This window comes from Macrotis lagotis, chromosome 5 (genome assembly GCF_037893015.1).
Source record: "Macrotis lagotis isolate mMagLag1 chromosome 5, bilby.v1.9.chrom.fasta, whole genome shotgun sequence".
Taxonomy (NCBI): Eukaryota; Metazoa; Chordata; class Mammalia; order Peramelemorphia; family Peramelidae; genus Macrotis; species Macrotis lagotis.
The window spans coordinates 12,336,428-12,408,516 of record NC_133662.1 but is presented as its reverse complement, the minus strand read 5'-3'; the positions used below and the strand labels follow the sequence as shown (position 1 = coordinate 12,408,516).

Genomic DNA, 72,089 nt, shown 5'->3' with positions numbered 1-72,089 from the left:
AGGAACTGTACCTCATCCCCTCAGATGGGTACTACGAAGAATGAGATGGTGCTATTTACTTGGCATGCTCTGTTAACCTCAGAACCCTGAGATATCGCAAATCCTGGCTCAAATTTCTTTTGTTTATAAAACAAGTTGATATTTTATTTAACAAACATGTATAAATAAAACTACTGTCATTCCTAATAATTAGTCAGAATATAACCTGACTAAAAATGGCCCCAACTCCAGGGATGGACTCTGTCCACCAGATTCAAACTCCAACTGTCATTCTTCCCATAGAGCCTGTCACATAGCCCTAAGTACCCCCCGACCCAATGGAGCCCAGACTAAACAGTCTATGTCCTTCAAAAGACCAAGTCCACAATCCAAATCCTAACTCAAACCTAAAACCCTCACAATATGTGGGCAGGCAAGCAAATACTATTCTATCGAGCTTGAAAGTTTGACATTGGGATATGCAGTTTTAGTCAATTGAATGGATTACATGGTTGTATTAGATATGTTGAGGCCCTTTCAGCTCTAAGATTTTGAAATTCTGTTTAATGCTGTATCATTGAGGGGTATGAGGTTAATTCAAATTTAGCCTGACCCCTAAGATTTCTACAATCAAGAATGAATTATCAGTTACTTGAAAATTTAAGCCTGAAGTCTGGCAACCTTAGCAATGGATAGGCTGAGATAACACAAATCTTGACTGCAATATTTTGAATTTATATCCAAAAGAAAAACTACTGATTTGCGAACAAAATTAAATAAAGGAACTGAATCCCTGAAGATTTTCATCCTTAACAAACTGAGACAAACTACAACTAATGGGGACATATAGCTATTAAATGTTGTATTCATTTCCTTGCTCAATCTTGTAGGTCCTAGTTTCTGACAATTACAGACTTCTATGGAGGCAGCCTTGCTTATTTAGATATCTTTTCTACCTTATAAACAGTCCTTGTTTAATTATTATTATTTAGTTTGTTATTCACACCAATTCAGTTATTTACTTCAGTTAAACACTCTGCTAATGCTAAGGATTCAAGAAGCATTCTTACTGTTGGAAACTGACCCATTTCCTGGGGGGTTGTTATTCCCACTTGATTCTAACTCCAACTGTCATTTACAGAATCACAGAGTCACAGAATTTTAGAGGTGAAGGGACCTCAGCAGTTCATCAAGTGTAACCCATACCAGGAAGGGACTCCTATTAAATAATACAAGGAGATAATACAATAGAAAATAAAAAAAAGCACTGGCTCTGGGGTCAGAGAATCCTACATCTGACATTTATCTGTGTGAACCTTAAGCAAGACACGTAACCTCATTTTTAAAATTTGAATGGGTAGACTGCCTTGGCCCATGAGACTTGTACACTTCTAATTCTGTGATCCTATACCCAACAAATTTCTCTTTTGATGGGGAGCCCTTCACCTCTCATGTAAGCTCCTTCCATTTTTGATAGCTCTAATTATTAGGAAGTTGGGTATTTTCTGATATTAAGCCTAAATTTGAATCTTTGTAATTTCTACCCATTGCTTCTGGTTATCTCCTCTGGGGCCAAAGAGAACTCCTTCAAACACACTAAGATATATATCATGCCCTCCCAACCCTTCTATTCTCTGGGCTAAACATCCCCAGTTTCTTTAATTCTTCTATGATATGAGCTTCAAACTATCCACATTCTGTTTGTCATTCTTTATATCCTTTCCAACTTATTAATGCTCTCCCTAAAGTGGGGCTCCCAGAACACTCCCTATATAGTCTTAACTGGATAGTCTTAGAAACACAATTCCTTTGAAGTGTAGCTCAAGATCACACCAATCACATCTCCCTGGTTGTTCATATTGAATTTGGAGTCTACTAAAATCCACAAATATTTTCCTCCCACAGACCCTTTCATAAACCCTTGATCCTCATATCATGGAGCCTAACCATGAGCTCAACAGTCAAGTAACTTCAAAGTACTAGGTCACCAAGCTAAGACACTTTAACAACTCACAAAATGATTTTACTACTTCAATAGGACAGATTTTTTTTAAAAGATGAGGCCAACATTTTCTTCTTTCTCATAAATCAGATATAATTAAAATGTAGTAAATTTTTATCAGCAAATCAATAGAAGACATGATCCCTGAGAAAGTAGGGATCCATTGACTTGTTGACTGACTAGAACATAGCCTCAGTCAACCTAATGAGGCATTAAAATTGAACTAGCAATTGTGTTGAACAGTAAAAATATTACCAAACTGTTTTCTTCCTTCTTGGAAGCTGGTTCTGGGACTATAGAACATCCATAAATATGAGTAATATCTCTTTCCTCTCTCTGTTCAAATTTCTGAATCATTTCAGGAATTTTTAAGTAAGAACTAGTGTTAAGAGTCAAATATTTCGATAACTGTTAGGACAAGATACCTAGATACCTAGAGCCTAAATTCAAAATTGCTAAGGGATCATCTGATATGATATAAATAGTACTAGTAGGCACAATCTCCAGGTGGTGGTTTATTTTTCAGTCCTTAATTACCTCACTTAGTGTGTGTTTACTTGTTATTGTGTGTGTGTGTGTGTGTGTGTGTGTGTGTATTTGTATGCAGGTATACAAGTGTATGCAAGTCATGCATTCAGATCTGTGATTCTATTGGTTTAAGGAATACATACTGGGGAAAATTCCTCTATTCAATCGAGAGAGGTAATTTCTTTATATCTTACAGAGTTGCTTTGGACATAAAGAGATTGAGTTATAAATCCAAGAATTCAGGACTAGCATGTGTCAAAAGAATGACTTAAACCCAGGTCTTATCTCAGAAGCTAGCTCTCCATCCACTTTACTGGTTGCCTCTTGGTCATCTGTTAAGGACCTTAATTTTAGCACACCTCTCTGAAAAAAACGATTTGTTGTTCACTTTATACTAGAAATTTTTGTCATCATTTGCCATCTCAGTTGTCCAGTGATATAAAGGCTTTGGACTAAGAAAAACTATATCCTTCTTATAAAAAATGTTTGTAACCCATGCTCTTAAGAAACTCAATTCTGTATGATATATTGAAAAAGCCTTAAGAATATGTAAGTTCTGATCTCAGTTCTGCTAGTTGTATAATTGTATGGCACTGTTTTTCTTATCTGTAAAATGAGGTTGTTGAGATTAAATGTATTTTACGGTCCCTATTACCTACAAAATTCCATTATTGGGGATTTTTGAGTCCCACGTTCAACATCCTGATTTCAAAAAGACTTACTTTGAGTTGAAGGGGAAGAGACAACAAAAAAGGGATGGTGGTGATAAAAAGTAGAAGGTAGATTAAGGGAGCAATGATCAAATGCTAAACAGATTTTTGAAGAGGTAGGAAGTTTAAAAAAGGATAAACAGAAGAGAATAAGATAGAGGAAAATATATAGATAGTAATCATAACTGTGAATAGGAATGGGATAAATTTAGCCAAATAGATAAGTTTGATGTATAAGAAACCATAATCCTACAATATGCTTTTTACAGGAAATACACAGGGTTTAGATAAGGGACTGGAGCAGAATCTATTATGTTTCAGCTGAAGTAAAAAGACAAGGATGACAGTCATGAACTAAAAGGAAAAAAGGAGATCTAATTAAAAGAATAATCAAGAAAATATTTTTTTTCTAAAATATGCCATAAGAAATGAATATCAATATTGAACATATAAGCATCAAATAGCATAGCATCCAGAATGTAAAGAAAAATTTGAATAACCTACAATCAGGAAATACACAATACAAGCAGTATTTGAAGAGAACTTCAATTTATGCTCTTTGACTTAGGCAAATCTAACCACAAAGTAAATATGAAAGGATGAGGTAAATAGAGTCTTAGAAAAGTTAGATATGCTAATTTCTGGAAAATATTACATAAGAATAGAAAGGAGCATATCTTTTTCTTAGATATATTTGGCACTTTCACAAAAATTATGTATTGGGGCATAAAAACTTTACTAACAAATGCAGAAAAGCAGAAATATTAAATATACCCTTTTCATATACTGCAATATAATGAAAACTGCATTCAATGACAATTGCTAGTACATGCTTGAAACACAGACTACAAAATCAATTGAAAACTAAATAACTTAATCCTAGAGAATTGTTTTGTCAAGAACAATTATTTCTTTGTCAAGAAATAATTAATTTCATTAAAAATAATTATGAAATTGAGAAAAAATAACAAATTTGTAGAATTCTGCCAAAAGTAGTACTTAGGGGTAAAAGTTCATCTCTCAAAAACTTATGTCAGTAAAATAAAGAGTAGATCATTGAATTGGGCATGCAACTGGGCAATAAACTAGAAAAAGAACAGATTTTTAAAATTTAGTTAAACACCAAACACCAAATCAAGTACCAAAAATCAAACACCAAAAAGATAGAAATTAAGAGTACAAGCAAACTTTAACTAATTAAAAACCCAGGAGCTGTTTTGTTTTTTTGGAAAGGTGAATAGAATATATAAACTACTGATTAATTTAATTTTAAGAAAGAAAACCAAATAACCAGTCTCAAAAATAAAAAAGAAATGAAGAGAAATATATAGACAAAATAGGAAGATTTTTTTGAAAAGGGAACCAAAAAAATCTTAATCTGAGGAAAAAAAGAAAAAGGGAAGATTTTAAAGTCTATGCTTAACTTGAGTGCAGAAAGAAAAAATAAGGAAAGAGAAACAGATTTAAAAAAAGAAGAGTTCATACAAACAACTAAAGGAGTGTGGGGAGAGAAAGTCTATGAGTACAGACAAAAATTAAACCAGCAAAACTAAATGTAAGGGGGTGGCTAGGTGGCAAAGTGGATAAAGCACCGGCCTTGGAATCAGGAGTACCTGGGTTCAAATCCGGTCTTAGACACTTAATAATTACCTAGCTGTGTGGCCTTGGGCAAGCCACTTAACCCCATTTGCCTTGCAAAAAAAGCCTTAAAAAAAAAAACTAAATGTAAGGACAAATGTTGACATAAAAAATTGAGGATAAAAAAATCTAAACAATGAATTCAGGAAAACACACAAAACAGCCATTATCTTAAATATTAATGAATCAAACTATCCAATAAACTGAAAGAGAAAACAAAAGTTTTCTCCAAACAAGGTCTATAAGGCATTCCAAAAAAAGGAGTTGCAATCATGTCCTCAAAGGAAAAAATGTAAATTCACTATCAAGAGGGAAAAACACAAGAAAAGCAAGTTGCCTTTTCTGTTTGTAGGTCTGAGAGATAAAAACAAGGGATTTTTCCCCCTCGGCATACATATATATAAAAATTCAGTTATATGCTTAGTTCAATGGTATTATTATTATTCCTCAATTCCTCCCAACAGCTTGTATATTCCCTAAATAAAGCTTCTTCCAACTTAAATACCTTATAATGAACTATGTTTTTTCCCATAAAAATAAGTATTGAATAACAATGCAAGAAAATTTTTTTTCAAGACAACATTATTTATTAAACAAGTTACCTTCTCTGTGCCAGGCACAGTGGATACAAAGAGAAACAAAAGACAGTTCCCACTCTCAAGATGCTTATGATTTGATGAAAGAATCTACAATACAAAGAAAATATTGGAAGTCTTTCATTTTTTTGTTTACTCTTATTTCATTTTTTAATTCAATTTTATTTTCAGTTCTGAATACTCTCCCTCTCTCCTATTTCCTTGCCTTTCCATAAGGAAGTAAAGAAAAACAAAATACAAAACTTATTACGCACACACACACACATACACAGTCAAGCATAACTAATTCAAGAAAAAAATTGTTTCAAAGCAAAAAAAAATAAACAAAATCTTAGCATAAAGACTATAACAGTTTTTTCCAGAAATTATTCCAAATGATCTAGATAGATTTAAACCAGGAGGAAAACATTCAATATTAAGAAAATTATTGACATAACTAGTCATTTTAAAACACTTTTAAAAATAAAATTATGGAAATACATACAGAAAAAAGCCTTTGACAAGGTACGACACTCATTTAAGCTTAAAATCCTCAAACGAGTATAAAGGGACTTCTGTAATACAAAAGTAAAGCAAGGAAACACCATCTCCCCTTTATTTTTGCTATAGTTCTAGCAATGCTAGTGATTAGTAGTAGAACAAAAGAAAGAAATCAAAGGTCTAAATATTTACAAAGAAAAAATAATTGTCCCTATTTACAGATAACATGGATTGACTTAGAAAATTTTAGAGAAGCAGAAAAGAAATTGAGATTATCAATAACTTTAAGCATAAGGATACAAAATAAATTCACAAAATCTGCGTCCATTCTGGCAGAATAACAACAATAGCAAAATCTGAAAGGAAATAATGGAAGAAAAAGGAAAGTCCTTCAAAAATACAAAGTATATAAAATATTTGGGAATCAACCTATAAAAACAATCAATTTATGAAAACACAATTTATATAAATATAATCACAAAACAATTTTTAAAGAAACAAAAAAATTAAATCATTAGTCATTGTTCATGCTTGGGCTCTTGTAATCTAAAAGAAAATGACATTACCAAAATTAATATAGTTTTAGTGATATAACAAACTACCAAGAAGTTACTTTAAAGACAAAATAACAGCAAAATTCATTTACAGGAACAAATTGTCTAGAATCTGAAGAAAAATGTTAAAAATGAAAATTGTACAAGGTAGTTTATAATACGCAATCTCAAATTATAAGGCAAAAATTATTAAAGCTGTTTGACACTAATTAAAATTAGAAAAATCAATAAGTTGAACTTTATTGGCAAGTTTCTTGTTTTTGTCATTCAGTTGTTTCTTCATAATCCTTTTAGAGGTTTTCTTGGCAAAGGTACTGAAGTGGTTTGCAATTTTCTTCTCCAGCTCATTTTACCAATGAGGCAAACAACTGACTAGCCCAGGGTCACATGGTTAACAAGTATCTGCAGTCAGATTTGAACTCATGAAGATGAGTCTTTCTGGTTCCAGGCCTAGCAATCTATCCACTGAACCACTTAACTGCCCAGAATAGGTAAGAAAAAGAATTAAAAACACTAACCTAGTGTTTGTAAATTTAAAACATAAATGACTGACTGGGAGAAGATATGCTTAATGGGATTTACTAAGAAAAGGGAAAAGTAAATTTTTAATTTAGTAAAATTAGAGGTTTAGGTCAACATTTTATGTTATACATCATAATTAGTTGCAAACGGATATTTACCTTGAATATAAAAGATATTATAAAAAATTGGAGGAAAATGGATGGAGGTAGTATTCATTAGTATGGCAAGGGATAGAATTCTAATCCAAAAGGTATAGAAAATCACAAATGATAAAAGCAGAAAATTGAATTAAAATTGAGATTTTTTTTGCATAAACAAAATCAAAGCAACTAGGATATGAGATTACTGAATGAGAAAAAAAATATTTTCTTCAAATTTCCTTGGTAGGGTTGTTTGATAAGATAGAGGATTAAATAAAACCAAAAACCTTTTCCCAATACCTAAAATGGTCAAAGAATATGAGAAAACACTTCTGAAAAGAATTATAAACTATTAGCAACAATATGAAAGTCTGTTTCAAATCATGAATAATAAGAGAAATGCAAATTAAAATAATTGTGATGTTTAACTCATACTTAGCAAATTGGCAAGGATTACAGAAGTTGGCAGCAACTAATGTTGGATTAGCTACAGGAAGATAGGAACATTAATACACTGTGGTAAAAATGTGAATTGGTCCAACTGCAGTAAAGCAAATTGGAATTATGCTACTAAAAAGAGTGACTAAAATGTTAACTCTTGACCCTAGGCATATATCCCAAGGAGATCAAGGAAAGAAATAAAAGGTGTCACGTATGCCAAATATTAATTGAAGCATGTAATAGGCACCAAGAACTAGATTCTTGGAAATCATAGGAGTTAAAGAAGTCCCCTAGTCTAACTCCTTCACCTTACAAATAAACTGAGGCCAGAGAGGTTAGGTGACTTGCCCAAGGTCACACATGTAGTGTCATTGCTGAAATTTGAACCAAGGTACTCCAGCTCCAAATCTGCATTCCTCTTATCACTATATCCTGTTACCTTCCATCTCAAGTTTAACTTGAGAATAGTTAGACAAATGTGATTAAAATGTTAAACTGTGTCCAAAGAAAGAAATATGAAGAAATTAGAAAAGAATAATCTATTTATAATTAAAACAGCATGAAGTTAACAAAATCAAAAAAAATCTACATACTGACTGCAACAATTAAAACGGGGGGGGAAGGAAACTGAATATTGGGTGATTATAATTATCAAACTTGACTCTAAAGAAGGGTTGAGAACATGCATTTCTATTCATTGCCCAAGAAGAGAGATTACATATGTAGAATATTACATATACTGTTACTGTCAGATATTCTCAGTTTCTAAGTTGGAGAGGAGGATTAGCTTATTGCTATAAAGGAAGCTGGGTAGGAGAAAGAGACATATTCAAAAATAAACATTATATAAAAACCAAAATCATCAATAAATAGGAATTTTTAAAATATAAAAAGAAAAAGAGGGATACAGAGAGATGAACAAATATATGATATATTCCCTTGAATGGAAACAATGGTCAGAATCAGGTAGGAAACTGAAGAACAAATATTCTTACCATATCCCACCATCACCAACATTAGGCTTTTCTAGGTCATCAGCAGCAAACCCAAAGAAACAGTTTGGTTATAGAAACACCAAATCAAATTTAAAAATGAAGTTTTGAGGAGCAGATTACCTCTTCCATTCCCATTCTTGATATCTTTGACACCACTTTTTGGAGATTCACTATGTGTCTTATTGCCTTTTTGGAGAAAGTACAATTTTTATTCTTTAATTTATTCTTGTTTCACATTTCTCAGTCATATAGCATCTCAAGTAGGATAGTATCATCACATAAATGGGTTCCTACTCTTTATTGCCAACCCTGACATCCCTCAACAACCAACCTGAATCATAAAATCACAGAATTTTAAGGTTGAAAGGGGGAACTCAGAGGTTATCAACACCAATCTATTCCCAAAAAGAATCTCCAAAATCTGCTCAAAAAATTCAGTCTGTGCTTTAAGAATGCCAATGAAATGGAGTTCCAATACTTTCCCAAACAACACTTTTGATGGCTCTACTTGTTAGTCTTTTTCTTTTGACTTCACACCTAAATTTGATTCTTGGCAAATTCTACCCATTACTAGTTCTGTCTGCTGGGGCTAAAGTAGTCCTGAAATTAATTTAGGTTAATTAAAATAGCAACAAATGATAACATGTCACTTTTTCCCAGGTGATTGCCCAGGGCTGTAGTCTTTTCATGGGCCCTTTCATTCTGTTGATGGAGGGAAGGGCCTGTCTTAGGAGTATATCAAAATTTCTCTGCTGGCCCCTCAAAAGTTCCTTGCACCTCACCTCAATGGAGGTCACCTGGGATTTACTAAGTATGCCTTTTACAGACAGTAGAAGATACAGGGAACTGCTCTCTTTATGGACCTTAAGGAAACAATTTTATCATATACTTGAGAACACTAATTGCTTTACTGCACCAGAACAAAATAGATTTCTAACAGTAGAATCAGAGAAAATTGGCATAGCAGGATCTGTTTCTAAACCACTGTGGTCTTATGGTTTAGAAAGGACAGGGTTCATTCAGTATGTCTGGACATCCTGACATGGGTACTAGGAATCCAGTTGTAAATAAAAATAGAGAGGGCAATATGGGCATCAGCATAGTTACTATGTGGCCAAAGCAAACACAAACCCCATTATATTCCTTTAATTATTTCTACTGTTTCTAACCTGCAACTAATAAAGTCCATCCACTGTGTCAGTAGTAGTCTTAGTCCATAGTTGCCATCTAGCCCAGAAATTAATGGTCTCAAGTATATGTGGATGAAAGAAGGACCCAGAACTGCCATCTGCCATTATGAAACTGGAATCCAAGGATTGGGAGTAATTATGCTGTTTGGGGTTGATATCTTTCTATTTAGGGGTCCCAAAATTTCATTGCCAAGGATCAGGGATGGACTAGAGATAGACCAGCAACTGAATTAAACACAACACAGCTGACAACAGATGATAAAGAATTTCCCCCTTCAAGGAATGATTTTTGAGGTACAGAAGTAAGATCCTTAAATGGACAATCATCTTGAGAGGGGGAAGGGTTTCTCCAAGAATTCTTTAGGGACTCCTCTGGTTGCTCTTTGGGAGTTACTCGGGCTGATGGAATAAATCTCTAGCTCTCTGAAATCCAAATTTCCACTTAGGGACTTCTGAACAAACTATTACAAATAATAGAAAAATAAAGAACCACATCCATTAGGTACTTTTGTGCTTCTTAAGAAAAGTAATCACTTAATTATATACTTTAAAAACCCCAAGTCCTCTATCAAATCATAACAGAATACATGTTAGCCCTACCAGAAACCAGAACCAAATGGAAGACAGTCCAAGCCCTTTACTACAGGCTGGATCTTTAGTCACTTGAACATAGTTCTCATATCTTCCCCACAGTCTCTTCTCCAAACTACATGTCCCCAGTTATTTCAATTTTTGCTTCAATGACTAGATTCTGTGTACTTCATCATACTACTGTCCTCCTCTGGGTGCTCACCAGCTTATCAAAGTTCCTTAGAGGTGTACAATACTCCAGATAGAAAAGTCTTACCAGAGCAGAGTACAGAGGGACTGTCACCTCTTTTAAAAGTTATGCTTCTCAATTCATAATAAGACTGCTTTAGCTTTCACTGACTACCACGCCATTCTATGGATTTGTATTAAACTCACCATCCACTCAAATCCCCCAGAATATTTCTGGACAAATTGCTATCTCACAATACTTCCCCTACTCTGCACTTATGAAATTGATTTTTTAAAAATCTAAATATAAGAATTGATACTTTCCCCACTGAGCTTGATATTACTACACTTAATCCTGGCTGCCATTCACTCCTATCCCTTCTACCTTTGGGTTAACTGCAGATTTTGTTCAAAGTTATTGACAGAAATGTTACACACAAAACCAAGCAAAGATGCATGGGAAACTCCACTGGAGACTTCCTGCCAATTTGATACCAAATCATTGAATATTCTTTGAGTCAGACCCATTCATCTAATTCTGAATTCATCTCATTTTAATATTGTATAATTTGTATTTCTCCACTCATTCCCAAGAATAATACATTAGCAAATGCTTTTTTTTAAAAGTCTAGATAACCTAAACTGTAGCAGCAGTATTACCTAATCCAAGTTTTAGTAACCCTGTCCAAAAAAAGAAATGAGGTTAACCTGATATGATCCATTCTTGATAAAGCCATCTTGGGCTGTTTCTTTGTGGTCACCCCTTCTTTATCTAAAGGTTCACTATCTCTTCATTGATCTGGTTTAGAATTTTTATGATTAAAATCAAGCTTGCCCTCCCAGAGTCAGCAAATGTTCATCTCAATTTTTTTTTAATTAGGACATTTGTCCTCCTTTCTAATACTACTTTCTTGCTGATTGTCTCAGAGATGTTTCAAATATCAATGACGGTGACTTAGTGATCCCATCCACAAGCCTTTTCAACACCCAGTTGCACTGGGTGATTGGAAAGGATTGGGGAGCACTAGGTTCTCTCTTAGTATCTCCTTACTTATCTTGGGTATCAACTCACTCTTATGAATCATTTTTGGTTTTTTCTTCATTTTCAATAAAATGTCATTCTCCTTGTCAGAGAAACTGGAAGCAAAATAAGAATTGAGTAGCTCTGCTTTCTCTCTCTGTTATCTTCTTCGCATGCACCTCAAGCAACAGACTAAACTTTTCTTTAATCTTCTGTTTTGCCTCCCCATCCCCTTAACTTCAAATTTAAAAAATGACCCCTTTTTTGTTGTCCTTGGCTTCTCTAGTCAGTCCTTTTTTAGCTTTATCATTCTTGATGCTATTTTTTAAAAAGACTAGGTCGAATTCTCATATTCTCTGTCACCTATTTTTGCTTTCATTTCTGTGCACATTTTTTAAAATTTGATTGGTGATTTCCCTATATGTTCCCAGGGAAATGGATTAGAAAACTCCTGCCTATCCTTCCTCAGTCAAACAATTTCCCTTTGTACCTTTAGAATTTCATCTTGAGGGTTTCCCATTCTTCTGTAACTGACTTCTCCTGTAGCATCTTATTCCATAGGATCCTATTTTAAGCCTTCCCCATAATTCTCTGAAATTTGCTTTTCACCAATTTGGGATGCATGTCAGACCAGGCCCAACTTTCCTCTCCTCTGTCAAAAACTATGAGAGAAAATGGTCACATATTTCCCTATTGTGCCCATAACAAATCAGTCTAGTCCCTTTCTATTGGTGAGAATTGGATCCAGTATGGAATTTGGTTCTCCCGCCACTTGAAAGGAAAAATGATCATTGAGGAAAGTCAAGAAATCTTAATCCAGTCATGAGTTTCATCCTCCTAAGTCTTCAGTGATTCCTCTGAAGTCAGATTTGACTCCTTTTATTATGGCTTCTAATTCCTTTTGTTTGTAGCCTAAACTTGGGCATTTTGTGTAAAGACATTTAATGACATTGATAATGACAATAGTGTTTACATAGTACTTTGAATTTTGCAAAGCACTTTACAGTTACATTCTTATATCCTCACAACAATCCTGGATGCTATTAACATCAAATTCATTTTACAGATGAGGAAACTGAAGAAAACAGAAGTAACTTGTCCAGAGTCATGTAGCTGGATCTAAACTCAGGTCTTGGCACTCTATTCATTATGCCACCTAGTTTCCATTTGAGGGAGCTGGTTTACTACTAGGTGCTTTCATGGGGTTTTTTCCCTTGTAAAATTCTGAATATCTCAATTCTTATTATATAAGTATTCTCTATGACAGAGCTATCAAACTTGGCAGAATTCCAGAGTGATTCCTAAGTTAGACTGAAATAAACATGGGAAATGTTGAACAAAAGAAAATTTAAACAATAACATAGTGTTAAATTTGGCCTCTGTTTCTGAATTTGACCCTATGGCAATATGGTATCTTAGAATTTAAACTGGGGCAATTTTCTCCCTACCTCAGTCTTTTGTATTTGAAAGTTCTTTTGTTTAGCAATGTTTGACCCATAATCAATTCTTAACAAATGCTTGTTGAGGGGGCAGCTAAGTGGCACAGTGGATAGAGTACTGGTCCTGGAGTCAGAAGTACCTGAGTTCAAATCCAGCCTCAGATACTTAATAATTACCTAGCTGTGTGGTCTTGGGTAAGCCACTTAACCCCATTGTGTTGCCAAAATAAATAAACAAATAAATAAATGCTTATTGAAAGACTAATATGGAAACATGTTTTGTATTACTTTACAAGTGTGATCAATATATTGCTTCTCTTCTCATGGAATGGAGGAAAGGCAGAAGGAGAGAGAATTTGGAACTCAAAAGTTTAAAAACATTAAAATTTTTTAGTATAATTGGAAAATAATGAAACAAATGTATATAATAAAAATAAATGCTTATTAATTGTTGATTTTTAAGGATCATACAATCATAGATTCAGGGCTATAAGTTACCTTAGATGCCATCTAGATCAAATCTTAACCATGAAAGACAAGCACACACCACTTGTAAAACTGAATTAGATCTTTTTCAAATGGGCAACATTAATGTAGAACAAGAGTTGCAAAACCAATCATATCCTTTAATTCAGTGATCTCACTACTAAAACTACACCTAAGTCTTTTTAAAAAGAGGAGGAGAAGAAAATCTTCTGTATTTGATCATCAGATAGCTGATCTTATTCATGAAAAAGTTCATTTGTATTTCAATTGAGAGGGAGTTTTGGAGAAGTGGCAAACACTCTGTGGTTTTGTGGCTTTTGGATAGTCGGAAATCTTCATTCCACTGTTCTACCTTTCTCCAGGTCATTTTTCATTGTTAGTCCAAGAAGTGTGGTTAGTATGAATTTACTCCATCACAATTAGCTCCTGACTCCCTAGCAAAAATCACACCTCCTGGCTAAATCTACTGATAATGTGACCTTAACATAATTAAGTCAGATATTCAGTCAGATAAACTTAACATTCAATGACAGTATGTATAGAATTTTATTATTTAACTTCCAATCCATGATGGATAGAGCAAATATCTACTATGGAAGTAAGTGCTCACTGTTTCTACTAGATTCATTCCACCCTCAACCATTATAAAGGCATAGTCTAAACACAGAAATTTTAAGACACAGTTCCAGGTGCCTAGATCTGATCCCACTCATCCCTAGAATAGCAAATGTCACCTGTTCAAAAAGCACCAAAATTTCCCCAATAACAGGAAAGAACCCTTCCCAATATAGAAGGAGAATCTCAGAAAACTGTATTAGTATTTTGCAATGACTTTTGTTCTTGTGCTCCACTGGCATATCTTTGTAAGGTTAAGGTCATCTTCATGACTGAATGAAACACGAGAGAAGAGCCTTAGTAAAAATATGAGATTTTAACCTGAATTTTTTATGCCTTGTTAGCAGTGATGTGAATTTCTTTGGCACTTTTTAAATATCCATTGAATTTAATTGAACTTTAGACATTCTTCAGAAAATAAATGAAATAACAACCATATGAAAAATTTAAATTAAAACCCATACCTTGTAAACTGGCAAAGATAATAAAAAATATAATCAATGCTGGAATCACTGTGGGAAAAACAGGTATATTAATGCTCTATTAATGTAGAATAGTTTGGATTTATACCAAGAAAGCCAGATTTTTCAGGAATAGAAAAATTAGAAATACAATTGACTTCATAAGTTAAAAAATAAAATTGTATTATATCAAAAGATTTAAAAAGGCTTGAACAAAATAAAGCCACCTCACATGTTAAAAACATTAAAAAAGCATAGGAGTAAATTTGTAAATGTATCTTTTAATATGTAATTATTATCTAAAACCAGGAAGTAGTATTATCTGTAATAAAATCATAAAGCAATGTATATGCATTATCACCACCATTATCTGATGATTCTTAAAATACTAACTATAGCAATAAGACAAGACAGATAATAGTATAGGGAAAGAGGGAGTAAAATTAATCTTTTTTTCACAATACATGATAGTTTACTTAGAAAGTCCTAAAACTTACTAACATCAGTAAATTTATGAAATTTGGTAAATTACTAACTTCAGTAAATTCATTAACAAAAATACCAGCAATTTTATTGTACTATAAGAAATAACTCCAGGAAAAACTAGAAAAGACTAAAATGTGCAGAATCAAGAAAAAAATTTATGCAAGACCACAATGTTGTATAGAAAAACAACTTTGAATAACTTGAGAATTATATTCTACACAATGAGCAGCTAAGACTTTAGGAAAAAGGATGATGAATTGTTTCACTCATTTTTGCAGAAAAGCAATGATGTACATACAGAGGAAAAACTATGATATCTGAATGTGAAGTACAATATTTATGTTTGTGAAATTCCTGTATAGAAAGGGATCCCCAACATTCTCTGGGCCCTGAGAAAATCCTTAGAAATACAAATTTGGCCAGGTGCCTTTGGGTCCGAAAATAATAGATAAGACTCAAGAGCTTGAACCTGGGGGTCCAGGATATAACATAAAATTGTTTGAAGATTCACAAAGCAGCCTCATCAGCCCAATTATCTTGCTGTATCTGTTAAATTCCAGGACTGCCTCCCCCTTCCTAGGTGCTGCTGGAACAACAAGATGGTAAATTCCTCGAACCTGTGAGAAGCCCATGAATATGTGACTCCCTCCATCTCCCTCCAATCCTTTCTGTCTATACAGAACCCTATATTTGCAGATGATGACAATTTTTGCTTCTGTATCCTACCTGCTCCCAGTATCCCCCTCCCCCCAAACACTATAAAAACCCTATCCCCTGAACATTCAAGTACTGTCTGATTTGGGTACTCTTCATCCCCAGGCAGTCCCCGGGAAATTAAAGATCTCCAGACTTATCAAATTCTGGTCTCCATCTTGCTCTATCTGTTCTGCAATAGGAATAGCAAAGCATATTATGTCCACTTTCTAAAAATTCTTCTAGGTCTTTTCTTTTTTTCTCATGGTTTCCCCCTTAGGTCTAATTCTTCTTTCACAACATGACTAATATAGAAATATATTAAACATTCTACATGTACAATCTATATCAGATTGGTTGTTGCCATGGGGAGGGAGAAGGGAAAAAAAGAATTGTAAGGAAAATGTGGAACTCAAAAGCTTACAAAAGGATGAATGTTGAAAACTATCTTTGCATGTAATTAGAAAAAATATTTTAAAAATCTGAAAGCACAGAAAAAAAAAAGCAATGATGAAGTAATAATCTCCCTGTTAGGAACTATGGATGTTCTGCTTCAAAGCAGGCCATGGTCTGACCCTAAGGAGTATGTCTATTAGCTCAAAATATTTTTCTTTTAGAAGATCCTCATTAAAAAAGTTTGCAGACTAGAAAAATAAAGATATTACAAATGTAGCCAATGAGTGGATTTATTTTGCTTAACTATATTTATTTTCAATTGTTTGGGAGTTATGGAAGAGATTTATGAAAGGGAGGGAGGGAGTGGCAGTCACGCAAAAAAAAAACAATAAATGAATCACTTTTAAATAGAAACATTAAAGAGCAGAACGAAGTTCAGAAACATATACAAACAATCCTATCAAAACTAATAACTAATTTTTAAAAACCAGGCTGTATATTCAGTTTCACACAGAACCCTCTTTTTGTTCTTCTTTACATACAGAAGTGTTCATGTTTTTATGTTAAGTTAAAAAAATTGAATTTTTTTTCAATCAAGCCAAGCTTTTTTTTTTAAACCAACAGTATGAATAGGCCCAATCACTCTGAAAAAGCATTTGGAATTGGCAAAGTAACTAAATGCTCATAACCTTTAGTACCAAAATAGCCATATGCAGCTCTGTGGAGAATGGGTTGAAACAGAAAAAGACTTGAGGCAATGAGACCACATAAGATACTATTGAAATAGGGTAGTGGGTATTGGGCTTTTCCCTACCTCAAGAAATCAAAGGATGGGCAGAGGTGTAATAATATACACCAAAATGCTTATACCACTTTATATGTTAGAAACTGGAAATAAAATGAATGCCCATTTATTGAGGAGTAACATATGTTGTCAACTAAGATTATTTTTAACTGTACTTCCCTGTTGCAAAGGATTATATGTAAATTGAAATATAATAGAACAGAAAAGCTCATATAAGTGGAGTGATTTCATGAAATAATATTGATTTTAAACTACAGCAAAATTTGTGTTTAAAATTAATCAAATGGAATGGAATGAAATGAACATTTGATTGATTGCTTTTAAATGTGACAAGGTCAGAAGAGGAAAAACTTTGGGCAGAATCTCAAATTATAATATGTAAATGGTGACAATTCTCTATAGTGCTAAGGCCCTATTTTCATTAGCACTGGAAAAGTGCTAATTCATTCTTAACAAAAGATAATATTGGGGATTTCAGATCAATGTCAATGTTCCCTCAAATACCATAAACTCCCACAATAGTCCAGACTCTTAAATCTTATAATCACCCACAAATATTCTTTTTCAATGATAAATAACTAAGAAATTCCTTTATCTGATCATAATCTTCTATCATTCTTATCTTTTGCTATGCCTTAATCTCTTCTTAAACCTGTTCTTTATTCTGACTATGACTTTCAGACTTAGCCTCACTACTTACTCAGACCAGCATTTCTTCCCTTGTTTACATTTTCCTCCTTTTTCCATCTCAAACCTTAGTGACTCTGTGCCATTCTCCAATATCCTCTATTTTCCAATGTCTTGACCCCTCATCTTGTTAGCAACATACCTTGCCAAATGTGAAGTATTCCCATTATCTATCTTCTCCACCCCATCTACTGCTCAAAAATCACACAACTTCACTACTCAAAAGTCCCACAACTCTACAACTCACTACAGATTTTCATTATCTTATTTCAGTTGGGCCTTTACAGCCAATAAGGCAACCCTTTTAAACCTGATTCATTGATTTTCTATTCCACTCACTATAAAATTTTCAAATGATCCCTTCTCTACAAATTTCCATGGAATTCCCTCTTTCTACCTTTTCAATGAGAACTTTGCTTTAAATTTAATTGAAAAAAATCAAGGATATTAACCTTTTCTCCTTCTGTACTCTGACATCTTTCATTACATTCTTTGCCCCAGTCTCTAAGGAAAAGATGGCCCTTTTCCTGACCAAGTACAAACTCTCATCTCTTTTCCAAAAAAATTTCCTCAGTGATCATTCCCTCTAACTCTATTTCACCTCCTTTGCTGCTACCTACAAACATGCCCAAACTTTACCTATTAAATTTTACTACTACTTCACCAGATATCACCTGGTATCATTTCTCAGTTAAACTACTTGAAAAAGGTATTTTAAAAAAAAAGTATTTTTGCCTGGTGACTCCACTTCCTCCCCTCTCATTTTCTCACTAAACTCTCTGTAACTGATCTCTCATGTCATCGCTCAGTGACAACTGCACTCTCCAAAATCAACAATGATCTTATAATGACAAATCTGAAGGACTTTCTTGGTCTTCGACTTCTCAATCTAGTGAACTACATATAACCCCTCCTGGATAGTTTCTCCTCTCTAGGTTTTTATTACTTGACTGTCACTTGGTTCTTGACAGCTCCTTCATAGACTCATTATCCGTGCTATAACCATTAACTGTGGGTACGGTACCCCAAGGCTTTGCTCAAGGTCCTTCTGTCTTTTTTATCTCTACACTCTCAATTAGTGGCTGTTGAGGGACAAGCCCCTAAGAGTGATTTATACATGTCTTTGGTGATCTCATTAAATGGATTTTTTTGGCTCACCAGTAAACTTTGAACTAAACATCTATGGTGCTAGAGGTGTGTGGGAAGCTTTCTGATGAGGAAATCTACAGACTTCAGAAGATAAATATCGTAAATTTAATCAAGGAAGCTATGCAACTGGGTTCTGTCTGACTTGTCATACCTGAGATAAGTTTTATTAAAGTCTGGATATTCAACAATAAAGTCAAGAGATTGTTATTATGACCTTAAGTGTTGGTGCTTTCTTGATGTCAAATAGCACTTCTTTTGTGATTGTTTATTTAACACATACCTTTCTCATCTGAAAATACTCACTGTCACTTTCTCTATAACTTCAAATAAATTCCCTTTTTAACATTTTTAACATTTTATCAAGTCTTCATGAAACAATTCTCTCTCTCTCTTAGTCCTTTTTCTCAATTCCTCTCTCAGTTAACTTCAAGGTCTAGATAAATTAGCTACAAGCAAGCAAGCTGTCTGATCTCTCACATCCTCTTTGAATTGCCTGTTGCAGCCTAACAAGAAATTGTGCAAATTTTTCATTAGCTCCTTATTTTATTTTTGTAAATGAAGTATTGCCTCCTTCCTTTTCAGGCAATTTCAGCCATGTCTGTTTTTCAGTAATGGATATTTGTTGATAAGCTTGTAAGCTATACCTAATTTGTTTATTTACTAATGCCCATGGACCAGTGCCAGTGAGCATTTCAAATGTTATTTTTTTAAGTTAATAGAAGAATTGCTTCATTTAAGAAAATTACAAACCATAATTTTTCAAGAATATATCATTTTCATAAAACTGGGTAACAGCTGTACTTTAAACAGAAAATCAAAAGTTAAAATGAAATTTTAGTTTCTTTATCATATACAGATAATTCAGTTATCTGTATAGTAGCATGCCTTTATAAATATTATCATCTGTGTGTGCACAAGCACATGTTTGTTCATACATGTGTATACATACATGATACAACTATTTACTCTTGCTATCATTTTGCAGCACTCCATAGATTTAAGAAATGTTAACAAACCATGAAAATTATTAATAATGCTTTGGTATAACATGCCAGTTAGAACTTAAAATGGAGAACGTATTTATTAACTTCCAGACTTCCTCATACATGGCCATAAAAAATAATCTATTTTCATTATACATGAATCTAACTTCTTTCTACATAGTTATAATGGCATATATATTTATAATTTAGCTTTTCATAATGCATTGTTAAAGTACATCATTTAAGCTCTGTTAAATATTTCAAATGTTATTCTTAACCCTTCTTCATTTCTTTTAGCTTGACCAGTACAATTCTCAAAAATTCAATTTTCCATATTAAGTAATTTCTTGGTGTAAGAGCAGTTTTTGCTATCATAGTCCAATCTTCTGGGGCTAATATTTGTCTGGCTAGTATTTCTATCAGAGTTAAGACATATGGGCTAGTATTGCCATGCGTGCTTGTTGCTGATTTTAATTCCTTAAATGTTTTAAAATTTAGATTATCATAATCTCTCAAAACATTCCCTGGATTCTTTGGATCAGGTCTCTCAAATATGTGAAAGGAGAACACTAACTCTTTCATGTCCCATGAAATCTCCTCTCCTTTATACACTACTTTTTGAGCAGCCTTTTGAACAACATTCACATGCCCCTTATCTTTGTTAGCATTTTCTTCTTTAGACCATAAAGGAGCAGAAGGTGAGTTATTAACATCAGGAGGAGGTGGCATTGGAGGTAAAAACCACCATTCTTCTTCCTCCTTTTCTTTTTAACTCTTATCTTCCTGATGAATAGTTTGAATATCTACATCAACTTTTAGTATACTCTGAGCCAAAGGAACAGATTTTTAAAACATTTCACAATGAAAAAACTCCTAGGAAATGTCTCCTGACCTTCCTGTTTAAAATGTTCACTCATCTCCTTCCTCACAGTTTCCCATTTTTCAGTATTTGGCACTCCTTCTGGAAACCAAGGACACTATTTTTGTACACATTCAATAAATTCTTCCAATTGTTTTGCTGTTATTAACAAGCCTCTTTCTTTTACTATCTGCTTTAACTCACTTAAATAATGTCCTCTATCCTTAGACTATCCTTGTCCCATATTTATGCTGTTGGGGAAAAAAACAAACTATATATCCCCCAATACATGCTGTCTTGTAGCACACTCTTTTGACCCACAGGATCTCTAGACAGTGTCTTTCCTTTCAAGACTAATTCTCTTCCCGGTCCCTCCTGTTCGGGCCTGCAACAACTCAGATGTGTACCTGAACATTTACTTGAGAACCAGGTTGAAAAAGATGTCCCATGAACACTTAGATGTCAAGAAATTTTAGAAGTTGGAATTTTTTCCCTTTTCTTTTTTGTCAGAACCTATGATTTTATTAATAAGGAGAATTCTTAAGGAGATGATTTCCTCATTCAATCAATCTATGCAGATGTTGTCCAGTCATTTTCAGTTGTGTCTGACTCTTTATGACCCTCATTTGGAGTTTTCTTGTCAAATGGCTCATCGTTTCCTTCTCCAGCTCTTTTTATGATGAGAAAAAATGAGTCAAACAGGGTTAAGTGACTTGTCCAGGATCACACAGTAAGTGTCTGAGACCATTATTGAACTGAGGAAACTAAGTCTTCCTGTGTCCAGGTCCAGTACTCTATCTACTGTGCTACCTAGCTGCCTACCTATGTAGATAGATAACCTTCTAGCCTTAGAGTGTTACCTGGGACACTGAGAAGTTAGGTGACTAGTCTAGAGGTCACATAGTCGATCAGAAGCAAGTTTTGTATCTGGGTCTTCTTGACTCCAAATCTACTAAGTTACTTTGCCTCATTCTTAGATGTTTTACTTTGTGTATTCATTTCTTAGTCTCCCTGCTAAGTGGGATGTTTTCTTTTCTAGTGATTGGTGACTATTTTTTACCCAAGTTGTTATTAACTGGAAGTTTCTTTTTCCTCAGTGGTCACTGACAAAGGGGGAATAATTGGAGGATGTTAGAGGTGGGGGGGGGCAATTACATAGCTAGAAGAATATTAAAGAATAGAAAGCCAACAGATTCTGCAGTGGCATAGCCCTTAGTGATTGCCTGTCCTACCTGCTTTTAATTTCAGACATTCTTTGGTCTCCTGCAGAAGGTAATCCTTGAGGTAATTATTCAAGGGAAAAATGGGAGAGAGTGGCAGGTAAAATGCAGTACATCTGTGGGAGATAGCCAGTGCAAAGACAAAAAAGAATGGAGCCCAGAGAGTTTAGGTAACTCATCCAAGATCACACAGAGAATAAATAGGAATGTTGATTCAACTAAGTACTGGTAAGCTCTTTTCTAGGGAGCAGCCAAGCAGAGTAGCTAAGCAAGGATCTGGGCCATCAATGTAGTATGATATAACAGAAAGAGAGCTTACTTAAAAGTCAGCTAGTCTCAGCTCTGTCAGTACTACCCAAGCTTCACCTCCTAGACCTCAGTTTCCACATCTGTGTAAAGAGGGGGTTGGATTATGACCTTTACGATTCTATCTAAATCTAAATATAAAATATTAAAAATCTAGCAGCAGAGGCATAGGAGATGCTTTTGAGTAAGGAAGAGCCAGGACCCTTACAATTCCCAAGTTCCTTTGTAAATCTCCAAATCCTTTCCCCTACAAAAACCCCAAAGTCTCAGTGTCAGTTTCTTCTACTTCCAAAATGTCCAAGAATGGAAAAGATATTGTGGATTCAAGTGAAAACAGTGATATATTCATTACCATGGCACCATAATATGTTGCTCCCACTGCATCACAACCAGTAATGTTTCCACCAGCCACTATAACACCTAGACCAGTCCATCTGGAGTTTCTGGTGAGTTAGAAGATGGGAGAGTGTCCACAGTGCTAGTGGAATGGATATTCACCTTGGGAAAATGTTGTCAAAAGGAGAAAGAATGAAAGCAAAAAAGGGCAGGGGAAGGAAAAAAACTAAGATACAAAGAAATGCTGCAGGAAGAAGAATAGTTTCTGAGTCACCAAGAAGATGACTGGAGATAAAATCTAGGAAAGGAAGCAATAGTAAACCATGCTCTCAAAAATCTCTATCCAACAGCATAATGTTTAGGCAATAAGCTCCAAGAACTAGGTGGTATCAAATTTTGGTAGGATAAGACACATGATAAAAATGGATAAGAATATTATATCCAAAAGAGGCATGGGATTTAGAGTTGGGATGGGTAGGAAAGGAGGGGTAACTATAAATATTAAGTTATTTTCCTCATCTAAGGAAGTCTAGTAACCAGACAAGGGGAATTATGATTATGAATATTTAGGTAAAAATCAATGAATAGAAACCAAAATAATTTTGTCAAATGATCAATGATGAACTATGGGTAGGTCCATGCAGTTTGGGGTATTGTATGCATTTTCACTCCCTAAGGGACCCTGTGTTATACTCATATAGTCCTAGAGAAAACTAACTTCTAATCAAGGAAATGGGTAGGTCTCTTTTCTTACACTCCTCAACTCAATATTCTACCCATCAAACAAGGAACAAATTATTTAAAACTTAGGATTTAATTCACATTTGGAGTTTCTTTCAGAAAGGGAGTTTGAACAGTATTTAGCATGTAATATGATTCAGGTATGGGACAAGTACTTATTTCCTAAACAAAAAATTTTGCACACATTGATACACAGACACACAGGGATAACAACTTAAAGGGGGGAGGGGGGTTTAAGTAACAGTTTATGACTATTACTAAAATCTGCTGAGAGGCTAATACTTAAACCTTATCAGAACATTAAGCAATTTATAAAACTACCGATTAGGGATTTTTAATTTCATTTTGTCTGGACATTATCTCTCTTAAAGTCCCTACCTTCTGGAAATTTGGGCCCTGTTCCTTCCTCTTGTAAGCAAAAATATCCAATGAAGAAACTCCCCTTGCCACCTATCAGTAACATTCAAGAGATTGTCAAATTCACATATTTGTCTCCAAACTTGTACATATCCACCTCATGTTTAATGGTTTATTACAAAGAGAAGGAAAGGAAACACTAATTAGAAAAGGCATCATTCAGGAGCCTAAATATAAGGTTGACTGATGGAGTTCCCTTGCTCTATCTGCCATATAAAAGTGGTTACCATGATGGCAATGTAAGAAAGAACAAATCATCCACTAAAGGTTTTAGAATGGCAGGTTGCCATTTGATGGGTAGCATGGTACACCACATCCCCACACTACCTTCACTCAAAAATGTCTCCTTCATACCAAAGGAATAAATCCTTTTAGCACTTGACCACTATATAGCCAGAAGCAGTCCAGAAATCCATCTCACCCCCTAAGGTCCAAGAGCTGTTACCACCCTTAAAGTACCTAGAAGTTTACTTTCCCTAGAAAGGCCAGTTCAGTCTCAGCTGCTTACTAAAGACATAAAGGGAATAGATAAGGTATTCAGGAAACCAATCATAAATCTGACACAGAAGAATGATATAGAGAAAAAAGAGACCATTTACTATGAGCTCCCCCTTTCCCCCTTCTCTACATATCTCAACATTACTTATTTTGTCTTTATTCTTATCTATGATGAAGAAATTACTTGTCTATATTCAAAAAGGCTAACTACCTACATGTATTCTTGGTCCCCTCCCTCTCCCATCCTCTCCAGAAGATTGTTCCTAAGATCATTTCCCTGCTCTTTCTCCAATTTCCTTATCTACTAGTTACTGCCTGAAGCCTAAAAATATATCCAAATTTCCCTCTAGAAGGGAATTTTAAAATCCTCTTTAGATCCTATAATCCCCTCAAGTCATCATTGTCAAGCTCTGTTATCCCTTTTTGAATGAAACTCCTTGGGAAAAAAAACATTCTCTTGGATTCTCTCTCTCTCTCTCTCTCTCTCTCTCTCTCTCTCTCTCTCTCTTCTCATCAGCTCTCATCCTATATTCATATACATATGTATAGATAGATAGATAGATAAACATATTATATATATAGATAAACACATATACATATAATATATATATATATACATATATATATATGTATATATATATATATATAATCCTCCTTTACTGTTGTGATCTGCATCATTCCTCCCTAATTGTGGGTCTGTGTCTCAGGGTCTTTTTTTTCCTCCAAGTCTTTCAAGTGGTATCCTCAGCTGTACCTATAGGCTGTCATCATCTCTATCCAGATGATATGTTCCAAATTTACATTCTGTTCTAATCTCTCTCCTGAGTTCATCCTGAGACCAACTCACCAAATATTAGTACTTTTAAACCAAACATCCCATAGTGATTTCAAATTCAACATGTCCAAACTGTAACACTACTTTTCCCAAAAGAAAATGCCCCTCTTCTAAACATCCCCTTTACTGTTAATTACTCCATCATCCTTCCAATCTCAGAGGATCACAAAACATGTCATTCTCTACTTCTGAGTCTTACTCACCTCCAATATCTAATAAATTGTACTAGTGAATCATCCTTCATTTGGTCTTCCCTCATTTTTCACCTTTTAGAATCCCTAATTTCCTTCAGTTTTTAACTTGAGAATCACTTTCTATATGAAGACTTTCTTATTCCTATGGCTAGTAATGCCCTCCCCTAGAAAGTCATTTTTTATCTGTTTTGTACCTACATGTGCAATGGTGTTTCTCCATGTAGGCATTTAACAAATATTTTTATTTATTGATTGATTGATTGATTGCAATAGAGGGTTTCAGTTATCAGTTATATGCTAGAGTTTTCACTCTACCAAATGCTGAGGAGGCATAAACTTCTTTATTTACCTTAATGACAATAGAGCAACTAGTGACAATGTCCCACACCCATCATAGATTCCCCTGAAGAATTATTAGCCCCCGGGACAAGGCACCCTACTCTTAAATGTTTACCTTTAATGATCAGTCAGAGGACAAAAATAGTTACTCAGATACAGGCATGGACGTTAAGCTTACCAAATTTGCACATGACACAAAGTTGAGAGGGATAGCTAACACACTGGATGACAGACTTAAAATCTAAAAAGGTCTTGAAAGTCTAGATAGAGCATTGGACTGAATTGAATAAGATTATATTTAATAGGGATAAAAATAAAGTCTAAATCTTGCATTGAAAAAGTCAACTTCAATAAAATAGCAGAAATATAGTTAGCAATTTTTTTAAAAAATGAATTCTAGCTAAAAGCTCTCTATGAATCATCATTGAGTTATGGTGGCCAAACAATGCTAACGTAATCTTGGGCTGCATTAAAAGAGACATAACTTCGAGGAATAAATTCTTCTCTACTGTCCCCAGAAAGGATTATATGTAAAGCATTGTGTTCTAGGTATCATTGATGAAGGTCATCACTTTAGATGCAAAATGAGACAAAATTTTTCAACATGGACAATATGGGAATTTTCTTTCTAAACTGTAATAAGGGGTGGGGAGGTAGAAAGGAGAGAAAAATGCCTATTCAAAAATAAAAAAAATTTTCCCCTATTTCTCCCCTAAGGTACCACTTTCTTTCTAGTGTCTCAGGGTCATAATCTTGTTATTATCCTGAGCCTCCTAACTCTCCCTCACTGCACAAATACAATCAGTTACCAAATCTTTGCCATTTCTACCTTCACATCTTCTCTCACACTTGACCCTTCTCTCCTCTTATATAGATACCATCTTAGTCCTTGGTTAAGGTCCTCATCAAATCTCATCTGCATTATTACAATGTCTTTCTAATTGTTCTCCCTATCTCATGCCTCTCACCACTCTAGTGCATTCTATTCACTACTGTTAAAATAATTTTCCTTAAACTTAGATCTGACCATTTGATTTCCCTACTTAACCAAGTACCATAGTTTCCTACTGCTTCTAAAATAGCTTTTCTATTTAACTTTTAAAAAGACCTGTAAAACTTGTCCCCAATCCACCTTTCCAACTTCAGTGAACAATGCTTCTTCCACACTCTCCAAATCAGCCAAAATGACTCTTCTCTCCCCATTGTTCTCCAATACCCTTAAGGGGTTTGGGTTATGTCTAAATTCTCAGCATATGACTCTGAGCCCCATTTTTCATGCTCTCTTGAATGTAAGGGTAGTCTCCTGCACCCCAGGTCCCCTTAAGTAGGATTAACTTTTACAGAGAAATATTTACTTCAAAAGTATAATCACAAAAATGCAAACTCACTACACAGCACATGGAAGGCACAGTCCTTTCCTCATAGTACCTTTAATCTCTGAGGAGAGGAAAGGGATTTGGTCTACAGCTTAGCTCGGTTCCTATAGAGCACAGTCCCAGTTCTAAGTAAAAGATTCCCTCAGGTTGGAGTCCCATGTGTTCTGGCTTTTCCTGGTTTCCATGTCAGGCTGGTTGGCCATATGGAATTCTGACTTCAAAGTATTCAATGCTTGAACTTCCAGGTCTAAGGGGAATCACCACCTACACCCAGAACCAAGAAAGACAAATGACACAGAACAGAAAAAACACTCCCATATCCATTTCTGGAAGCTCGGGTAAAAGAGGGAGAACTGAGAAAGGAAGTCTTTCACTTCCAGGTACTCTCACTTTTGAGTGAACCAACATCTTCACCCTTTAGATGCAGCAGAAAAGAGGGTAGGGGAGAGTATCTGAGTTTGAAAAAGATAAATAGTAATAGCCTCATCAGTTTTTAAGATGCAGTCTTTTTTAGTCCAATCAGGTTGTGCAGGCAACTTCCCCACCCATTTAACCATGATGTTGAGAAGAGAGAATACCTCTCTGTTAAACAATCTAGGAATACCCAGACAAGCTCTTTTAGAGGTATCTAGATCTTGAAAAATCTGGAAGATGCTCCAAAGGCCCTGTTACATTAAGAGATCTGATTTTTTTAATTTGGCATCTAAAAATTCATAGGTAATACAAATAAAAAAGATTTTGATTTAACAAATGTTAAAAGAAGGTATTATTTCAAAAAAAATAATGCAGGTTAATAACCAATTTAAAACTGGTTTAAAAAATTCCAAATATTCTGAAAAGTGAAAACTAAAGCAATTCTGAATTATCATCCTATACCTTCCAAATGGTCAGAGTAAAAAAAAAAGATAAAAAAATTCAGTACTTGAGAAGGTTGGAACAAATAGGCACTAATTCAATGCTGGCAAAGTATTTGGGAAGACTATTTGAAATTGTATAAGAAAAGTTACTATATTATTTATAGTCCTTTTTAAAGTCTTTTTCTTTATCCTAGTGAGAGATAGGTAATTTGAATTTGGCATCTAAGATCTTGGATTCAAATTCTAGCCCTGCTGCACCTCTCTTTTTCATGGTGTCTTTGTCAATAAACTGAGGGAACTGTATGATCCTGTTCTCTATAGTCCCACTACTGGGTTTATATCACAAGAAGACTAATGATAGGAAGAAAAGACAAATGAAAATATTCATTATTTGTAATTAAAAGAAGCAAAGGGTGTCTAAGAATTGAGAAAAACTTAAGTAAATTAAGGTATAGAGCAGTATATGCTACAAATAATGACAAGGGACAAAGATGATGATAGGACTTAAATGGTTAAGAGTAATGAAAGCAAGAGTCAAAAGAGTGATGTATACAACATTAATAGAACCACATAGATAAATGAAATACTAAATATTAACACAATTCAGGTCAAATACAAAGAACATTTAGTAGGCATGTATTTAGAACTGGGAATGTGCAATGCCTCCAAAATGCAATTTGATTTATTTTCCCCAAAACTAATCCCTCCTTCAAACTTTCCCTTTTCTGTTGAGGGTAATATCACATCTCTAGTCACCAAGACTCAAAACCCTGAAGACTTCGTTGACATCTTCAGACATCTACAACTGGGTGACCCTGAGTTTAATCTGTCTCAGTTCTCTTGGGGCAAAATGAGGGATTTGACCTTTAAGGTCCCTTCTAGCTCCAAATCTATGAACTTAACTAGGATTCACTTAGTTGCCAGATCTTGTCAATCCTATTTCCATAAGTTCTCTCACATTCACCTCCTTAGCTCCTCTCCCACAACCTCTGCCCTGGTTCAGACCTTCATCAACCTTTCACCTGGACATTTGCTCTAACCTCCTAATTGTTCTCTCTGCCTCCAGACTCTTTTCTGTCACCCTCACCTAGGTCAAATTAATATTCCTAAAATATAGCTATGACCATGACACTTCCTATTGAAAAAACTTCAATATCTCCTTTTGCTAATAGTATAAAATCTACACTTTTCAGTCTGGCAATTTAAGTCCTCCATTATGTATGAAACATGTGAAACCTATGGCCCACTTGTCTTAGAAGCAAGAAAGTTATATCTCCCACTTAAAGTTCTTGGATATCCTGAGGAGTTTGTTGCTTTTCTTTACTCTAATACTATCACCTCAATCCCTTACTGGCAATGTTCCCCCATTTGTGAGGGGATAGTGACCAGCACCCCAATTCCATTTAACTACTAATCAATTAACTTTTACAAAGGGATATTTACTTTAAAAATATAGCAAAAATACATGTATAAAGATTTCCCCCAATTTATCTCATACCATTTTGGACACTAGGGGAGTAGGTTCGAAACTTAGCTCATTTCCTACATAGCATTGGTCCCACCAGGTTCATGTCCAATGTCAGCATTGCTACTTAATGAGAACTCCTTTTGGGATGGAGTCTTGAAGGTCACTCCCAAAGGTCATTTCTTACTCCTCAGGGGCATCAGTGCTGCTCCAGATGGTCTGGACTCCAGTTCCCACTCCTGTGGCTCACAGATTACACTCTTGAATCTGGAATGGAAGCAGATAAATGAAAAAAGTCCAGAACTTAGACCTGATTCCATGAGTGAAAGCAGGACCATGCTTCCCCAAACATGAGTAAAGCATGGAAAATGTGGTAGCAGCAGGCCATTTTGAAGACAACCAATAGTGTACCACCAATTGAAAAAGTTACTCCCAACACATAGATAGCCAAGCAGAACCAGTTGCAGAACATTCACACATGCTCCACAGTATCTCCAGGACATTTCTGAAAGGAAGAGGTATCACCAAAACCATCTTTCCAACATCATGGAGAGAGATACTATCTGAGAAAACTGAGGTGGTCTCTGCATCTACTAGATTACACATAGGTCCTATCCTACTTGGCTACTATGTCAATTCCATATTAATCCTTTTGGTGTGCTCTCTATTCCAATCAAACTAGCCCACTAGCTGTTCCTCGGAAGATTTTCCTTCCTGCTTTGGTAGTTTTGTACAAGTGTCCTCCATGACTGGAAGGTACTACCTCATCTTGGCTTTCTTATCAGGATCTCCAACTTCCTTCAACCCCAGCTCAGGCACTATCATCTTGAAGCCTTCCTTGATTACTCCATTTATTAGTTCCTCCACCACTTCAAATGATTTTTTGCTATTTTGTATACACGCCTATCATTATATATATATATATATAATATATAATATATATACACATATAAATATGTTTTTCCCTTCAGAATGTAACTTTTTTTCTTTGTATCACCAGCACCTAGCAGACTTGCACATAATAGGTAACCAGTAACACTTTATTGTGCTAAATTAGATAGTAAATCATCAGATTAAAAGCATATTCTTTTCTGTTAGCAAACTGCAAAGTATTAAAGTAGAAAGTGATAAGTGATGAGTTCTGTTAAATCAATCACTAAAGCAGATAGATGATTTGACTTAACTTTTCAGAGAAGATACTTTGCAGGTCTTGTTCAAGATGTTTTGGGAGATGTGTTTTTGTCTCAAAGCAAGCTTTATTAATTTAAAAATGGAAAATATGTAAAATCAAATGTCTACAAATTTAAGTGTATAAACTGATCAAGGGATGCATATTTTGGAAAGAAGACTTTTAGAACATGTCCACTGAGAGACAAGTTGAGTAGTCCAAGAGCAACAGGGAGAGAGAGAGAGAGAGAGAATTGATTGTAAAATATAGTGAGGTAGCCAATTATGTCTTGTATAATCATTGCTCCAAAGTGAAAGAGATGGTATAAAAAGAGGGAGATGTAACTAAAGAAAAGTACCTGAATGTAGTCTCGAACAAATTCAAGATTTTCTCAAAGTTTGAAGAAAATATTATGTAGAACAAAAGTTACATTTACATGAGAATAACTGGGAAACATAACAAAATGTGATGACTCCTTGAGGACAGGATCCAGTCTACTATTCCTTGCATCACTAGGAGGTTCTTAATGAGTGCTTATTGACTGATTAATTGGTTACTCACTAGATTGTGGTTAAACTCAGAATCACAAAGAAGACAGCAGGAAGAGAAGAATGGGGGTAGGGAAACTGGAGCTGAAGAGGAACAACAACCCACATTGATCTAATGCTGCACCAGGTTGCATTCTTCTGATTTAGCTAGTCTAACATTTAGCTCAATAAGTGCTTTCATGTAAGACAAAGCCCACATTTGGAGTCTGCTCCCACCCATGCTGTTTGGTTAGTATGTAAGATGATATCTGATATCTGAAAAAAAGACCTTAGCAACAATAGAACTGTGATGTCAACTGAAATTCTGCTAAATGATCAACGATAGAAGGACACATTTTTTGGTGTGTGTGTGTGTGTGCACACATGTGCACATGCACATACATGCACAAGTACAAGTGCAAACATATACACTAGCTGTATGTTTACAATTTTTTTTAAATCAAGGACCCTGTAAAATGTAGGGGAAAGAGATAGAAATAAAGCACTATGTGTCTACAATTATTTGAATAAAGCTATTTGCAAACAGATGCCTCAGAAATATACACTTGGCTAGATTGATCCTTATCGGCTGAAAAGAAAATCTCCTAAGCCCATATATTCTCAGCAGTTTCATCCTATCTGATTTATTGTGGAATTTTTGGCATGATTACATGCATATTTTATTCCTGGGAAGGACTTGCCGAATTTTGATGAAGGGTCTTTATCAGATGATCAATGCTCAGCATGCTACCACACTCTTCTACTTGCTCCCTATACAGATAATTTTGACCTCTGCCCCCACTTTCCTCCAGTTACTGATCTATACTTCCTTCATCCCCAACTGGTTTTGCCTCTACTCCTATTCACCTTGATCTTACCCTTCTCATCAAGACCCCACTTCAGCTCTACCCACTTGTTCTACTGTATCCCTTGGAAGGGATACTCCATACCTGATAAACTTCCTTTCATCAGAAATCATTTCCTTTCCCCTACCACCTTCTTGTCTTCACTGACACCTGGCTCCTAACTGATAGTACATCCTCTATCACCACCCTTTCCAGTTCTTGCTATAGTTTCATGCCTCCAACTCATCAGTCAGGAGGAAAGAGTCAGAAGATTCCTTGTTCCACATGTCCATTTGTCTCTATTGTCCAGTATTATTTTGCCAAATCACAACCCTGAAATATTACATGCTGTTTAACAGAGCTGGAGGAAATCATGAAATTGTACTGAGCAAGTGCATGATCAATTTATGCTAAATATTTTCAATTGGGCCTTCAGTGAAGTAAAGCAAACATTCTATTATAAACAAATTGATTTGATATCATACTCTCCATAACAGTTGTTCCAAACTTTTTCATTTCTCTTCAAGTCTCTGATACAAACACACACACACACACACACACACACACACACACACATTCTTTTAGCAGCAAATAGCTGAGTCTTTAATTCTTAAGTGAAAAAAAGAGATTGAACTCCCATTGCCAAGATGGCAGAGTAAGGAAGGAACCCTGTGAAGCCCTCCCAATTCTCTTCCAAAGCACTAGAAAATCACTTTAGAATTGATCTAGGAGCAGGGAAGCAGTTTTCCAGCCCAGGAGGAAAGGTTTGTTTCACTGGGGTGAGCAGCAGCAGTGATAGTTAGCCTCACAGCAGCAGGGCTCTGAGCCTGGGGTCTCTCCCTAGCTTCCTTCAAAGCCCAACTCAAGCACTACCTCCTTCATGAGACCTTTCAATAGCCCCCAGATGCTTGTCTCTCTCCCTATAAAGCCCTCCTTATAGTAATTTAGTGTATATATATATATATATATATATATATATATATATGTATTGTTTCTCCCCAATATTATGCAAGTCATAATACCAGTTCCTTTTTGTCTTGTAATCCCAGAACCCAGGATAGAATTTAGCCTAGAGTAGGCACTTAATGTACTACTTGATTAACTGATTGCTTAATCCTGCAATTTCAAGTTTGGTGCTTTTTCCCCTGTACTAATTGTGCATTTGCAGAATTGACAAATATAGAAACAAAAGGCACCATTACAAATCATTTTTAAAAAATGAATTGCTAGTTGTAAAAATGGAAGGACACATAGCAAGACACATGCTTGGATCAATGGAATAAGCATTTATGAAATGCCAGGCCCTGGGCTAAGTACTTTACAAATATTTCTCATTTGATCTTTACAATAATCCAATGAGATAGGTGCTATTATTATACTTGAGAAAACTGAGGCAAACAGAAGTTAAATGACTTGGCCAGGATCACACAACTAATAAGTTTCTAAGGCCATATTTAAAATCAGATCTTCCTGACTTCAGGACTAGTATTCTATATCCTGTACTTACATGCATGCAGCGATCTTTGTGGTATTTTTTTCCATGCAGCAGAACTTAATAGGGACAGCACCTGCCTAAACTAGAAGCTCTTCTTCCTTTTCCTATCCTCAATACTGCTGGTATGGGGAAAGATGAAAGTAAGATTGATGGGAAGAGTCTTTTTGGGGAAGTGTTCAATGATGTAGCATGTGTTGTCAGATGCTCTTTCTGTGTTGATCAATTTTGCTAAACTATTTTGTTTTTTCTCATTCTTTTTCTTTGTTACAAGAGATAGCTTGCTGATTATGGAAGGAATATATGCAGAAATGAAGATAATTTTAAAAGGGTTTATAAAAATAAGGAAATAGAAAAAACAAATTACCCTTCTGATAGTTGAGAGCATGTAGGGCTTCAGGGGTTTCCATGTTTTCTTTAATCTGGTCCCACAGTATAGTTTTGTTTAATCTGGGTCCCATTTTACTGATGAGTTCATAGTTAAGTGTCTGCTGATCATGCAGATCCCCATAAGTCAGCAGAATAGAATGATTGCTGCCCTGGATCCAGACTTTTCTTAGACATTTTGAATCAATACTATTGGAGAAAGATCAAATCTGCTTAGTACTTAGACAATAACACCTGGGAATTTGAAGGACCCTCCCCAGGTTCAGCTTTGATCCTTTACCATTAAGTATGGACATGGAATAGAGCCATAAGCTGCTAAAACTAATAGCCAAGGCTCCCAGGAGTCAGAAGGAGTCAGACAGTGTCTCTATGAAAGAGATGAAAGGATTAGGAGGAAATAAGAGACTGGGTTAGCTCTTCTCTGGGAGGATGGGGAGAGTTTAGGCAATTAGATTCATAATGGGTGCTAAGAGGAGGGAGGGACTTAAGGGGTCTGCTGAAGGAGGGCTACTACTAGATGTTCCCTGAACATCTTAGACATTATATAGAATCTCCAAATAGTTCCTGTCCTCTATTATATATAAAAATGAGACATCACAAAGGAATATGTACCAAGCATGTAGCAAATCTTTTATTCCATTCTTTTGCTTCTTCCATATTTGTTATCAATTGGAAATCATGTTGTCATATCTCCTCATATTTTTACAGATTAGAAAAGTCCTAAAAAATTAAGTATTGTTGGACAGAGAAGTGTGTGTCCAGGGTCACACACATACAGAAGAAAATGCCAAACCTTATCTCTGAGCTGTGATACTAGAGCCTGTGGGCAAGATCAGGTTCACAGTCACCAGGAGAGATCCTGAATTGATCAGGATGCAAGAGTTCAATAATCACCCTGTAAGGCTATGTGGAGTTTATGGAAGGTATGAAGAGGAGAATAGAGCAAGACCCAGAATTCCAAATGGAATTTCAAGCCCTAAAGACAAAAGAAAACACTGCAGGATTAGTGTGGCTAGTTTGAGACAGAGCCAAATAGGCAGGAGATGGCTGACAAGAGTGGGGTCTGCTAAGAAGAATGATGTTGAATTGGTTATTTTCTGCCTTAGACATGGGGAAAAGAATAGTCATTACAAAATGGATTTAGCAAGGGCTGAAGGTGAACAAAAAAGTGAGGTTTCTCTTTTTTTTTCCTCCTCAATTTCTAACAACTGACTGGGAGCATCTATTGTACCCAGGTTTAAAAAAAAAGCCATGATTGTGGAAGAGATAAGTTGATGTGGACACAGTAAATAGACTTGGATATTTGAAGTCACTATGGGGGAGGGAAGAAAACTTATATTCTCTTCCCCACAATGACTTCAAAATGAAACTGCTGTTGGACTCAGGGACCATCCTGGAAGAATACAGTGAAAAAAAGTGAAGTATAAATATTAGATCCTGAGGAGACACTGAAATAAAATAGTAGCCACCTCTACCTGACCTATTTAGAGACTAAGTATATGCCCAACAGCTGTTGTAATTTTTGTCAAAAACTTAAGAGTAAAAGGAAATACCAGAAAAATTGGGCTTAATGGTCATTAAAGCAAAGGTCTACCCTAGGAAAATCAGCCTGAGCATTAGGAAGACCAGTATCAAAGCAAGGACACTGAATATAACCAAGGAGATTTTGTTTATTGTTATGCTGATTGAGTCCTGTCTGACTCTTTTTGACCCCATTTTGGGGTCTTCTTGGCAAAAATACTAGGGTGCTTTTCCATCTCCTTCCCCAGCTCATTTTATAAATAAGGAAACTGAGACAAAGAGGATTAAATGTCTTAACCCAGGGTCAAATACCTATTAAGTGTCTGAGGTTAGGTTTAAACTCATGAAAATGAGATATAAACTCCATCCCAGGAAGTACGTCAATGTCATGGATAAGAAAAGTTAAAGAAACATTCCAGGGGTATAAATTAAAATGTAAGAAGGGAGCTAGAATGTCAAAGGCTTGTTTTTTATCCATAACAGACCCACACCCATCCAGTTCCTCTCTTAATTTCCATCACAAAGACTCTAAAATATGAAAAATAGTACCTACATTGGAAGGAGTTCCTAGAAACAAAGGCCCTAAGCAAAGGACCAGAAATCTTCCATCTCTAACTTCCTACTTTCACTGGAAGGAAGTGAACTAAAAGAACACTAAAGAGAGCAATGAACTCTAGAGAAAAGCAATAGAAAGGAAAGGAGAAGAAAGAGGGGAGAGAACAGGGAAGGGAATAGGAATTTTTGAGAGGGGTATGGTTCTAAAGTAGGAATTGCTGAGTCCACATTTCCACAGTTCACTGTAGAAGGTGCAGCCTTCATTAGAAAAAAGTCTAAAGTTCTATACAAAGTAAATAATGAATTTTAGAAAGTTTGCATTAGGGTTCAGGGGCAGCCCTTTCTAAACCTGGGTTCCTGAAGGTCTGAGGCATTGTTGTGATTGATTAGAACATGCAGGTCAACCCTAGTGATGAAACATTTTAGAAACAAATCTGTTATATAGAGGTGCTTCTAGTCATAGAATCATAGGGCACTATGTTCTCCAAAGTAGGAAGCCTCAGAAAACCACCTCAATTTACTGTATCTTAGAGACAGTTCTTTGCCTCACAGAGTAAATGAATGTAGGGGACTTTGCTGCCTATAGAAATAATAGGAAATTTTTAGTGTAGTCAAATTACAAGAGATTTATAATATCTCTGTAGCACTTTGGCTTCACACATGGATAGCTCCAGGGATTCTCACAGGTCATGCAAGTGATAAGCAACCAAGACATGAAATTTCAAAGGCCTGTTTTGAAAGAAAAGAGGAAGACAGAAAAGGGGGGGAGGGCAAAGCAACATGCTTCAGAAACCAGTGCCTAGTCTCTCTCCAGCTGTTTCACCTATACTATGATAGCCTGAAAATATACCTGGTCCTACCAAGGAAGAGATGCAAATTAAACATAGTAAAAGAATTGGCCAGTTCTTATTTGTCCAGTTTACCCTGCTTGTTCTCAACCCATGTGGAAACTTAGGGAGCCTGCTTCCAAATATGTAAAATTGGTAGAATATGCCTGATGGAAACTGAAAAGTGAGAGTAATTAAAAAATGTCCATTCCCTCAAGTTACCCCCCCCAAAAAAAAAACAAGAAGAGAACCAGTTTTCCTCTAGGAATCTGAACGAGCAAGACAAATGGGGATTAAGAGAGTCTATGCTACTGGATGCTAAATTACTGGCACCTGAACATGAGACAATTTCTGGAGGTGGTCTTTTCCCCACCCTCTGGAGAATTAGTACATATACTCTTGTTTCCTGTCAGTTTACTGCACAGTGACAAAAAACTTTTTAATTGGCTTCTGAGTGGAAACTTAGTGTGCCTGAAAATATGAATGTTTATAGTGTATTGGCCCAGGAGCCAAAATAAGAGGTGGTTCATTCATCAGTTCTGCTCAGAAATTAATTGGAGAGGCCTTTATGAAGGGCCAAAAGGACTGCCAAGGTCAAGAAGTACCCTCCATGAACTTCCTGGGAGAAGGGGTGGAGGGAATTAGGAGAATGGTTTTTAGTAGTTGAGTACATTCTTCCCAGGGACTGAGTGGGCTATATGAGGGATAGTGTGCCTCCTAACTTGAGGGAGGTTGTACTTTTTTCCACAGTAAGTTTCCCTTTATAAAAGCTATCTGATGTTAATAAAGACAAAATCATTGATTAAATGATATTGTGGAACATACCAGATTGGAGTTTGAAAGTAATAAAAAATGTCCATTTCCTCAGGGTTATCTCTAAAGGGGAGATAATGCCAGTTTGGTTCTAGGAATCCCACCTGTCTGTGCAAATACAAGTTGAGAGAGCCTGTACTTCATAAATAAATGTGCAGCTCACTCTAGAGTTTGAGGAACAGGGATTACTGGCACGTAAACTTGAGACTGCCCCTGGACCAAGTCTGGTCATGGAGTCAATGCCACCTCAAAAGATCAGCAGAAGGATTCAAGTTTCTATATTATGTATAGACTTCCATAACTATGGACTAGACATGATTTATTATAAAGTGAAATATCTGGGACATAGGTCCTTTCTAATCCTCCTCTGGGAATGAGTGCAAAGAACTGAACTTTTGACTTTCAGTCTCCCTACCGATGGCATTTGGAGTGTAAGTGGAGGATGATTTCTGACATGAAGAGGAACAAGAAACCTGGGAAGCACTCCCTTTGAATGTATTGTTTTTAGTCATTCCTAAGAGTCTAATTAAAGTGCAGTATACAACTATGCTTGTGTAAATGACCTCAAATGAAATGCCCCAGGGATCAATGAAGGGGAGAAATTTCCCTAAGTAATTCAGAGACTAAGCTACATGATCTGCTTGGATAAACCACTTAAACCCTAGATTCTGAGAGTCTACCCATAAAGAGTAGAGTCAAAGAGTGATCATATAAAGTTCTATAGCTAGAACCTAAGAGAAGCCCCAAGAGCTGTAATTTATATGTCATAGTGCCCTATGATTTTAAATTCTCTTATTATAGGCCTGTACCTCATCTACCTAAGATAAAATACCCAAGCTATAGGCTAAGCCAGAGGAAAAGAATTTATTTAACTGCAGAAGTGAGTAGAGGATCCAAGAAAAAGTTAAAGGGAAAGAGTGAGAAAAGTGGTTCTCCTTGGGAGCCAAGAGAAACTAAATCTATGTAGAGATTTTTTTCTTTATTCATTTTGTAACTTTTTAAATTTAATTCAAACCATATTTATTGTAATAAACTGAATTTGTTTTCTGTTGTTTTTCTTCAAATTTTTCTTAATGTTCCCTGAAAAGATTGAACTGCAAGTCCATTCATTCTCCCTCAAATGTTAACCCAAGGGCAGAGCCAAGATGGTTGAGTAAAGTCTAAGCTCATGGAAGCTCTCTCAAATACCTCTTTAAGTAACTTTAAACAGCATGCAAAATGAATTCTATAGTGGCAGAACCAACAAAAGGATCAGTAAAGCAATTTTATAGCCCAAAACAACTTGGAAGGCAGCAGAAAAGGTCTGTCTTAGCAGGAAAAGAGAAGCAGTACAGTGTGGTCAGGCTGCACTTTAACAAGCCAGCAAAGAGACTTGTCAGTGGTAGGTTCTGAAGCTAGCAGCCCATAGACAGTACCAGAGTCAAACTGGTCAGAAGATTACTGTGGACCTTTTGCTAGGGCTTGGATCAGGATGGTTGCATTGTCCAGACTCAATAATAACAAAGCATCCAAATTCTTAAAGGATAAGTTAAATGATTTTTGGGAGGAAATAGTAAAACTATACTAGTAGGGGATCTCATCTTTGTTCTCTCAGAACAAATCTACCAGAACAGATCTAACCAAAAATTAAGGAGATGAGGAGAATCTTATAAAAGATATAACAGATTTATGGTGAAAAATAAATGAGAATAGAAAAGAATATATTTTTTCAGTGATAATATGGCACCTTCACAAATATTTGCCAAGTATTAGGTTATAAAAACTTCACAAATGCAGAAAAACAGTGAAATAAAAATTAAGCCATGAAACAGATTAAAGATTGGAAACTAATCAAATCCTACAGATGAAGGGCTCAAAGAATAAATCATAGAAACAGTTTATTTAAAGAAAATGATAGTGTCAACTAGGTAGCACAGTGAATAGAGCACCAGCCCTGGGGTCAGGAGGATCTGAGTTCCAGCCTCAGAATATTTAACAGTGTGACCTTGGGCAAGTCACTTAACCCCATTACCTTGCAAAAAAATGACATCAATGAAACATAACCAAATTTATAGTACTTAGGAGAAATTAATATCTTTAAATATAATCAATAAAATAAAGAGCAGATTAATAAATTGGACATGTAACTAAAGAAGAAAAATTCCCAATTAAATATCAAATTAGAAATGCTGAAAATCAAAGGAGAGAGTAATAAAATTAAAATCACTGAACCAATAAAATGAAGATTTGGTTTTATGAAAAAACAAATCATTGGTTAATTTGATTACAAGAATAAAATCAAATTACCAATATCAAAAGCAAAAGGCAAATTCACCAATGAAGATAAATTTAAAAATTAGGAATTATTTTACTTAATTATATATGCCAATTATTCTAACAATATGGTGAAATGGATGAATACTTAGAAAAATATAGCCAAGATTTAACATATAAATTTTGAGGGTTTTTTTGTCCATTCTTTTGTCCATGACTTCAAGGAGGTGATTCCATGACAAGCTCATGAATTGGATTTGAGTGAGGGAGGAGGACTTTTTCCTCTAAAGTCATCTGACTCCAGTCTCCAGATATGAATCAGGATGACTGGAGATGGCCCTGGATGCAAAGCAATCAGGGTTAAGTGACTTGCCCAAGTCACACAGCTTGGGTCAAGTATCTGAGGCCAAATTCCAACTCCTATCCTCCTGACTCCAAGGTCAGTACTCTATCCATTACACCACTTAGCTGTTCACTATTGCCCAGATTAACATAAAAGAGAATATATACTTGAAGCCATCAGTGAGCTTTCTTAGAAAAAATTCAGGACCAAATGGATTCACAAGTGAATTGTTTGCTTTTGCTGTTGCCATCATCATCATCATCACCATGGAAACATTTCAGTCATATATAACTTTTTGTGAACCCATTTAGGATTTTCTTGACAAAGATACTGAAGAAGCTACGCTACCATTTACTTCTCCAGCTCATTTTACAGATGAGAAACTGAGGCGAACAAGACTAAGAGATCAGATTTGACCTTAAGAAGATAAAACTATAGGTCCAACACTCTATCCCTTATGCCACCTCACCACCCAAGTGAATTTAACTATAAATATTTATAGAACAATTAATTTCAATATTATATAAACAATGTGGAGAAATGGGCAAAAAAGGAGTCCAAATTCGTTTAACAACACAAATATGGTGCTATCTAAACCACAAAGAGCAAAACCCAGAAAAAGAAAAATATAGAACAATTTTCCTGATGAATATTGAAGCAAAATATTTAAATCAAGCACAAGCAAAAAGATTATAATAATATATCACAAATATCTTACACTATAATCAGGTGGAATTTCTACCAAGAATGGAGGACTGGTTCAATAGCAGGAAAACTATCAGCATAATTGACTATATCAAAGCAAAAAACCAAAAATTCAGTATCTCAATAGATGCAGAAAAAGCTTTTGGACAAAATACAATAATCTGTAAGGAAGAAGGGAGCAGTTAGGTGGATAGCTAGGCACAGTGGATAGAGCACTGGTCCTGGAGTCAGGAGGAGCTGAGTTCTAATCTGAACTCATACACCTAATAATTACCTAGCTGTGTACCCTGGGTAAATCACTTAATCTCATTGCCTGCAAAAACAAAACAAAACAAAACACTAGGAAGCAGAGGAATAAATAGTCTTTCTTAAAATGATAAATAGAATTTATCTAAAACCTTCAGTAAGTATTATCTGTAATAGGGATAAACTAGAAGTAAGATCAGAGGTGAAGTTAGAATGCTCATTATCACCACTATTATTTATAATATACTAGAAATGCTCATTATAACATAAGAGAAGAAAAAAATTGAAGGAATTAGAATAGGCAATTTTTGCAGATGTACTTCGAGAATCCTAAAGAATCAACTAAAAAACTGAAATAATTAACTTTTATTCAGTGTCCTATCAATAGAACTATCCCATTTTTTCCTTGTCTCCCTCACTACTCCCTTCCTCTTTCTCTGCTCTCCCTCTGTCCACATAGGCAATCATACCCTTACTTGCTGATGCTCTGTCCATCAGTGAAATCCCACAAGATATCTTGGAGTTTACAGGATAGATTTCTTTTTTAAGAATTATTCCTGGGGCGGCTAGGTGGCGCAGTGGATAAAGCACCGGCCTTGGAGTCAGGAGTACCTGGGTTCAAATCCGGTCTCAGACACTTAATAATTACCTAGCTGTGTGGCCTTGGGCAAGCCACTTAACCCCATTTGCCTTGCAAAAACCTAAAAAAAAAAATTATTCCTTAAACCCAGATCACTCCAGTCCTAGTCCAAGACTCACTTGCTCATTGTTTGGACTATGATGACTCAGACAGCAAATAATAGCAGATTTTTTTCCCTAGTTTGACCAGAAATTCTGAGGGTCTTCCCCTCCTAGGTTGATTTTTGTTGTTTCTTTTATTGTTCTCACTAGATAAAAGTGGTCATTCTTTGCCTCATTTCTCACCTAGCCTTAATCATTGACAAGGTATTGCCTCAGTCAAACTGAGACCTGTTAAAGATTTTAGCTTCAAGGACAAGGTCTCCCACTGCATGCAAGGCCATCTCCATTCATCCTGACCTTTATCTGTCACTGGAACCAGATGGTTCTGTAAAAGGGAGTAAGGCTGATAACTTTGCACAGCCCTCCCTCGCTTAAAATCCAAATAACTTGCAATTCATGATATCACCTTCCTACTGTCATGTTCCTCTTTGAGAACAAAGGTCAACTAACAAAAGCAATCAAATTACCAAAATATTCTTTTATAGAGCTAGGAAAAAATGACAAAATCCATTTGAAAGAACAAAAGATCAAAAATATGAAGGAAATCAATTGGAAAATGTAAAAGAAAGTGATCTAGCAATATCACATTTCAAATTGTATTACAAGTCAGTAATCATCAAAACAATCTGGTATGAGCTAAGAAAAATAGTGGTGGATAAATGTAATGCATTAAGTACATAATACACAGTAGTAAGTGACTTTAATAATCTAATATTTGTTAAATGCAAAAATCCCAGTTTTGGGGAAAAGAACTTATATTTGAGCCAAAAAAATGCTAGAAAAAAAGGAATACAGTTTGACAAAAATGAGATCTAGGTCAACAGCTCATACCACACACCAAGATAAATTCAAAATAGGTACATGATTTAGACATAAAGGTCTATAACAAAAGCAAATTAGAGGAGCATGGAATAGTTTATCTTTCAGAACTATGGATAAGGAAAGATTTTATTACTAAACATAGGATTTATAGGATATAAAATGGCTAATTTTGATTATATTAAATTAAAAAGGTTTTACACAAACAAATCAAAAAAGACAAAATTAAAAGAAAACAGAAAACTGGGGGAGAAAGGAAAGATTTATAGCAAGTTTCTCTGATAATGGCCTCATTTCTCAAATATATAAAAAAAAACTGAGTCAAATCTATAAGAATACAAGTCATTTTCCCAATTGCCAAATGGTCAAAGAATATGAAAAGGCAGTTTTCAGAAGAAATCAAATATACCTATAGTCATGTGAAAAAATATTCTAAATCACTATTGATTAGAAATGCAAATTAAAATAACTCTGAGGTGCCACCTCATGACTATAAGATTGACTAATATGATAAAAAAAAAGGAAAATTGTAAATATTGGAAGGCAAGTTGAAATTTGTTTTGTTGATGGTGTTGCAAACTCCAACCATTCTGGACAGTAATTTGGAACTAAGCCCAAAGAACATATCCTTTGATCCTGAATTATCACTACCTGGTATATAAACCAAAGAAATAATAAAAAAAAAAAAAAAGGATCTACATGTACAAAAATATTTGTAGAAACTTTTTTTTCCAAAGAATTGAAAATTTGGAGGGATGCCCATCAGTTGGGGAATGATTAAACAAGCTGTGGTATATGATTGTGATGGAATCCTGTTGGGCTATCATGTTAATGATGATCAGAATGCTTTCAGGAAAACTTAGAAAGACTTCCATGAACTAATGCAAAGTGAAGTGAGCAGAACCAAGAAAATATTATTCACAGTCACATCAATATTGTAGAGTCAGCTATAAATGACCTAGCTATTCCCAGAAATGTAATGATACAAAGGACTTGTGATGAAAAATGTTAATACATCTCCAGAGAAACAGGTGATAGAAACTTAATGCAGAGTGAATCATGCTTTTTTAAACTTTATTTTTCTAATATGAAAATACATTTTGCTTGATTGTACATGCCTAATTTATATCAACTTGCTTGCCTTCTCAAGGAAGAAGAATGAGGAAGAAGAGAATCTGCAACTCAAAAATTTTTAAATGATTGCTAAAAATTGTTTTCACATGTAATTGGAAAAATAAAATATAAAAATTGTTTAAAAATATTAATTCTCCATTTTCCTCCCTTAGGTTCTTGGAATTTTTTTCCATATATCTCCTTATATCCAGTGGGGCAGCTAGATGGTGCAGTGTATAGAGCACTGGCCTTGGATTTCAGATGATGGGAGTTTGAATCCAGTCTCAGACACTTGTGACTGTATGACCTTGGTCAAGTCACTTCACCCTGATTGCCTCACATCCAGGGCCATCTCCAGTCATCCTGATTCATATCTGGTCACTAGACTCAGATGACTCTAGAGGAGAAAATGAGACTGGTGACTTAGTATAGCATCCCCTTCACTCAAATCCAATCCATATGCTTGTCATAACATCACCTCCCTGATGGTAAAAAAATGAAGGACAGACATTGTTATATCCAAGAAAGAGGAAAAGGATCTAAATATTAAAAAAAAAAGAATAGTAGTAGTTCTTTCATGATATCAGAGAATTTGAAACTAAGGGAATGATCATAAATTGGGGAATGGCTGAACAGGTTATGATTTCAGAGAAATCTGGGAATTGTATGAACTAATATAAGGTGAAAAGATTGGAATCAAGAGAACTTAACTTATTCAATAATAAAGTATTAAAGACAATTTTAAAGGATCAGTGATAAAGTATGCCACTTCTGATAGGTTGATGGATTCAGAGTACAGATTGAGACAAGTATTTTTTTTAACATGACTATTGTGGGAATTTTGTTTGTGTATTTTTCAAACAGAGAAAAAAAGATTTTTGTTCACTGAAAAAAAGTCTTAAATTGAAAAAGACAAAAACAAATGTGCTCTATATATTTGTTTTTGTATCTAATTTCAAAAATTTATAATAGACATCTCTCAACTATTTGTATAAAATATATTACAAAACTTTTACAAAAAATTAAAATTAGGATAAGATATAGATGAAATTATGCTTAATACAGAATCAATAGAGAGCCACTAGATTTTATTGAATAGTGAAATGACATAGAGCTACACTTTAGGAAGATCACTTTGATTAGAAGGGGGATACTTGAAGTGTGAAGACCATTTAGAATGATGAGGAACTGGATTGGGACGGTGGCAACATGTGCAGAGAGAAGGGGATGGTTACCAAAAAAAAAAAAAAAAATGATGAAATAAGATAGAGCTGAAGATGACACTGAAGTTGAGGTTGACACTGGAGACTTGAATAGTGATCCCTTAAAAGTAATAACAAAGTCTGGAAGAGTTGGGTTTAAAGAGAAAGAGAATGGATAGTGATTATCAAAATCCATCCATGCCATCTCTTTCTGTTTACCTATTGTCCCATCCCCCCGCAAAAAAAGTGTGGGGAGAGGTACAGCTCTTCCTCCCAGGTCAATGCCTTGGACCTCCTAGCCACCCTTCACAGGGCACCTGCAACAACCACAAGGTTATCTATTATCCAGGAAGTATGCTGTCAGAAGGGAGGAAATTTTCAGTGGTTCTTTCAAAGATGCTCTTGCGGGCTTCCAGAAAACTCAATAGTTTATAACTACCTTGAGAGACTCATCCTATTCAGAAGGGGGAAAGTTGAAAGCATAGACGGAAATGGAAGGGGGTAGAATGAAAGTGTATTGGGATATGATAGTTGAGGTGGAGATAAGCCCCCAAACTGGCTAAAACATCCCCTTCTCTTTATTCCCAAATACCATTCTCTGAGTAGATGAGCTCCCCAAGAGATATCAAAACAAGAGAGATCTTGATGAAAAGAATTCAAAAAGTAAGGAAAAGTGGGATATAAAATAAGTAGCAGTAAAATGGTATCACAGAATTAAGAGGGATCAAGAAAGGTTTTATAGAAAATGGAATGTCGGCTGGGACTGAAATGAATTCAAATTAAGAGATAAAGATGAGAAAGAAAATGCCAGATGGGATAGTCACTAAAAATGCCCACAGTGAATTCAATAAGATTAAACTATTTGCATTTCTACATGGGAAGATGATACTTGTAATTCCTAAGAACTTTATCAGAATAATTAAAAGGAGTAAAAATAGACAAAGGTTTGAGTTATCTATTCTGAGAGAATATCCAAGAAAACAAGAGAAAAGAGGAAGCATTAGGAAGAATGAGAGAAATTCCAGTTGGAGATGTTTGTCATCAAGTTCATTAGTCTAGGCAAGGCTTTCTCTAGTTTCAAGATTTACAATGATTTTTCATTAACATTTATTGCAAGAAAAATATCTTTCATTGAAATAATATAGCTGTGAATCATGGAACATAATAAGATCCAAAAAAATAAAATGTGAGTAACCCAAAGGACAATGGAGTGTCCCTTCTTTTAATGAGAAGTGTGTGAGTAGCATGAGAAGGGACCCAGCTACTATCTATACATTCCTCTCTGGCTTAGCTCTTAACATTCTTCCTTGCTGTCCTGCTTATATAATACATCATTTTCCATTTATAGGTCTTTGTAAAATCTGTCCTCCACACACTGTTATGCTCTCCCTCCTTTTCTCTATCTCGTGGTGTCCCTAACTTCCTTTAATTTCCATCTCCTGGAGTATATTTATCCTGATTTCCTCAGTTGCTAGTGCCTCCTCCAAATATATTTTGTATTTATGTGTACTCCTTAATAGAATGTAATCTCTTTGAAGGAAGATCATTTCATTTTTTCAACTTTGTGTCCATGTCCTTTAGTACTCACTAGCAGGGATTGGCATGTAGTAAGCCTTTAATATTTGGTGAATTAATGATACCACTTGATAATATTTAGTGAGTCTTAATCTTTGGACCTTAAGAATAGTCCATTAGATCATCTTCTTGTCATTAAACTAGGCCAAATCAACATTCCAAACAATGTTCATTCTAATCTATGAGATCTCCAGAAAAGAGCTAATCAGTAAGAACTGCTGTATTACTATAGTCATTAAAAATTATTTTTTTCTGAATCACTTCTCCTTTAAGCTCTAGCTAGTCTCGATCCATAATAATGGAGTGGAGTTTGTTTTTTAACTTATTTTAACAGATTTTATAAAACTTTGAATTTCAAATTCTCTCACTCTTTCCAGCCCATCCCCTCCCTATCAAGAAGGCAAATCATGGAAAATCCAATATGTATAGAAAATCATTTGAAACCTATTAGCCATATGCAAAAAAAAGAAAAGGTAAAAAATGAAGAAAATGAAAAATATTTCAATCTATGTTTAGAGTTCATCAGTTCTCTAGAGAAGGATTGTATTTTTCATGATGACTTTTGAAATTGTCTTGGAGCATATTGTTCAGACTAAACTTTCAATATTGCTGTTACTATCAATGATTTCATGTCTTTGAGGGTTTTTTGAAAAATTATTTCTTGTAGCACAGTGTTTCATCACAATAATAGACAATTTGTTTAACCATTCCCCAATTAATGGGCATCCCCTCAATTTCCATTTCTTCACCACCACAAAAATGACTGCTTTAAGTATAATTGTGAGGAATGTAGGGTCTTCACAGGTGTGGAGGGGGGCCCTTAGGGAATCCATTACAAAAGCCAATCACAAAGCTGGGAGTGCTTTCCTAATCCCATTCCAGAGATAGCAAACCGAAGACCTGTTCTCAACCTGCTTGAGCTAATGCAACTGAGTTTGCTCATTTAGGTAATTGAATATCCCACACCCCCCTGTGAAGATTGGGGTTCATCAGCATTATCAAGCATCATATGGTGGGAGGGATCATATTAGGGGCATGTCATGGGATGGGTGGACCTCTTAGATTGTAACTCAGACTCTGAGAGCCTATGAACATCCAAGAGGGAGGGGAAAGAGTTTCTGAAGACCATAAATTACCTGATGTTCCAGTGCTACCTTGTGCCTCATGCCAGGTGAGGTACCTATATCCTGCAGGATTCGTGAATAAAAATCTACAATTTTCTCTCACTCTAGCAGGTTTTCTTTTCATTCATTTATAACAATGGTGTGTTTCTAACTCCAAATCTCATCCCTCAATAGTTTACTTTTTCAGGAACCATTATGATTCCCAAAATAATTTCCATTCTATCATGCCATAAAAATTCCTAATTTTAATAAATTTCAATCTTGGAACACGCAGCTTCGCTGCAGATGCTACTCTTGTGTGACCTTAGGCAAGTCACTAAGCCTCAATTTTCTCATAAGTAAAAATAAAGGGTGGGGGCTGATTAGCTCCCTAAAGTTCCTTCTTTTTTTAAAATTTCTGCAACGATTTCCTTTCCATTTGTAAATCTTATGAATTATTTTCTCCCCGGGGGGCGAGGATAAGGTAATAGTCACTTAAGGCCACTACACTAGTAAAGGTGGCCCCAATCCCAGAGAAATTCCATTCCTCAACATCTGGCCTTGGTCGGAAGAAGAGACCGGGTCAAGCCGTAATTGCTGCTCTGCACACTGGGAGTTGTAGTCTCCGAGGAGGTCACGGGGCGAGGCTCCTGAGGTCATGAGTCATCGGGACCCAATCCTGGGAGAACGAGCCGACTCTCTGGGCCCTGATTGGTTGATCTGCCGCAGAGCCCCCTCCCTCGGGGCGCGCTAAGCTGGCCCCCGGGACTGCGGGTAATGTGAGGACTAGGCGGAGGCCGGGAGCTCCATTTTTCGGCATCCTCGCTTCTCCAGTCATGGCCGAGTCTCCGCAGGCTCTCGAGGGACTGAGCGACGAGGCGGCCCTGAGTTTCTGCTCCGACCCAGACCCCAGCACCAAGGTGGGTGGCTGAGGGGCACCGCCCCCTTTTCTCCCCAAGTCTCCGGCGCCCCGGCTTTTCGGGGGCCTGGGTTGGGGCCCAAAGGGGCCAGGTGTTTCCGGAGCAGGCCTCCCCGGGCACTCGTTTGCCGTCCTTTCCCAGGAGCTTCCTAAGGGGCGTCTCGGTTCTCCTTTGATTATCGTCGTTAATGCTAATAACGTGATTATTGTGGGCTTCATTGGAGTTCAAGTTTGCTGGTGTACCCACGTGCCTTATTAGAGATAGATATATACCTTTCCAGTAAGTCTCTGCCTCGTCCATGAGGCAGTGGTTAAAAAGTGACTGAAGCCCTTGGACATGAGTTCAAAGAAGCTTCGATTTTCTTATTGAGAAAATCAGGGGGAAAGTTGAACTTGATTATTCCAAGAACCTGTGAGCTTGTTTCCCTATTACCTGTGGTGGCAGTTTCTAATCCCAACAGGTAGGATTCAGAGGCCCGTGGGCCACCCCAGGTGACTCATCTTCAGTAACTCCCTTACCTCCAAACCAGTCCTGCCCATTTTCAGCCTTACTCAGTGAACTCTTCCTAGGTTGGTTTATTCCTGCAGCTCTAAGTTCATGCTATCTTTCTTAATATACATGTTACTTTAACATAGATACACTTTCAGAGGTCACTTGCTAGCTGAAAAGTCCAAAAAGATTTCCAGGTATCCTCTGCACCTGTTACTAGAGGATATTCTGGATTTGTGTTAAATAAAAGCAATATCTCAGTAGCTACGCAGGAAAGCCTAAGTTCTATGGGAGTTTAGCCCCAGGCAGTAATAAATGATTGCTGTAGTTAATTATTTAGGACCCCCTGCCCCATGGGTGTTTAAGATTCTCCATGGACCCTCCTCTAGAGTTGACAGGTAGTTTTAAGGTTTGGGGTCATTTAAATTGGGTTAAATAAGGGAATACTAGAGCCACTGTTTGTTTTCTGTGTTAGGTGCTAAACTATGTGGCAGTCATTTCAACAATGTTCCTTCTACTCTCCAACCTATTATATGCTATTAAGGAATATCTATGGTTTAGCTTGGTGGCACAGTGAACAAAACACCTTTCCCAGAATGAGGACTGAATTCAAATCCAGCCTTAAATACTTAATACTTAGCTATATGACCTTGGGCAAGTTACTTAACCCCATTGCCTTGCAAAAAAAAAAAAACAAAGAATACATGTATTTCTTAAGAACCCTCACATTACCATGTTATCTAGCATCAGTGTTTAGCGGAAAGAATATTGAATGGATATATGTTTAACATAGTTATATATGCATAACCTATATTAGATTGCTTTCTGTCAGGGGAGGGAGAAAGAAAAATATGAAACTAAAAACCTTGCAAAAATGATTAATGAAAACTATTTTTGCATGTAGCTGGAAAAATAAATAAATGTTTTTTTTAAATAAAAGTACAAAGGAAAGAGAATATTGAACTTAATATCAGTGGCCTTTGGTTTGAGTCCTGGTTATGCAATTTTGAATAAATGAGTGAACAAAAAAAGATTTTTTTAAAGCCCTTATAGGGGCAAAGTATGGGGCAACAAATAGAAAATTAAGACAGTCCCTGCTTTCCAGGAGCCCTGTCTCTCTCTCAGGGTGTCCAGAGTCTCTGGCAGGCTGGCTTGCCTGTCCTATAGGTGGTAATATGTGGGGCTGACTGCCCCCTTCTTCACAGGCCTTGGCTTCTCTGGTTGATGGCTTAGGATGGGGTTATCTAGGGAAGAGGTCCTGTCTCTTCCAGGGTTTCTGTGCTAATCTACTTGTTGGTTAAGGCAGCTTGGTAGTACAGTAGATGAAGCAGTGGCCCTGAAGTTAGGAGAACCTCAGTTCAAATCGGGTCTCAGACATTTACTAGCTGTGTGATCCTGGGCAAGTCACTTAAACCTTATTGCCTCATATCCAGAGCCATCTCAGTCATCCTGTTTCATATCTGACCACTGAACCCAGAAAACTCCAGAGGAAAAAGTGTGACTGATGACTTAGCACAGCACCCCTTTCACTCAAATACAGTTCATGTGTATCATCATGGCATCATCTTCTGCTGTCATGGTCTTCTTCGAGAATGAAGGACAAACATCATCACCTGTTGGTATAGTAGTTTTTGTTAGTGGTGGTGAAGGTGGGATCCTTCTCCACACTTGGACTATTAATGTTATTGCCCCTCATTTTTCATCGTGTCCTTTTTGTTTTTCTACATGACTTGAATGTGTACCCCCATAGAATCTTGAGAAAACTTTTTGGGGGGATTCTAGTCTTGTGATTTCATCTATTTAGGGAGCATCCAGATGGGAAGTTCCCTCTGCCCCTGTAGATCAAGGATTGTTCTGTAATTCTCAGTTTCTAAAAGTTAACTGAGAATCCTGACAAATTACCTGATTTATCCTGGATCACATACCCATTATGTTTCTGGGACTAGACTTGAATCCAAATCTTCCAGGCTCAAAGATCATTTCTATCCACTATGCTGCACTGCCTCATAATTCTAGATTGCTTTTCTAAAAAAAGAAAAAAAAATCATACCTAGTCTTAATTTCTACAAAGTAGATCAACCAGACTTGTACTTATTTGTTCAGGATTTGCAAAGTTCCTTCCTCACAAAAACTCAGTGAAAAGGGAAGTTATGTGTATTTTCATTCCTATTTTACTGATAAGAAAACTGGAGGCTTGAGAAGATAATGATTGTGCATCTTATAAATGAGAAGAGATTAAAAGCTAGGCACCCTTACTCCATATCCAGTATTGTTTCCAACATTCCATGGCCTTGCACACTGACTAAAAGTGTAAAGTTCCAGGGCAGAGAGATTTTCTGAACAATATAAATAGAGCATCTGTAGCAAAATCTCCATCTCCAAAAGTAGGCAAATTTGAGATCATACTTTTCTGAATGAAGCAAGAACAATAATTATATAATTTGGTTTTTTGGGTTTACTCTAAGCTATAAAGATTGGAGAATATAAATGTCTGTTTCATTGAATCTAGAGTTTAGACAGATTTCTTTTAAAAAAGAAGTTTTAATGGGGAAAAAAGAAAGGGACAGATTCAGATAGCATGGGAAATTGGAGTTAACAATTTCATCATAATTTGATATAGGTTGATAGTATTGTCAAAAATCTTCATTATACTCAATTTGATAAGGTAGAGAACTCTGTAATCCAGTTTACAAAGATTTCCATCAAAAGTGGTTAAAATAAAAGAATTATAGTTCCTAAAGGGATAAGCTTCAGTTATTTGAAAAAAATCCCTGAGCAGGAATCCATTATGTGAGAAATTCAATTTCAGGGGAAATTATCTATTTCTAAAAAGTCATGTGGTAATATAATTTAAGGAATTGAGATTAGAATGAGGATCATAAGTCTTTTAATTAGTCCAGTGTTCTACAGTTTCTTAGCCCACAAAATAGATATCTGCAGATTTATCAGAAAAGACCCATCTCGGGGAGGCTAGGTGGTATAGTGGATAAAGCACCGGCCTTGGAGTCAGGAGTACCTGGGTTCAAATCGGGTCTCAGACACTTAATAATTACCTAGCTGTGTGGCCTTGGGCAAGCCACTTAACCCCATTTGCCTTGCAAAAACCTAAAAACAAACAAACAAACAAAAAAGAAAGAAAAGACCCATCTCCAATCTAGACCTTATTCCAGTCATCTGCCTATCCATATCTCTTGGCTCCCATCACATTGTACTATTAATATAAAATTGTATTTCCTTCATTCAACTTTATTAGTGGTATTAAGAAAAGGTAAAAAATGCCCTTTCCCCTTTCAACCATTCAAGACTCAGTTTTCCATTTTGTTCATATTTTGTTTGTTTGGGGGGGTTCTTAACCCCCATTTCTAATTCATTAGCCCATATTGACCAAGCAGTATAAGGACTGTTATTTTTTTAAGTAATATACAGAATGGTGGAGTGTTTCTACAAATGCATGTCACCATTGTGTACTATCTCAGTTATTTTTGTTATTGTTTAACTAGACCTATGATTTTTTTTTGATATTTTTTTTTTTTTAGGTTTTTGCAAGGCCATGAGGTTAAAGTGGCTTGGCCAAGGCCACACAGCTAGGAAATTACTAAGTGTCTGAGACCGGATTTGAACCCAGGTACTCCTGACTCCAGGGTCGGTGCTTTATCCACTGTGCCACCCAGCCATCCCTAGACCTGTAATTTTATCAGTAATATGGAGCTCCTAGTGAAGGGAACCTTTATAGCAAGGAATATCTGCACCTAGGAAATGTAGTCTTGGAGAGTTTCTTGAGGCACTTAGAAGTTAAGTGACTCATCCTTAGTTAAAAATATTTTATCATTTATTTTCCTTTAGGATTTCCTGTTGCAACAAACAATGTTAAGAATAAAGGATCCAAAAAAGTCACTGGATTTCTACACAAGAATTCTTGGAATGACGTAAGTCTAATGTATGCTATATATATGAAAAGACATGAAGATTATATAAATGTATTTTCAGAATTAGCCTTGTAACTAGGGAGTGGGGGTGGGAGAGATATTTGGGAAAAATCTAATAGAAATCTGTTTTTTAGGATTTATTGACTTTGATTTCAAAGGTAAACTTTGAATGGCAAATGTTCCTTTCCCTTCTATTCCACCCAGAATGTGAGAATATAAATACAACTTTCTCTGATTGCTTTCCCCTAGCAAGATTGAAAAAGAAATAATCTGTTTAACTCTTACTATTAGCAAAACAAAACCACTTTCAAGGGCTAGTACCTTAATGATTTTTTATGCTTAACTTTTTATTTTTCTTTTGATTCCTGTGTTTATACTTCAAAGTTTCAATGCAACTTTGTTCTTTTCATCAGGAATACTTGAAAATCATTTTATTTCATTAAAGTCAATCAGGAAATATTTAAGTGTCTACAGTAAATAATTTATTAAATATATTTCTGTGCCAATCAGGAATATGAAGAAAAGACAGAAGATGGTCCCTGTTCTTAAAAAGTTCTCATTCTAATAGGGGGGGGATAATATAGAAACAACTGTGTACAAACAAGTTATATACAAGATCTATAAGAAGTAATCAAGATAGGAAAGGCACTAGAATTAAGAGGGATTAGGAGAGATTTCCTGTAGAAGGTGGGAGCAAAGGAAGCTAGGAGGTAGAAATGAGAAAGTAGAGATTTCTATGCATAAAAGACAATCCCAAAAATGACTTAAGTTGGGAGATGGAATATGAACAAAGAAATTGGTGTTTCAGGATTGAAGAGTGGGCAAGTAGAGGGTAGGCAAGTATAGAGATAGGCTATGAAAGACTTTGAACATGATCCTACTTTCACTTTAGGAAAATCACTTGGCCAGCAGAGTAGAAAATACATTGGAATGGGAAAAGACTTGAGGAAGGTAAATCAACCTGGAGGCAATTGTAATAGTCCAGACGTGAAGTGATATAGAGGACTGTGCCAGAGTGGTGGCAGTGTCAGATCAGACAAGGAAGTATATATGAGACATATTAAAAAGGTAAAAATCCACAGGCCTTGGCAACAGATTAGATATGAGTGAGAAGTCAAGGATGAAACCTAGGTTTTGAACCTGGGGGATTGGAGGATGGTGGTATGCTCCCAGTAACAGGGAGTTATATAAGATGTGTATTCATTTTCCCCCTGTAGAATTATACTCACTTTTGCTGCATAAGTTATTTTTGGTTGTAAACCTATATCCTTTGCCTTCTAGAATATCATATTCTAAGCACTCTGCTCCTTTATAATTGTGGGTACTAAATCATGTATGATTCTGGCTTATTCCTTGGTACTTTAATCTTTTTGACTGCTTGCAATATATTTAATTTGGAAGCTCTTAAATTTGGTGTTAGAGTTCTCAGGAGTTTTCATTTGGGAATTTCATTCTGTTACAGTGAGTTCTTTCTATTTTCACCTTACCCTCTGGTTCTAAGAATTTTAGAAAGTTTTCTTTTAAGATCTCTTAAATTAGGATGTCTGGGTTGTTTTGGGTTTTGCCATGACTTTCAGGAAACCTACATTGACTCAGGGCTTTTTTCTTAGGAATATTTTGACCTCAAAGCTACTAACCCAATATGAGAACTAAAGTAGTTTCAACTGTTTAAATTAGGGGGGAGAAAGGGAGAGGGAGGGAGGGAGGGAGGGAGGGAGGGAGAGAGAGAGAGAGAGAGAGAATGAGAGAATGAGAATGAATGTGTGAGTGAGTGAGTGAGTGAATGTGAGTGTATCTATCTATCTGGATCATAATGTGCATCTCCCTTTCAAGTAAGGAAGTTACAAGGATAAACTTATTTAGCAGCTTCAAGTCCAGAAAAAATTGTATTATTAAGGAAAAGAGGGCTAACAAAAAGAATGAGATCATTTTTGGTAACTTCTTCCCCTAAAATAATTGTTAATCCTTAAATAGCGGTGAGTGAAATATTCTGGGTTTTTTAACTTTTCCTAAGGGGGGGAACCTTTTTCCTGTTCCTCTCTTTTCTCCCCAAATTAAGGTCTTCTGGGTGATTTATGTCTCCGTGTATATATGTAAGTGTATGGCCATATAGTGATGATTTGTATTTCAAAAAGTAATTTGTTATACTTCATACTATATTGTGCAAATATTTCATTTTTGGTAAGCTAAAAGGGTACATGTTGGGAACTCTAGAGAAGAGTCATTGGCATTTCTTATTTTATCATAAAGAAAGAAGAGATATCTTAGAACCAATTTAGACAAAGAGCAAAATCCTTAGATGAAGACCCCAAATGTGAATATTCCTAAATAAACATTAATCCTAGTAAAAAGAAGTTGATGGATTTTTGTTTTTCATTTTTAAGAAGTAGAATAATTACATAATGATGATGATTCCTGTTACTTTGATTATTTTTAGATTTGTTCTTTGAAATAGGGTGATGATCAACCATGATGGACTTGTTCATTTCAGCAATATAATAAATCAAAGACAATTTTAAAAGACTTGTGATAGAAAATACCATCCATATCCAGAGAAGGAACTGTGGAGTATAAATGAAGACCAAAACTTATTATCCTCAATTCATTTTTTTCTCTCTAATGTTTTCCTTCTACTGTTTGGATCTGATTCTTCTCTCACAACATGATCAATACGGATCCATGTTTTACATGGTTTTAGAACCTATATCAGATTGCTTTCTGTTGGTGGGGGAGGAGAAAGGAGAAAAATTTATAACATCAAACCTTGCAAAAAAATGATTGACAAATAAATGAATATTAAAAAAAGAAATAGAATGTTTTTAGTTTAGATTTCTTTGAGGAATATTAAAAATGCCTTTAGTGATGGTCTTATCACATGTATATCAACTGGACTTTATGATATTTTCACAAATGAACCATTAAGACTTTTTGTTTTATTTTTGAAAATTTAATCTAATTGCCTTTCTTCTGTCCCCCTTCTAATTTCAGACTACTCCAAAAGTATGATTTTCCCACTATGAAATTTTCACTCTACTTCTTAGCCTTTGAAGACAAAAATGACATCCCAAAAGATAGAAGTGAAAGAACAGCTTGGACCTTTTCCAGGAAAGGAACTCTTGAGTTAACCCAGTGAGTATGAATTTTTAGGTCTTTTTACAGATCTTATACTAGTCTTGTGTACTAGAATCCTTTTCATAATATCATGGACAAAAGGAATAATTTCCACATGGGCATTTGATAGCAAAGAGCTAATGATTTTTATTTGTTCAACACCGATATCCTCCTTCCAGAAGCAGAGGAATCTTAAAGGGAAAGATTCAATTCTGTATCTCATTCTCACAAATAGGGGAAAATTGGTTGTGAGGTTTAGAATAATGGGAACCTTAGGGAAAAGTGACCTACTCCTAGAATTTGTATAGTAGAGGAAAGCCTAGTATACTTTCACAGTGATCCTTGATTTTAAGAGAGCTTATTTGAAAAAAGTTCAAAAAAGGGATAGATGTGGTCTTGTGGTAATTATTAGATGGACTGCAAGAAGGTTGAGAATTTCTCTGGAGAAAAATCCTGAAGACACAAAAATAGTTTCAGTTGAGTGGGGGGGGCAGAATGGAGATGGAGAGAAGAAACCATGAGGTTAGCAAGAGTTAGCTTTTTCAGAGGAGGAAATACATTCTAGGGCATAGGCACTCACTCTGGAATCAAAGGACCTGGCTATTAATTATGATTCTGAGGCTTCCTTTTTTGGGTGAATCTTGGGTTGAATCTTCCTTGGGACTTGGTTTCCTCACCTATAAAATAAAGGGAATTGAACAGATGGTTTTTGAGAATCCTTCTGACTCTAAATTTATGATGCTATATATACAAAGGATAGAAACTGGAACAGATTAACAGAGGACCAATACAAAAGGACTCAAAATATAAGTGTTATCATGATGACCAAAAGTCAAGAGTAAGCTCAAGCTAATGATAAAAAGCAAAGGACATTGAGGGAAAGAGAATTAAAAGAGGGAGAAGACTACTGCAGGGCTATAACCAATATCAGAAGAAAAGCAGGCCTCCAATCTTAATTTTCTTATCTATTCTGCTAAAGAAAGCAACTTTTTCCCCTTCCTCCATTGGAGCAGCCATGCTGAACTGCCCTCCCCAGACAAGGTTGGGGAAGGGAGAGTGGGGAACAATAAAATGGAGCCATCAGATTGTCAAAAATAAAAATAAAAATAAAGCAACTTTTGTTCTAGAAAGACCAGACTGAGGTAAGCTAGTAGGGATTGTATAATAAAGGAATGCAAGATAAATAAGAAGAGAGTCAGTTACTTAAAGTTCTGTGCTATACTTGATGAATCTAAGTCTCCTTATCTACATGAGCTAAGTCCCAGGCCCTGACAATATTGGTGCAATGGGATGGGATAATGAGCCACTGCTGGAAAGCCTTGAGAGCCCCAGAGTTCTGGAGAAGAGATAGGGTTGCTTGACTTTGATACCTGGCCAATTTCTATAGTATTTTATTAAAGAAGTAAATTCATATTTCTAAAAGGAAATGATGATTCCAGAAAACAAACTGGACTTTGTGAAGAATCTTGCATGCTTGGTGAGCAGAATCCTGCCATGACTAAATTCTCTAGAGTGGGGGGGGGGGGTTCCCCAGACTTTCCTAGCAGTAAAGTAATTTTTATGTATGCACCCGCACCCAGTATGTGAGTATTTATTTATTTATAAATTCTGGACATGGACTGTTTACACTAATAATTGTATATGCTATAAGACAAAATGAATTTTGAAAGGATAAAATAGTATTTTATCTTGAAGTCAGTAGGGAGACACTGGAGTTTATTGGGAATGATACAGCTGGCCTATATTTTAGGAAAATTGCTTTGTCACCATGTGGAAAATGAACTAGGGAAAAGAGATTTTGATCAGTTGATGCCTGCCCTGCTCTAGGGCAACAGTCACTAATATATTCTGGTCCAATATATTGCTTTAGTCCACCAGAGAGGAATGCCAGAAATAGGGTGATGGGAATGGGAATAAAGAGAAGTAGACATGAGTAAATGTGGAGAGCGATGAAAAAATACAGCATCTGTTTGGATAATGCAAAATAAAGTAAATAAGCAGAATGAGGTAATACTGTGTGGAGGCCCAAAAAAAGAAATAAAAGAATAAAATCAAACCAAACATTGGGTTTAATTATAAGGACCTAGCTTGGCCCTGGAGAAAAAATGAGATAGCCCCTTTCTCCCTTCATTGGAGATAAGGAAGTCTATGACTCTGGAATATTACATACACATTCTGACACAGTTGATGTATTATTTGTTTTTGCTGAACTATGTTTTTGTTTTTGTTTTACAAGGGAAGGATAACTGGGTAGAGAGAGAGAGATGATGTATTTGGAAATAAAGTGTGATGTAAAAACAAAGTATATGTGCTGTAGATTCTTACTCTCTGTGACCAAAAGTCATTTATCCTTTTGCAAAAGCAGGGATAAGGCTTAGTAAATGAGGCAGTTGCTTAATATTATAGGATTCAAAAAGCTTTCTTTTAAAAAAAATTCACTACTCTGAAATATTTATATTTTACTTCCTTCTGCAGCAACTGGGGCACTGAAAATGATGAGAAACAGGCCTACCATAATGGCAATTCAGACCCTCGGGGATTTGGTATGTTTACATGTTCAAATATAATATTTATGTTTATGTGGTTATTTTTAGTATGAATATATTTTTGCTTTAGTGTCATTCTCTTCAGTGTATACAAAAACCAATTCATATAAGTTGGGCATTGATAATAAAATTATTTTGGTTCTCCACCTTCTCATCTTTAGGAGTTATTAAATATTTTTGGTTATGTCAAGGCTTTAGATTTGCTTCATTGGGACAGATTCACCTTGGAAGTCTCATCAGATTTTTAGCAGATTTTTAAAAGTTGTAATTGTCAGTATCAGGTCATATTTATGCCAACTGAACACTTCCATCTTGAACAAAATCTTCCTATTAAAATCACAGGATTCTATTATCTTTCTTAAAACCCATATAGTCTTAAACCCACTGAAAATGGTTATTCCTTTTGATAGTAAACCAGATATACATAGATTAAGTAAAAAGAAAATGGCACAAAGCAATCAATCCCCAAGCATTTAAGTGCCTGCCACATTCCAGACCCTAGATTGATGCTAGGGACATGAATATGATGAAAGAGGGAGTTTGTCCTGCAGAAGCTTAAAGTATAACAAAACTAACTATTTCATATTCATGCACAACACAGGCTTACACATGTCCCCCCACAGAACACAAGGTAGTTAATATTTGCTAGGCTTCCCTGATTTTCTTCAAGTCCAGCCTAAAATTTCATCTTCCACAGAAAGCCTTCTCTCTTTCATATAGTTTATTTCGATTGTAGGGTCCTTGAGAGCCCAGCTGTTTTGTGCTTTTATCCTCAGCTCTTTGAATAGCAGCTAGCACATATATAAACATTCATTGAATGACCGAGGGTGATTAGGAAAGGCCGCAGCTGTACTGTGAAAGAAGGACAGAGCAGGACAAGCACCCGGTGCAATTGTCCAGAGAGTACCATCAGTCAGCTAAGTACCTGAACCTAGTTAATTTAGTCAGTTTATGAATTTTTTTTTAAATTTACTGAATTTTTATTCTCTCATAGTATTGGGAGGCAGCCTAGTCATAGAAGGAAAAGCATCAAACTTAAAGTTAGGGGGCCAGGGTTACTTGGGACAAGTCTCTTCACTTTTCTAGAATTCTGCTCTTCTCTAAAAAGAGGCAGTCCTTGACAGAAGATGTAGAATAATGCACATGTTTTTCAAAACTACCATTGTAGGAATTGGTCTTGTTTAATTATGCATATTTCTTGTAAAGGCTTTATCTCACACACCCCCCCCCAAACAAATGAGAATAGAGGTCTGGGAAAGGATTATGTAAGCTAAAAGAAAAGGAAGAAAAGATGAGGGGGTTGAATTAAATAATTTTTTAGAACCCTTCCTGCTCTAAATCTATAATTCTGTTTGCCTATTGTTTTTTTTTCCTGGTCTTACAGGCCATATAGGAATTGCTGTTCCTGATGTACAAGATGCTTGTAAAAGATTTGAGGAATTAGGAGTAAAATTTGTGAAGAAACCTGATGAAGGTAAGTCTTAGTAATAGTCTTCCTCACATTTTCCTTAATTTTAAATAATCTTTATTTAAGTACCCAAAGTCCGCTTAAGAATATCTTTGTCTGGTATTTGTATTAAAAACTTGGTTAGGGGCAGCTAGGTGGCATAGTGGAGCACCGGCCCTGGAGTCAAGAGGACCTGAGTTCAAATTTGGATTCAGACACTTAATAATTACCTAGCTGTGTGACCTTGGGCAAGTCACTTAACCCATTGGCTTGCGGGGGGGGGGGGGGGGGGGACAAAGAAAGAAAAATTTGTACTTTGCTCTGATTTTTGTTTTATATTATTTTATATTATTAAACTTATATTATTAAATTTAATTTGCTTAGCACTTCACAGAGAACACCATGCATAGTCACATAAAGATGTTAACATTATTGAAAAGTTCTATTCTGTCCCTCAGCTTGGTGCTCCATGTTCTCTCTACTACATACACAGACAAATCTTTTAAAAAAAAAAAAAACTTCAAAAACTCTCCAAGTGAAAACAGAAGACTTCACAGAATGGAGAGAACCTCACAGCTATCAGGGCAATCTGAGGCTTGTCTTGAGACTCCTGGAGCCAATAGAGTAGACTATCTTGCTTTGCCTATGTGTCTGCCCCCCCCCCCCCCAGGCTGTGCTAGGGTACAACAGTTCCTGCATGTTGCCCATTTTCTGCTGTCTGAATCCCTGCCCAGGCCCCTGCAAGGCTAACTGTCCCCCCACCATGTTCCCCCCTCCAGCTCTTGCTTCTTAGTCCATGAACCCCACGTATTCTACTGGCCCCTTACCCATAGCTGCATATGAAGCCTTCCTGGCTCCAGGTTTCCTTCCCCAAGTCTGCAGGCAAATTTGCATTATGTATAAATCAGTTTACATAGAGGTCTAGAGAAGGTCCCTAGTAATCACTTAATAAATCCTTGAGATTTGAATTGGATTAGAAGGAGTCTCTGTATACTAGAGGCATTCTCTTCTGGTACAAGGGAAAACTGTAAAAAAGGACTAACTAGCCAACCAAGTCCCTTGCCTTTGAAAGGTCAAAGTGGTCACAATGGAATGCAACTATTTGTAGCGTCACTGGACAGTATAAGATTACAAAGAGTTAATATCTAGTAAGATTCTAGAAAAAAATCTAGCCCTGAGCTTTAACTGTACTTGTGAAGAATCCTGGGCTTAGTAATGAAGAGTTTTTGGTTTGGGTCTCAACTGGAAATAGGATGTGATATGAAAGGAGTCCTGGATTGAAAGTCAGAAAACCTGGGCTTCAATCCCAGCCTTGTGTGATGTCTTTGAGACCTAGAACCATTCCCTTTTCTAGACTTGTTTCCACTGCAGTAGTATCGGGTGGAGAGGAATGACCAGATGATCTCCAAGGTTCTTCTAGTTCTGGAAATTTTAGGTTTCCCTGGCCTTGCTCCTCAGAATCACCCTCAGCTCTTCTGACCCCTTCAGTACAATGTTCACTAATTGGTCTGCTGATAAAGAATTTAAAAAATAACAATAATAATGATTCTAACACTCAGCAGTGTGACTATGGTGAAAAGATAATGCTTTTGGAATCCAAGCAACTTCTGATCCATATACCCATGTCACGACTAGTTGTTTTACTTCCCTAGATAAATTTCCATATTAGTAAAATGAGATTGGATTTGATACCCTATGAGCTCCATCTAGATCTGGACATGGGGTCTTATGATCAGAGCTGCTGCCATTTATTAACAGTTTCCTTTTCATAGGATCTTTTCCCAGCTATGTGTTTAAGCTCAGGCAATCTGCAAAGGGTGTGCCTTTAGGAAACAGTATAATTCAGTACAAAGTGGGATTGGGAATTATATGTTTGAAACCTTAAATATTAAATTTTCTTTTTTAATGATTTAGTAGTAAATATTTTAATTTCTCCCCACCCAGGCAAAATGAAAGGACTGGCATTTATTCAAGATCCTGATGGCTACTGGATTGAAATTCTGAATCCTAATCATATGATAACCCTCACTTAATTTTGCAAGAATACTACGTTTTAGAAGATTTTGAAAACAAGAACAATGTGATTCAAGGTTGCTAGACTAAAGGAAGAATGCGGTATTTTACACAGTCCTCTCCATTTAAAATTTGTTCTTTAGCTCTATTCATGACCCATTTTTGGCTATATTTAACATTTACTGTTCTGTCTTAAAGCATTGTGTGTCTTTCTATTAGTTGAAATACTGTCGTTCTAGCTATGTCCTTGAATGTAGTCATGCATCTTTGCCTTTTATGTAATAATTAGTATAATTCCTCCTCAGAGGCTGATTTTTAAATTAGCCTTTTATGCTTTCTGAATATCACTTCTCTTTGCTGTTAACTTTGTTTAACCATCATTTTCAAGAAAGCATTTAATGTGCTTGTGTTATGAAGTCTTCTGAGATTTAAATCCACCAGAAATAACTTTTCATAATAGAGAGTAAGGGAAGGTGCAGGGTTTGAAATTTAATATGAACTTCAAATGGAAAAATTGTAGAATTTAGAATAAAATATTTGTTGTGCCCAAGCAGATGCCCCTGAGATGCAACTTTTAAAATTCCCATCAGGTTGATAAGAATGCTACTATAAAAGTATTTTTAAAGTCGTTATAGAAGCTTTTTGAGATAAGTGGAAACTTTATTCTGTTTAAAGCATTTTCATGTAATCGTGACCTAAATTTTTAAAGCATTACTTTTGAGATCATGCATCTGAAATTAAAACGTTAAAATACATCCTGATAAGTCTTGTGCACTGAATTTTACCATTAGGCAAAGTGAAAATCTTTTCTTCAGCTCATGTTCAGATTCCTTGTGGAGAACTTCCTTGAGCATAGCTGGGCTGGTCTTCAGGCAACAGACAAGTCTACCAACTGGCCCCATATATAGTCTTTTCCTCTTACCATTGGAACTGCCTAAGCTCATGTTCTGCCAGTATAGACTTAAGGAAGCCAGAATTGTCTCCACACCCAAAATAAAGAATTAGAATAAAAGGCTACTGGTTGTAAATCACATTCATTGAACACTCAGCACAGAATTTAATTAACACAGGAACTGCTCATCAGCAATATTTCTGCTAATTGTACTTCTCTATCAAATTGACATCCATTTTATCTATTTTTAAAATACAGCTGATCTTTATATTCATTATGGTCCTATAATGCAAAAATTCAATTTCATTTAGCAATAGTCATTTTGCAAAATGTAATCGATCCCTTTGGTTCATTCCAATAATGATTGCATTCATACCACATGTTCATTCTGTCATCAAATCTTGACATTCCTACCTTCACAGTCTCTATGTTTTTCTATACTATCAGCCACCCCCCATTCATGCCCTCATCACCTCTCACCCAGACTATTGCAGCTGCTTTCTGGTTGGTCTGACTGCCTCAGTTTTTTCTCTTTTCTAGTCCATCCTCCTTTGAGCTGCCATGGTGGTTATTTTTTTTTTCCTAAAGTGTTGATCTGATTATATCTCTCACACACACACACACACACACACACACACACACACACTCCCACTCCCACTCCCACTCCCACCTACTCAGTCAATTCCAGAGGCCCCTTATTACTTGAAGGATAAAACTTGCTTTTTAAAACCCTTCACTCTTGGGGCGGCTAGGTGGCATAGTGGATAAAGCACCAGCCCTGGAGTCAGGAGTACCTGGGTTCAAATCCGGTCTCAGACACTTAATAATTATCTAGCTGTGTGGCCTTGGGCAAGCCACTTAACCCCATTTGCCTTGCAAAAACCTTAAAAAAAAAAAACCTTCACTCTACTCATTTCCAACTACCATGTTCCAGCACCATTTGCAGTCCTTCAAACACAATCCCATTGCCTATCTCTGTGCCTTTGCATTAGTTTTCCCCAGCACCTAGAATGCTGTCCCCCCTTACCTCTGCCTCTTAGTTTCCTTGAACTATTTTGAGACTCATTTGAAATTTCACTTAATCCAGGAGGCTTTCCCCATTTCATCCATTTTATGCTTCTACTTCCCATCTACTCTTTCTGTCTTGGCTCTCCTAGTTGTTTACTTGTTCCTCCCAGGTAAATGTAGTAAGCTCCTTAAAAGTAGGGACTGTGATTTTTGCAGTTAGAACAGTGGGTGGCATGTAGTAAGCATTTAATAATTGCTTCTTGTTAGAAGCACTTTACAATGGCTATTCCAGCTGAGTAGATCTGTTTGAATAAATTTTAAATTAGTACTGTAAAATCAATTAAAATTTAATTTCAAATAAAATTTCATTGACTTTTTTTTAGTACTTTTTTTGCCATAAATATATATAGACACTGTTTCTAAGCACAATTACTTGCCTTTGGTGAATATACAGTATCACACTTTATATAAAAATGGATTGAAAATAGGTTCTTTTGAACTCAAGTTTTTTACTCTAGCATATTGTTCAGGAAGGTGGATTCACTATGCCTGTTATTCAGATTCCTAAAGTCTTAGCAGCACATAAGGGCTGGAAATTTTATTTCGCTTAATGTTCTCAAACTGATTTAAAATTACTGTGGTTAGGGGCAGCTAGGTGGCATAGTGGATAAAGCACCAGCCCTGGAGTCAGGAGTACCTGGGTTCAAATCTGGTCTCAGACACTTAATAATTACCTAGCTGTGTGGCCTTGGGCAAGCCACTTAACCCCATTGCCTTACAAAAAATAAATAAATAAAATAAAATTGCCGTGGTTGCCAAAAGTATAAAGGGAAAGAGAAAAAGACTACTAAATATGCAAAGGAATGTAGAGAGGGACAGAATTTCTATTGGAGATTATTGAAATTGGAGTTAAGTTTATCATAAAGGATAGCTCTACCTCAGTTCAGTAAAAGTGACTGAGGTAGATGCTGTGGATGATAAAAGTAATGAGTTGAGTACCCTGACAAAAATGGTGGAGTAGGAAGAAGCAGTCCAGTCTGGCTCTTTCCAGAAACTCCCAAAAAATTCAAGGAAGAGCACCAGTGTTGATTGGTGTTCAGTTGTGGCCAAATCATTGTGCCCCCATTTGGGGTTTACTTGACCAAAAAAACTTAAGTAGTTTGCCATTTCCTTCTCCAACTCATTTTACAGGTGAGGAAATAGGCAAACAGGATTAAGTGACTTGTCCATCATCACATAAGCTAGTATCTAAGGCCAAATTTGAATTCAGATCTACCTGATTCCATGCCTGGTGCTATAATGTCCACTCCACCACCTAAATGCCCTGCAGCACCAGGATTATGTTTGGGAAATCCAAGAAATCTTGTTTTTAGCCTAAGTCAGAATAAAGAAGACAGATTATATAAAACAAGTGTCCCCTGCAAGGCACTTAGTAGGGAGGAGGCTCAACAGGGAAGACCACTGTAGACTTGCTGGCACAGAAAATGTACTGTGACCTATGGAGACCATGAAGCCTGTGTACCAAAGGCTGAGTGAAATGAACAGAATCAAGAGAACATTATGCACTTCTAACAGCAGCACTGCAATGGATAACTATAATAGACTTAGCTCTTCTTAACAGTACAATGATCAAAGATTTGTGATAGAAAATGCCATCCACATCCAGTGAAAGATCTATGGAATTTGAATGCAGATCAAGGCATACTATTTTCACTTTTTAAAAATTTGCTTTTTGGTATTATAGTTTTTTCTTTTGATTCTTCTTTCACAATAATATGGATATATTTTTATGAATGTGTGTGTAAAATGATTCATGACTGTGCAAATATAACCTATATCATTACTTGCTAAAAGGGAGAAAAGGATGGGATGGAGAAAACAACAAAAATGATTGTTGAAAACTATCTTTACATATAATTGGAAAACCATTTAAAAAATAAAACCATTTAAAAAATAAAAAAGACCCAAGATGCAAATCAAAAAGGAATAGAAAGCATTAGAAGAAAAAAATGTTTAGTGAAGGTTAATCAGAAATGAAATTTAAAAACCAAATTATAAATAAAATGATATTAGAGAAAAAAATTAGATTTAATACTTTAGTATAAAATTTACAAAACTTTATCAGAATAATAAATTCCCTGAAAGTTACAACAATTAAACAAGTTAATGACTCCATGAGACAATAAAAAATATTAAAGACAAAAGAAATTCAACCAAAGAATCACAGGAGATAACACAATATTTTGCTGGCTATCACTATTTTAAAAAAAAAAAATGTGAAAACTTGGAATATATTTCAAAAGGCAAAAGTTACAAGCTTTTACAACCAAAATTAAATATAATCCTACAGGAAAAGGATGCTGATTTAAAAGACACTAAATAGAAACTTGAAATGTAATCACAAAATTAAGAGGAACATAAAGAATAAAGTGTTTCTCTTATGAGGAAAAGAAATAAATGTCCTTTCCCTTCCCCCAAATTCTCATATCAGCAGTAATAGAAATTGCTCACATAAGAAAAAGGGCCTGGTAATCATTTTTTTTTTAATGTTTTGTTTAGTTGTTAAGAGAGGATAGAGCACTGGATTTGAGGTCAAGACAACTACTTCACATCCTGGCTCAGTTACTTACCTGTTGACCTTGGTTAAGTCACTTAACCTCTCAACCTCAGTTTTTTCATCTGTAAAATTTAGATAATTACAGCACCTCCTTTACAGGTTATTGAAAAGAGCAAATCTTTAAGCACTAAATAAGAAAGAAAAGGAAAGGAAAATGAATATACTAGCAGAGGAAAGGAGGGTAGATTTATCTCATTTAATCTGGGTTCACACAAGTAAGAAGGGGGGGAGGAAGACATTTGAACCTCACTTTGACCTGAACTAATTAAAGGTTAGAATTCATTCAGAGTTTAATATAGAAAGATATTTAATTACACAAGGAAATATGAAGGAAAGAGTAGGGGGAATAGGGAATAAGAGGAAGAGTCTAGGAGTGATTAGTCAAAAACTAAAATGAGGGTGAAAAAAGTAACATTTATCTGAAAAAGAATCTTTGATTGAAGCCTATATCAATTGCCTTCTCTGAATAATATTTTTAAGTGTTTAAAATAAGAATTACACCAGATTACAAGAAAACCCATTATATTAAAAAACAATTTGAACACTTTTTTCCATAAAACAAGTTCACAAACCTAGTTAAGAACTTATATCTGCTGGCACAAAAAATGAAGAATCTCAAGGGAAATAATAAATGAAGGGGGCCTAGCAGTACTAGATCTCAATTTTATTCAAAAAAAAAATCAAAACTATTTAGTAGTATTTAAGAAATAAAGAGATTGATTTGTGCAATAGATTAGGAATACAAGATACTAAAGCAAACAAGCCTGACAACCTAGTGTTTGAGAAATACAAAGATTCTGGCTCTTGGGAAAAGGATTCACTAGTGGACAAACACTGCTGAGAAAACTGGAAAGCAGTCCAGCCAAAATTAGGTTTAGACCAACACCTGTCACCATACATCTAGATAAATAGTAAATAAATACATGATTGAGTTAATAGGTCACATGATTAACTAGAGAACGAAGGAAAAAAAGTTACCTTTCACATCCTGGGATAAGGGAAATGTTTATGACCAAACAAAGGAAAAGGAAGATTACAGAAAATAATATAGACAATTTTAACTGTACAGAATTAAATTTTTACACAAAGTCAATGCAGTTAAAAATAGAAAGGAAATCATTTAGTGGGAGGGGGATCTTTGTGGTAGGTTTTTCAGATAAGGATCTCAGTTCACATATATTCAAGGAGTGAGCTTTTCCCCTAAATGATAAATAGCCAAAGCATAGGAATAGATAGTTTTCAAAAGAAGAAATCCAAATTATCAATAAGCAAGATGGCAGAGAGAAGATAGGCACAGAAATCCAATCTACAAACCCCAAAAAAGAAACTAGGAGATCTACCTCAAGGTTTGTCCACCGGGATTGTGGGTGAGTCCAGGCACAGAGGGCAGACTCTTCCAAGAGCGCAGGATAGGGTCAGAGCCTGAGAGCTCCATTAGCCTGATCAGTGGGGTGGACTAGACCCTGGAAGTCTCTAGTGGGGCAAGCCTAATGGGCCAGAGAGGCAATGAGGGAGCAGAGACATTGGTTGTGGAACTGACAATCTGGAGCTTGCCTGCAGACCTAGAGAGTGAGTTCCAGTGTGGGAGAGCTGCAGCCATACCTTCATTTCAACTGAAACCTCTTCGCAGAACAAACACAATTACAGCCCACCTCTGTCCCAGGCAGCTGTGACCAGCAGACATTCCTCCTCTGTGAATAGAACAATTACCTTACCTTAGGTCAAAACCCACCATTGGACAAAAATAAAAGTACTGAATAGTTTCATCCACCTCCTCCAGGCTAAAGCAGAGGGCCTCAAATTAAGGTCAAAGACTTCAGAGAAAGCAACCGACACAGCCTACTGGCCAGCCCACTTGGAGTTACTAAACTCAGAGACAAGTCTGTAGGGATCTCAAAACCAAACCTCTGTGAACCAACCCCTTGCCAAAATAAGGTCTTGGGAAAATGAAGAAAAGTCAGAGAAAATGAAAAGGAAGGTCCATAGAGAAATTCCTAGAAGGAAAAGACCCTAACTCAGAGAAACCTAGAACCTCTGAGGAGAATATGATCTGGTCTCCAGCACAGAAAGACTTCTTTGAAGAAGTCAGGAAGGAGTTTAAAAATCAATTGGAGGAAAAGCCATTCCCCAATTGACAAATGGTCAAAGGATATGCAAAGGCAATTTACAGATGAGGAGATCAAAGTAATCCATAGCCATATGAAAAAATGCTCTAAATCATTAATTATTAGAGAAATGCAAATTAAAGCTTCTCTGTGGTACCACCTCACACCTCTCAGATTGGCCAATATGACCAGGAAGGATAATGATCATTGTTGGAAGGGTTGTGGGAAATCTGGGACACTATTACACTGTTGGTGGAGCTGTGAACTCATCCAACCATTCTGGAGAGCTATTTGGAACTATGCCCAAAGGGCAACAAAAATGTGCATACCCTTTGACCCAGCAATACCACTACTGGGTCTATACCCTGAAGAGATGAGGAAAAAGGTTAAAAACATTACTTGTACAAAAATATTTATAGCAGCCCTGTTTGTGGTGGCAAAGAATTGGAAATCAAGTAAATGTCCTTCAATTGGGGAATGGCTTAGCAAACTGGTATAGCTATGTCATGGAACACTATTGTTCTATTAGAAACCAGGAGGGACAGGATTTCAGGGAAGCCTAGAGGGATTTGCATGAACTAATGCTGAGTGAGATGAGCAGAACCAGAAAAACACTGTACACCCTAACAGCAACATGGGAGTGATGTTCAACCCTGAAGGACTTGCTCCTTCCATCACTGCAACAATCGGGAAAAATACTGGGCTGTCTGCAAAGGAGAGTGCCATCTGTATCCAGATAAGGAGCTGTGGAGTTTGAACAAAGTGCAAGGACTATTCCATTTAATTTAGAAAAAAACAGATATCTTATTGTCTGATCTTGTTACCTCTTAGACTTCTCTTCTTTAAGGATATGATTTCTCTCTCATCACACCCAGTTTGGATCAAGGTACAACATGGAAACAAAGTAAAGACTGACAGAGTGCTTTCCATGGGGAGGGGTGGGGGGAGGGAAGCAAGATTGGGGGGAAAATTGTAAAACTCAAATAATATCTTTAATAAAAATAAATTTAAAAAATCAATTGGAGGGGCGGCTAGGTGGCACAGTGCATAAAGCATTGGCCCTGGAGTCAGGAGTACCTGGGTTCAAATCCGGTCTCAGACACTTAATAATTACCTAGCCATGTGGCCTTGGGCAAGCCACTTAACCCCAGTGCCTTGCAAAAACCATAAATAAAAAGAATCAATAATAAATTTGGGAGATAACTAACACCTTGCAACAAGAAAAGAAATACAAATAACAAACAAAATACAACTGGACAAATGCAAAAAGAAAATAATTCTCTTGAAACCTCAGTTGGTGAAATGGAAAACTCTTTCAAAAAATAGAATTGACCAATTGGAAAAGGAACTGCAAAAGGTAAATGAAGAAAATTCTTCTCTAAAAAAAGTATGGAGTCTATGGAGACTACTGACTTCATAAGACAGCAAGAATCAGCTAAACAAAACCAAAAACTCGAAAAAGTAGAAGACAATGTAAAATACCTCATCAGCAAAACCACTGACCTCAAATAGATCAAGAATGGTCAACCTGAGAATTATAGGTCTTTCTGAAAACACTGAAGAGAAAAAAAAGCCTGGACTTAATATTACAGGATTTAGTGATGGAAAACTGTCCTGATATCATGGAACCAGAGGGCAAAATCATTTTTTTCTTTTTTTATTTAATATTCTCATTTTGTACAAATAATGTTTTTTTACATTAATAAAATATTCTTGTTTAAGAGTAAATGAAATACCCCCTCCCCATAAATATAGACTTGCTTGAGCGATAAAATAAAGGGGAGAGAAAAAAAACTTAAATTAAAAAAAATAATAGTAATAATTGTAGGTATGGCCAGATGGCGCAATGAACAGAGCACCAGCCCTGGAGCCATGAGCACCCGAGCCCACATCTGGCCCCATACACCCAATAATCACCCAGCCGTGTGACATACAAGCCACCCGAACCCCACTGTCCCGCAAAAACAAAAAAAAAAGGGGGGGGGAAGGCCCAAAATAAAATAAAATAGTAATAGTAGGGGTGGCTGGGTGGCAGACAGAGGATTGGCCCTTGAGCCAGGAGCACCTGGGTCTGACTCTGGCCTCAGACACCTAACGATCACCCTGCTATGCAGCCCCAGGCCCTACACCGCCCAAAATAATAATAATAAAAAAATGTGCTTGAGTCCATGTTCCAACATGAACAACTCTGTCATGGGTGGATCACATTCTTTGATAGGTCCATGGGAAAAGTTACTTCCATATTTTTCCACCCTTGCCGGTACTGATCACAACTCCCTCCTTTCATATTTCTCCACTACCATGTATTATATTTTCTCTCTCCTTTCACTCTGACTCTGCTGTAGGGTAGCTGAATGGCACAGCAGACAGATCCCCGGCTCTGAGGCCAAGAGGCCCCAAGCCCCCATACCACCCCTTAGGCCCACCATCCACCTGGCCCTATAGTCCTGGACAGGCCATCCAATCCCAGCCCCTTGCAAGAAGTAAAGAAGAAAATGTGTTATATCTGACCACTCTCTCCCCCCATGGTCCATCCTCTCTTCCATGACTCATCCCCCCCTTCCCCCAGTCCCCGCCTCTCTCCTTACTCCAGATGTCTGTACCCCACTGAGTATATATGCTGTTTCCTCTCCTAGCCACCTCTGATGAGAGCAGTTTCCCTCATTCCCCCTTGCTTTCCCCCCTTCCATATCATTGCAATAGCTCATTGTAATAAAAGAAAAATCTTATTATATGAAATATCTTGGCCTATTTCCCCTCTCCTTTTTTGTTTTTCCCATTATATTTCCCTTTTTTTTCCTGTTGACTCCATTTTTACACCATATTTTGTCTTCAAATTCAGCTTTCTCCTGTGCTTCAACTATAAAAGCTCCCTCTACCTGCTCTATTAACTGAGAAGGTTCATATAAGTATCATCAATGTCATTTTTCTATACAAGAATACATCCAGTTCATCATCAAGTCCCTCATATTTTCCCCTTCTCCTCCACTCTCTGTGCTTCACCTGTGTCCTATATTTGAAGATCAAACCTTCTGTTCAGCTCTAGCCATTCCAACAGGAATATTTGAAATTCCCCTGGCTCATTGAAAGTCCATCTTTTTCCCTGGAAGAGGACATTCAGCCTTGCTGGGTAGTTGATTCCTGGCTGCATTCTAAGATCTTTTTGCCTTCCAGTATATTATATTCCAAGCCCTATGAGCTTCCAATGTAGTTGCTGCTAAGTCTTGTGTGATCCTGACTGCATCTCCAAGATATTTGAACTGTGTCCTTCTGGCTGCTTGTAATATTTTCTCTTTGACTTAGGAGTTCCGGAACTTGGCTATAATATTCCTAGGGGTTGGTTTTTTGGGATCTCTTTCTCAGGGGGGATTGGTGGATTCTCTCCATTTCTATTTTTGACCTCTACTTCTAGAATACCAGGGCAATTTTCCTGTAGTAATTCTTTGAAAATGATGTCAAGGCTCTTTTCCTGATCATGACTTTCAGGTATTCCAATAATTTTTAAATTATCTTTCCTAAGTCTGTTTTCCATAACAGTTGTTTTTTCAATGAGATATTTCACATTTTCTTCTAATTTTTCAT

At 36.1% G+C, this 72,089-nt stretch overlaps 1 protein-coding gene across 1 annotated transcript; it reads left to right on the top strand.

The window, feature by feature from the left end:
- The first annotated feature begins 48,187 nt into the window (after positions 1–48,187).
- Positions 48,188–63,681, top strand: GLO1 (glyoxalase I). Its single transcript, XM_074236847.1, has 6 exons — positions 48,188–48,353; positions 52,686–52,768; positions 55,757–55,897; positions 58,355–58,422; positions 59,810–59,899; positions 61,817–63,681. Exons 1-6 carry the CDS (start codon positions 48,270–48,272, stop codon positions 61,903–61,905), a joined length of 555 nt encoding a protein of 184 aa, XP_074092948.1. The 5' UTR covers positions 48,188–48,269; the 3' UTR covers positions 61,906–63,681.
- Positions 63,682–72,089: the final 8,408 nt, after the last annotated feature.

Excerpts from the sequence above, each read along its gene's own strand:
- GLO1 (XM_074236847.1), top strand. The coding sequence starts at position 48,270 with ATGGCCGAGTCTCCGCAGGCTCTCGAGGGACTGAGCGACGAGGCGGCC. Across the intron at positions 58,423-59,809 it reads TTCAGACCCTCGGGGATTTG|GCCATATAGGAATTGCTGTT; the intron begins GTATGTTTACAT and ends CTGGTCTTACAG. Across the intron at positions 59,900-61,816 it reads TGTGAAGAAACCTGATGAAG|GCAAAATGAAAGGACTGGCA; the intron begins GTAAGTCTTAGT and ends CTCCCCACCCAG.